General features: G+C 45.5%; 2 protein-coding genes and 1 non-coding gene across 5 annotated transcripts in view; 2 read left to right on the forward strand and 1 right to left on the reverse strand.

Annotated features, from left to right (window-relative positions):
* Positions 1–11,149: 11,149 nt before the first annotated feature.
* Positions 11,150–11,231, forward strand: Trnal-aag. The gene has a single exon. It is a non-coding gene; the product is annotated as a tRNA-Leu (tRNA).
* Positions 11,232–11,418: 187 nt separating this feature from the next.
* Polr3e (RNA polymerase III subunit E) lies at positions 11,419–42,277 on the forward strand. Of its 3 annotated transcripts, XM_021216951.2 has the most exons (21): positions 11,419–11,542; positions 16,507–16,578; positions 17,852–17,902; positions 20,008–20,085; positions 20,935–21,050; positions 21,488–21,570; positions 26,599–26,706; positions 26,981–27,030; positions 27,848–27,967; positions 29,099–29,184; positions 29,478–29,522; positions 29,607–29,698; positions 30,536–30,656; positions 33,408–33,489; positions 34,792–34,851; positions 34,937–35,094; positions 35,513–35,574; positions 36,067–36,590; positions 38,229–38,306; positions 40,223–40,348; positions 41,130–42,277. In XM_021216951.2, the coding sequence occupies exons 2-21, from the start codon at positions 16,543–16,545 to the stop codon at positions 41,184–41,186; spliced, it is 2,133 nt and encodes a 710-aa protein (XP_021072610.1). In that variant the 5' UTR covers positions 11,419–11,542; positions 16,507–16,542; the 3' UTR covers positions 41,187–42,277. The 3 variants fall into 3 exon arrangements, with proteins under 3 accessions (XP_021072610.1, XP_029394001.1, XP_029394008.1); XM_029538141.1 differs by lacking the exons at positions 11,419–11,542; positions 16,507–16,578; positions 17,852–17,902; ... (1 more) ...; positions 20,935–21,050; positions 21,488–21,570 and adding exons at positions 23,560–23,671; positions 24,109–24,191; XM_029538148.1 differs by lacking the exons at positions 11,419–11,542; positions 16,507–16,578; positions 17,852–17,902; ... (1 more) ...; positions 20,935–21,050; positions 21,488–21,570 and adding exons at positions 23,560–23,671; positions 24,109–24,191 and having other exon boundaries at positions 26,984–27,030.
* Positions 42,278–51,586: 9,309 nt separating this feature from the next.
* Cdr2 (cerebellar degeneration related protein 2) overlaps positions 51,587–56,579 on the reverse strand; it is a 25,102-nt gene continuing 20,109 nt past the window's right edge. Inside the window, exons 3-5 of the mRNA XM_021206774.2 lie at positions 55,205–55,353; positions 54,801–54,965; positions 51,587–53,441 (exon numbers count right to left, since the gene is read on the reverse strand). Of these exons, the coding sequence (XP_021062433.1) occupies positions 52,580–53,441; positions 54,801–54,965; positions 55,205–55,353 (1,176 nt within the window). The 3' untranslated portion in view covers positions 51,587–52,579. The remainder of the gene's footprint in view (positions 53,442–54,800; positions 54,966–55,204; positions 55,354–56,579) is intronic.

Raw genomic sequence — 56,579 nt, forward strand, 5'->3', positions numbered from 1 at the left:
TCTCGAAAAACCAAAAAAAAAAGAAAAAGAAAGAAACCTCCTCAGACTCACTAGTTCAGAAGAACCCTGCTCCCTGCACGCTGGGCCAGCCGGGCGGGTGAGCTGCCTGGGCTACTTAGTGAGTTCCCCATCTGTCCTTGCTGACCGCCATCCCAGCATTTTTGTATCAGTAAGTGTGCTTTGCAGATTCACAAATGTTTGCACAGGCCTGTGCAGCTCGAGATGGATGTGAATTGGGGTGTCGGGGGTGGGAGACAAATGTGCCCATTCCCAGCTTGGATTTGTGCCTCTTCCTTACGTTTTTGTCTCTGACCTCAAGGCAACTGGATGAAGTGTGGCTGCAATTGTGTGTGTATCAGGTTCTAGCTTATCTTCCCCAACAGTTGGGTTTTTTTTTTTTTTTCTGAATTATCTCAAATCCAGACATTCCCCCTCCCTATGAAAACGTACAAATCGAGAAATGAGAGACGTATGTATCTACATGGAGGCTGAAGTGAGCCACAGCGTGCATGGATCGAAGAGCAGGTTTGCTCACCTTCAACATGAACTCCATCGCCCGCAGTGTGGGCCCAACACGGTTCCATGCTGGCTTTTCACAGTAGAAAAACTTCTTAATGTGATACCCATTGATTTTTAACATCTGTAATAAACTCTAATAAAGCCTTCCTGACCTGGCCCTTATGCTTTAGATTAAAATAAGCGGATGCAGGGGACGGAGAGATGGCTCAGCAGTTAGGAGCACTGGCTGCTAATTACAGAGGACTGGATTCAACTCCCAGCACCCACATGGCAGCTCATAACTAACTCCAGTTCCAGGGGATCTGACATCCTCACCCAGAATACATGCAAGCAAAACACCAGTGCACATAAATAAAATATGTGGATGCTTTTGTCCCTCTATAAAACAATCATAACCTCTGCAGGTTTGTCATGAGCTTCTGAGAAAATCCTGTGCACTTGGTGCTTTCTCGTGGAGAGCTTCAAAGTTGCCTGGTGTGGTCATTTGGATTCAAGATAATTGTTTGTTTGTTTTATTTGGTTTTTCGAGACAGGATTTCTCTGTGTAGCCCTGGCTGTCCTGGAACTCACTCTGAAGACCAGGCTGGCCTTGAACTCAGAAATTTGCCTGCCTCTGCCTCCCGAGTGCTGGGATTAAAGGCGTGCGCCACCATGCCTGGCTTGTTTGTTTGTTTTTAGTTTAAAGAAATAGGAGTTTTAACTCTATGACAGTAGATCATGTACATTTAAGTCAATATCCCCAATGATAGGAGATTTAAAAAAAAAAAAAAAAAAACTGTTTTGGGGACAAGCTCATAAAGACAAGGACAAAGGACTGAACAAAAGTCTGGAGATAGGAAAATGCATGGCCAAGAACTCTGGATCCAAAATCCAGGGTTTGGGGGTTCATTGAGTAACCCCAGCACTGGAGAAGCTGGAGCAGGGAGATTCTGAGTTTAAGGCCAACCTCAAACAGCAAGATGTCTCAAAAACCCTTAAAAATCACTGTAAACCTCAAGCAGATCAGCTGGAAGGATGTTGACCTGGAGCCCTTGTGTTGGGGTGGGGGCTGGGCTGGGGAGGGGAGCGGGTCAGTGTCCTCCACATCCTCCTGCAGCCTGGGACATCGGGCACAACAAAGTGGAGGTCTTTTGCTGTGAGGGGTGAAGAGAAATTTCCAGGGTCAGTATAAAAAAGGTTCCAGCGGCCTTTTCCTGTGACCTGGGCATTGTCTATTTGACTTGTAGATTAATGGCAGAAAGCAGCCATAGGATCCTCTAAGGGTATTGGACAAATTGAAATTAACACAGGGCCTGTCCCTGGTGAATCCCCTGGGAACACCACAGCCATCAACCCTGCCCCTCACAGAACTGACCAGACAACTTAGAGCCCCATTCTCAGTCTGAGCAGATAGCCAAAGGTCAGCGTGTGAAAGTCACATCTGAGGAGCTAACCGGCTAGGAGCAGCTGGTACATTGCGGAGGATGCAGATTCCGTTCCCAGCGCCTGTGTGATGGCTCACAACCACCTACATGTCCAGTTCCATGGAATCCAGTGTCTTCTCCTGGGTACCAGGCATGCAAGATACACACATGCAAGATACACACATAAGTCAAATCTCACACACACACACACACACACACACACACAACTGAGTTTGAAAGAGCAGACAGCAGAAGAGAGCATTTCAGAGGAAGCAATTAGGAATGAGGTATGGTGCTTTGCACATTTAATATAAACTAAATAATTAAATTTGGGGATACAAGTTTAATTTTTATTTTTTGTTTATTTTGTGATTATAATGGAATATTGTAATCTTAAAGGACCAATTTTGATATTGGTTATGTCCATGGCAAACACTTAACTCTCACCTCAAAGGATGTAACGAGAGATCGTTTAGTCTGAGGCTAAATAGGTCATCCCAAATTCAATCTGACATGATAAGCTTGATGAAGTTTTTGTAGTAAGAGAACAAACGAAGTCTTTGAAGAAGGAACTTGTAAAATATATGGGTGAAAATATTAGGCAGATGACTTAAGAGGGACAAATCTCTGTTCTAGGCCCTAGACGCTCGCTCTCTTCTCTCTCTCTCTCTCTCTCTCTCTCTCTCTCTCTCTCTCTCTCTCTCTCTCTCCATTTGTAGCCTTTTGGTTGGTAGAGGCTAGGCATCTGTTTGTATATATCCCAAAGGGCTTGCTTCACAGACAAGAAGGCAATAATGCCCACTAACAGGGCTAAAGATAGCCCAAGATTCCATAGCTCTGGGCTCGTAATCTCCCGAACTCTCTGCTTAGCCTTGGAAAGTGGAGTACTTTCAGGAACTTTATTCATAGTTAAAGATGAGTTCTAGCCTGTAGCTGCAGCACTCTGAATACTTAGGCAAGAAGATTATGAATTTGAGGTCATCTTGGGCTACTGAGACTGTCTCAAAAACTATTCTACCACCAACACTATTCCTTAGACATACAGACAACTCCATCTCTTCAGTATGCCCACCATATATGAGTTATTCTCACAGCATTTTTCTTTTGTTTTTGTTTTATATACATATGTGTATATACATACATACACATACATGTGTATATACATACATACACATACATATATATCTCCCTGGCTGTGGTTATCCTAGAACTCACTATATAGATCAGGCTGGCATGAAACTCACACAAATGCATCTGCCTATGTTTTCTGAGTGCTGGAATTAAAGGCAGGCATCACCACACCCAACTCATAGTAAATTCTTTATTTTTTAGTTAATTAATTAATTAATTTAGTTTTTTTTCCTTTTTTTGAGATCTGGTTTCTCTTTTCTCTGTATAACAGCCCTGGCTGTCCTAGAACTCACTTTATAGACAAGGCTGATCTCAAACTCGCAGAGATCTGCCAATCTCCTTTGTCTCCTGAGTACTGGGATTAAAGGCATGTGCCACCACACCCTGCTGAATTTTTTTTTTTTAACTTCATGTGTATGGGTGTTTTGACTGCACAGTTTTCTGTACTATGTGTTTGCAGTGTAGAGGCCAGAAGAGGCGTTAAATCCACTGGAACTGGAGTTACAGGTTTTTATAAGATAAGGGTTGTGGGAATTGAACCTTGGTCCTCTGGAAGAGTAGCCAGTGCTCTTAAATGCTGAGCCATCTCTCCAGCTTTCCACATTAAATTCTTTATACTATAATAAAGTAAAGCTTTCTAGAAGGTTTGGTTTCTTTTCTTCCACCTTGACATACTCAACATACTTCAGAATACTTCCAAATCTGCAACAAAAGACTGTTCAGACTTTGTGAGGTATTTGAGGGGTCAGGTCCACTTGTTTTTCTTCCCACATTTGGGCTGAGCATCTCTAGTCTGGACCCATAATGCTCCAAAATCAGGAATTTGTTTGCTGTTTTGGGAGATGTAAGACCAGGCTCAAAATCTTTAAAGTGCTAACACAGTACTGCAGCAGAAAAATCCACTCCATGAAACTTTTTCACACACAAACTTACTTTAAAATAGTGTATGTGGCTGGGGATATAACTTAGTGGTTGGGTACTTATCAAGACCCTAAGTTTGATCCTTAACATTAAATTAAAAGTTGTGTGTAGTGGCACACGCCTTTAATCCCAGCACTCAGGAGGCAGAGGCAGGTGGATCTCTGAATTTGGAGCCAGCCTGGTCTACATAGTGAATATTTCAGGAAAGCCAGGGTTACAATGAGAGAGAGAATTTAAACCTTAAGGGCTGGTTGGTTGGTTGCCTAGCATACATGAAGCTCTTGGCTTGATCCTCACCATCACATAGAACCAGCAGGGGGGGACTGGTACAAGCCTTTGATCCCAGAATTCAGAGGCAGAGGGAGGGAGAACTCCGTGAGTTCAAGGACAGACTGATCTAAGTAGAGAGTTCCAGGACAACCAGAACTACATAGAGAAAACCTTTCTCAACCATCTGTCACAAAAGAAAGCAGGTGTAGTGGAGGCAGGAGGGTCAGTTCAAGGTCATTATTATATGAAGTTCAAGGCCAGCCTCGGCTGCATGAGAACACTAATGATAATAATATTAACAATTAATAAATAAATAATGTATATAAGCATATTCCATGTTGAGTCTCGTGTTCAGGATATCTCACTATGTATATGCAAATATTTCTAAATCCAAAACCTGAAACACTTAGTTCCAAGTGGATAAAGGTTAAAGGTTATTCAGTCTATGGACTAGAAAATGGAGTGAATAATAGGAAGATAAAAGATCAGAACTCAGGGCTGGAGATATGGCTTAGCAGTTAAAAGAACCGATTGTTCTTCCAAAGGTCCTGAGTTCAAATCCCAGCAACCACATGGTGGCTCACAACCATCTGTAGTAAGATCTGACACCCTCTTCTGGAGTGTCTGAAGACAGCTACAGTGTACTTACATATAATAAATAAATAAATACATTTTTTGTTTTTTTTTTTTTTTCGAGACAGGGTTTCTCTGTATAGCCCTGGCCGTCCTGGAACTCACTTTGTAGACCAGGCTGACCTCGAACTCAGAAATTCGCCTGCCTCTACCTCCCGAGTGCTGGGATTAAAGGCGTGCGCCACCATGCCCGGCTATATTTTTAAAAAAACAAAGATCAGAACTCAGAAGGGGAAGGGACTTGAAGATTAAAGAGAAATGTTAAACTTTGCAGGTTGTTGTATCATATATATGTCAAGTTTTTATTACAGTTTTGCTGCAAGTAAGGATCTCCCGGGAGAACAATTCAAAGATTCAGACTGAGTATAGACATTTGGGAGAAAATGTAGTATGATGTATTATACTTTCACAGAGGAATCTCCCTAACACACAGCTTGATGTGTGTTTGCATATGTAAATATCAATACACACTGAGGTACATAACATCTGCAAATCACGAAACCTTGTTGGGCCCTGAGATGGTTGATACAGATTGTCAACTTGTTGTGACCTGGAATCACCTAGGGGACCAACCTGTGGGCTTGTCTATGACAGAATTTCAAGACTGGTGTTACAGAACTCAGTCCTTCATCAAAGCAGGGCCATTGTCATTGGATCAGCTGTGCCTACTGACTGGGGTCAGTTTCCTCAGAGAGGGACCAGGTGGGGAAGGTCTTGAGACCGAAGCCTCTAAATCCCAGCAATTTGAATCCAATTCTGTCCTAATTGTACATGGTCATGTGGTCTGGCGAGTGCTGAGGGTTGGTCTGCAATGTATTCCAGTACTGACCCACAAGATCTGGTTACCACCCTGGCCAAGCAGATTCTCATGTACACCAAGTGATGATATAGAAACCTTGTTCCCTAGTTTAAAACGATTGCTTACTTAAAACTGGTAACAGCCAGCCAATTACTGGGAGGTATAGAATGAGGTGGAGTTTGAGTTACTGGGCTGGAAGTCCCAGGTGTGACCAGGAGGAGAAGTGTGGAAGAGGAGATGGGAGAACAGGAGGGCTCCAGGAGCCATGATGGACTAACAGCATATGCCAGAGCGACATGCCTCCACAGGATCCCAGACTGCTGGAACAGAAGTAACCCAGAGAGTTTCAAACAGCAAGTATTTGGGGAACACAGTTGCGTCAGTATTTAGAGATTTAGATTGGGGAGGGGCAATCTCAATTGTGCAGATCCCAATAAATAAACACCGTAGTTTGAGTCTCATTTATTTAAAGTTCAATCAGGATAAGTTTAATAGATATTTTTTATACATTTGGTACCCAGTGTGGGGCATATCACTCTGGCACAGGCTGTTGGTCATAGGATTTTTAGACTGGGGAAGCTTAGTGGAGAAGGCAGCTGTGGGAAAGCCATTATCCCTTCAGGGTGAAGCTTTTTTGTTAAGACAGTTTCAGTGTCACCAAAGCTCTTGTAAGCAGTCCCTTACCCAGCACACCCAATAAACTCACAGATTCCCAGGGTGAGCTTCAGTGCAATGAATGGTTTGTTCTTGTAAGTAGTTGGTTAACTGAGGTGGGAAGATCCATCCTGACTGTGGACAGCGCCATCCTGTGGGCTGGGTTCCTGGACTGACTAACACTAGGAAGTAAGTTGAACCCTAGCATTCCTCTCTGCCTCTTGTGTGTGGATGAGTCTCTCCTATCACCAGTCCTTCAAGCCCCGATGGACTATACCCTCTATCTGTGAGCCGAAATCATTTCTCTTTAAGTTGATTACATCAGGTACTCTGCCACAGCAGCAATAGGAAGAGCAACCAATGCAGGTCCCTCCCAGGCCAAACACCCTGCTCAAGCTAGGTGTAGTGGCTATTCCTGGTTGTCAACTTGACTGTATCTGGATTAAACTGTAATCCAGAATTGGAAGGCTCACCTCTGATCCAGCTCTGGAGGCTGGAAGACACATGTTTCTGACCTGGATCTTGGCAAGGAGATCTCTGAATTCAAGATCAGCCTGGGACAAGTAAGTCCCAGATCCAGGAGTGGTGGTACACACCTTTAATCTGGGACACACCTTCTGCTGGAAGCCTACATAAGGATATTGGAAGAAGGGAAATTCATTCTTCTTCGCCTGCTTCCCTTGTGGGACTGAGCAACTGCTAGATCCTTGAACTTCCATTCACAGCTGCTGCTGACCATTGTTGGGGAGTTGAACTACAGACTGTAAGTCATCATCATCCCTTACTATATAGAGACTACCCATAGGTTCTGTGACTCTAGAGAATCCTGACTAATATACTGGACAAACATTCTTCTGACCCCTGGCTTGGTAGAGACATTATATAGGATGAGAACATGATTAGTCATTGTCAGATGAGGTTGGAAAGAATTCTCTTAAAATATTTGTTTATTTAATACAGAGTCCTCTGTTTTCATGCACACCAAAGGAAGGCATCAGATCCCATTATATGTGGTAGTGAGCCACAATGTGGCTGTTGAGGGTTGAACTCAGGCCCTCTGAAAGAGCAACCAGTGCTCTTAACCACTGAGTCATCTCTTTAGGCCCTGGAAGTGGTGTTTCATTAAGGGCCATGTTGTACTGTTCAAGCTACGTGAGTCCAGTGTTCTGATTTGATATCCAGCTGTCTTGCCTGTTGGTTTTGCCTTTGATTGTCACATCTGTGTGATGGGCTGCAGGACTGTAGGGAAAGGCCGCTGTCTGACTTCCAGGAGCACCAGCCCACATCCTTGTTAATCACTGCTCAGTGTGCTGGTGGAGACAGACCTGAATTGCTTCAGATGGCCCTGGAAGGAATATTTCTAGTTTCTTTTGAGCCCCTACTAACCAAGAGCCAGGTTATTCGGTATAACTACTGAGTATCACTGGTGTTACAGAAGAGGGAAGAGTGGTAAATGATAGAGATATATCTCCAAGAGGACTAGAGGTAGGAACTGGACAATCATCAGGATTTCTCTAGGGCGCTGCCCTGTGCTCAGGTCCCCATGCCCCCACCCTGCCCATCCCAATCCACACACACTTTTTTTCCCCCAGAGTCAGGGTTTCTCTGTGTAGCACTGGCCTCGAACTCAGATTCCCTGAATGCTGGGATTAAAGGTGTATGCCATCACCCCTGAGGTAGCACAATACCTGGTACACTCCACCCCCATCCCCACCCACCCCCACCCCTTTTAAAAATGTGTTGGCTTTCTCTGCTCTTAGAATCCTGTCACAGAAAATAGACATCCCCAAATCTTTTTTCTAATCCAGAGACTAAGTTCAGCTCAACTCAAATGAACAAATCAATGGTGTCTCATAATGTCTTAATGCAGATTCTTGTGAGAGAATGCGTTAGTGCAACCTGAATCCTATGTCTACCATGGACCATGCTGGCCAGTTGAGGGACAAAGAGCCTGGGGAGAGTGGGGACGATGGGATATTTAGAACAAAGGTGCCACTAAGGACCCTTTTGGAGGTCTTACTAATGCCTAGAAGAGCAGGCCTGAATAGATTCTCACAGGCATCCTACCCTGGGGACAGGTATATATCACACAGTCCTTCCTGGCAATGAACTATCCTGAGCAGACGGGGGCATCTGTTGATCTCAGGACTGACTAGTCCCCATTTAGCCCTGGACTCTGGCCAAGCCTGACCCATTCCTCACTAGCTGGCTACTTAAAAAGCAACAAACTCCCCCAGATCCACAAGATCCTTGTACAGCTGCTAAGGGTGGAAGTATGGAACATACAAACAAATCCAACCTCAACAGCAGACTCAAGGGGATTTAGGGGAAGAAATCTATAAAATGCCCACATTTCAAGATCGTGCCAACCCCAAATGACATTTGTGTCACTTGCTAGGGGCATATCTGGAGAGTGAGTGAGTCACTGCAGGGCAGGTTACCCAGTGAGTACGGCTGAGTACCAGCTGGGTCAGAGCTCTGAGCTGAGTTACTCCTGGGAAGGGAAGAGCACCTTTAATGCCATTGCTCCGGAGACAGAGACAGTGGGATCTCACTGAGTTCCAGGCCGATGTGGAGCTCTAAGTTAGCCAGGATTATGTAGAGACCCTGACTCAACCCCTTCTTTTACCTCTGGTCAAGAAAAGGAAGTGAACATAGGCTTTGGCAATTTCATTTCTGGTAGAAATCATGGAGGAAAATCCATGTATAAAGTAGAAGCCACAGATAGGGGGTATTTCCTTCCATACTGTCCAGGAAAGTTAGAAACAAATATTGTTTATTTATAGCATGGAATAATAGATCTCAAAACCGTAATATGGGAGAAAAGTTTTAACAAGGTGTTGGTATCCTGTGATAACACAGAAAAGCACACTTTATATTGCTCATGGATTTATGCATGTAGAAGTCTTCAAAGTTATTAGAAGGATACATATCAAATTCATATTAGTTGTAAACTGGAAGGGTGCTTGTGAGAGGATATTTTTTAAATGTGGTGGACTTTACTCTCATAGTCTAGGATAGTGTTAAATTTTTGTTTTGAGACAGAGTGTCCTATGCAGTCCAGACTGGCCTGAAACACACTTCCACCATGTAGACCAGTCTAGCCTGAAACATAGTCTGTCACCATGTAGACCAGTCTGGCTTCAAATCTACTGAAAACTTCTACATTTGCCTCCTGATGGCTGGGACCATAGATATGCACCATTATGTCACACAGACACACAGACACAGACACAGACAGACACAGACAGACAGACAGACACACAGACACACAGACACAGACACAGACACAGACAAACAGACAGACACACACACACACAGACAAAGACACAGACAGTTTTTCCATGATAGGGTTTCTCTGTTTAGCCCTGGCTGTCCTGGAACTCACTCTATACACCAGGATGGCCTTCAACTTAGAGATCCACTTGCCTCTGCCTCCCAAATGCTGGTACTAAAGGAGTGTGCTACCACCTCTCAACCCATATTTTAAGACACAGTTTTAAAAGTGTACATTATATTATCACCTGTGTGTCTTAATTAATTAGTTATCGTGTGAGTATATGTGACAGAGAACAGCTTGTGAGTGGTTCTCTTTTTCTATCAGGTGGGTCCCAGGGATTTTTACATGCTTTTACACGCTTAGCCATTTCGCAGGCCTTACTTGTGTAACTTTTAATAAAAATTATGTACACAAGAAAATAATTGGAAGCAAAATACCGTATTAATATCAATTGGCCAGGTGCAAGCCTGCAATTCTAGTACTTGGGAAGTGCAGGCAGGAAGATCAAACTCATCAATACACATAGTTCAAAGCCAGCCTGGACATTGTGAACCTTAATTTAAACAACAAATGAATGTGTATGTGTGTTCAAATGTATATGCAAAAATGAGCTTAATTCCAGGTGGTGGAAATATGGGGTGGGTGACGATTTTTTTTCATCTTTTTCAGTGTTTTAAAATATCTAGGGCTGGTGAGATAGCTTGGTAGATAAACACAACTTGCCTGAAAACCTAAGTCGCCCCCACATGGTAGAACGAAAGAATGTACTCATCTCCCTCCCGTTCCCTCACTCCCAAACAAATAAAGTAAATGTAAAAGCCTGTATGGGTTTATTAATATGCATAGATACTTAAAAGTAAAGTCTGGTTAAAAACAAAAGCAAAACAGAAAAATAAATAAAAAATATGGTGAAAAACCAGCCAGCTGTATATCTCTATGCGTTACTGTGTTAATATTTATATACCAATCCATTCACAATATGAACAAAACTATTTTCTGTGGAGGTAAACATCCATAGGCATTGACAGCAAAAGATCAGAAAGGATGTACAATCAGCCAATAATGCTGGTTAATAGGAAACTAGAGCAAGTCAAAGCTCAAAGAATATTATTTTGAATATTACCAAGAATATATTTTATCTGCAAAGTTTTAATATTGTTTGTGTACTAAAAATTTAAACACGTAAATTTTCAGATAGAACTGTGCAGACCTGGGATTACAGTTCAGCTCTCAGAGCTTGGTGAAAGTTACTGCCAGAACCAGACATCGAATTCGGGTTATGTGAGTGTCGGAGTGGCTCAACCTGACACCTTATCCTACTGACTCAGAACGCAAATTAAACTATCCTTTACTTTAAAACTTATTTGGAACAAGCTTGCATCTAGATACTTTTATTTCAATAAGCGGCATGATGATAATATTGTTTACGGCAATTTCTATCGGCAGGAAATAAAATAAATAAATATAACTCCGAGAATCGAAAGAAAATTTACGTGTCAATCCAATAAGTAGCTTCTTAGAAAACGGCGTCAACAGCTGGGTAGCGTGGCCGAGCGGTCTAAGGCGCTGGATTAAGGCTCCAGTCTCTTCGGGGGCGTGGGTTCGAATCCCACCGCTGCCAGGGCAGGCTTTTTCTTTTGTCTCAGCCTCCTTCCCTCTGGGTTCCTTCTGCGGGCGCAGCGGCGACCCCTGCCGTCGAGGTGTGCTCTCTGCACCACGAGCAGCTCGCCGAAGGGGCGGTCCCGTGCGCGCCGGGGCGGGGCATTGTGGGTAAGAGGAAGCGCGAGGGCCGGCCCCGCTCCCCCCACGTGTCCGCCGGAGTTCTCCAGCAGGAACATGGCCGCTGCCTGATAGAAGACCCGGCCGCCGCCGTCTCTGCAGCCCGCGGGTCCCTGGGCCGTTCCGCCGCCCGCGCGCGGCCTCGGCGGAGAGGTGAGCCCCGACTCGGCAGCCTCGGGATTCGGGTCGCAGCCGTCGCACCCGCTCGGTGCACCGGGCCGCGCCGCTAACTAGGCCAGACAGGCCCGCGCCGCTGCGTGCCGGCCGAGGGGCCGCGGCCTCCCGGGACCAGGGCAGGGCGCAAGGTGGCCGCCCGGCTTTCCCGGCCGCCCCGGGCCTGGGTCGCTCCGTTCGGCTGGACGGTGGGGAGACGACGGCGGTGCGGCCCGCGCTGACTCAGGCCTCGGCCGCGCCGCCCCGCCCGGGCCTGACTCCCGAACCGCACCTGCGAGGGCACTGGTGCCCGGTGGCGTGGCGGCTCTCGGAAGAGTGGGAAGGGCGCCTGAGCACCGGCGACGTGGAGAAAGCCACTGGACTCGGGACCGCCTGCACGGGCAGGGGTCGTTGCCCTAGCTGAACCTGGTCAACTCTGCCTGGCCCTAGCGGGCCCGGGACGCCTCATTCATTGATGTGTGTTTAAGCAGAGTGGCGACTGCTGCGCGGACCCGGGGACCCTCCAGTAACAGGGGATGGTGCACATACCAGGTCATCCTGGAATATTGTTTTAGAGTTCTGGGTTTGGGAGCGAAAAGATAAGATCTTACCTTTATTTGTGAAATGGGGATAATATGATTCCCGTGCTACGGTGTTGTAATGAGTGTAAGATGGGTGACACTCCTGCTTCTTTCATTTGTGGCTGTCTTGTTCGGTCTTATAGTGGAAGAAAACATGTTGCCACGTAGCAACAGCCCTTCTTGTAGCTTCTCCTTATCCCTTTGAAGCCGGTGTATGGTTTATTGCCGCTGTAAGGATGAAAATAGTAAAGGACCCAGGGTTACGCAATTCACATCACTAATCAGCTGCTATATTGTAGAGGAGGGATTTGAACCTGTAAGGTTTCGCATGGCAGTCCAACCTCTTAACCACTATACCATACTGCCTTTTACTGAAGAGATGTCCAGCATATTAGTTAAGAATAAAACCAAGGCTCTTAACAGCTAGATTTGGATTTCTTTACCTGTTTTCCTGGGGGCTGTGACCTTGGGTAAATCAGTTCTAGGTTGGGCACTATAAATTTTGATTTGCACAGCTAATGAGAAGCGTAAGTATTATTTGGTACTATATTGATGCCTGGCATCATTAACATATGGGAGAAAGAACTGATTTTTTTTTTTTTTTTAATTTTAAAAGTAATGATCCCATAACCACGACAAAGTATAATTATTATCTCCGCTTAATGGTCCAGGAATTTGAAGCCTAGAGAAGCCTTCAGTAGAGTTTAAAGTCTAGTGCACAGGACAGCTAACACCTGATCAGCAAGCAGGTCAGGAAGTTCCAGCTTAGGACCATTCAGGAAATAAGGAATTATGCTTGTAATGGAAGGGGTTGGAAGCGCCTGTTCCACTTGGGTTGTCAGGGAACGTGTCTAATCCTGGAAGGAGTGGCAGTGGTTACATAGAAAGAAAATGAGCATCCTGAAAATGACCTGGCGAGCCGGGCAGTGGTGGCGCACGCCTTTGATCCCAGCACATGGGTGGCAGAGGCAGGCAGATTTCTGAGTTCGAGCCCAGCCAGGGCTACACAGAGAAACCCTGTCTTGAAAAACCAGAAAAAAAAAAGAAAAAAAGAAAATGACCCGGGATTGTTGTGCAGGGGTCCTCAAGGATAGGGCTTGGCCTGTTAGAAGCTCAGTAATTGATCACTAGGCCATGAGGAGATGTTCATGTGGAGACAGGGATAAGATCATGTATGGGCTTAGGGGTCCAGGGAAGGATTTGTTTTATGGGACAGTTGAAGGGTTGGGAGCAAGGGCTACTGACAGTCACAAAGACTGGCAGTCTCTTGAATTGGAGATAGGAGGCCTTTTTGTTTGTTTTGTGTCTGTTACTTTTTTTTTTCCAGATGAGGCTTTGCTATATTATAGCCCAGGATGGCCTCAAACTTGTTATCTTCCTCCCTCAGCCTCCCAAGTGCTGGAATTATAGGCACAGGTCACCACAGCTTTCTTTGGAAGCTTGGATTGTTGGCAGGTCAAGATGTATTAGTGAGTGTTGTAAAATTGGGTTGGGGTCTTGCTACCAGCATTTTTATTTTGCAAGGGCAAGGATGGAAAGCATCACCGTGTGGCATGTCACAGTCATGCCACACAAAGCACTGCTTCAGCTGTGGCATTTCCATGTATCTTCTGCATCATTGATGGAAAAATATTATCGTTGGTCATAGGCTAAACTTTTAAAAGCCACTGAATTGGATACTGTTGTCTGGGAGGGTAAAGGGAGGTGATGACCTTTGCAGGTAACTCAATCGGGTATAGTGTGGAGAGAGAGGAGCCTCTATCATCCAGCTGAGAGGGACCTCATTCTGCCTGATGGCAGGGCTGGGCAGAATTTCAGCCCTGAAAGAATAGTTGGGACCCACAGCCTCTTTTTGCATGTGCTGTGTTTCCTTGTTTCCCCCTGAAATCCTGTCTCAATTGGCCACCAAGTGCAGCTGCCTGTAGAGCAGGTACCTGCTTGACACATATCTGTAACCAGTGCAGATGCGCAGTGGCAACCATGTAGGACTGTTCAGATAGTTGAGACCTGCCTGCCGTGTCCTGGTGTGCTGTGATGGCCCATGCCCCACCAGCTGCCTCTTTCCCCTGTCCAGACCTTCCTTTGCTCAGAATCCCTCTGGAGCTCACAGCAGCCTTTCAGGTCACACTTTCAGGTGCCAGGCAGAGCTGTGCTGTATCTGTTATCTGTTGAGTTCTGGGGACCAGGGATACAGCAAGGCAAAAGTAGACTGTCTTCGTTTGTAGCTTACAGCTTAATGGTAGGAAGGACAGATAGAGTGGAATTTATCCCATGGTGCTAATGCACTAAGGAGGTCAGAGAAAGGAGAGCAGCTGGGGGCAGTTTTCAGTTTTGGTTTGGTTTGGTTTGGTTTTTTCAAGACAGGTTTTCTCTGTATAGCCCTGGCTGTCCTGGAACTCACTCTGTAGACCAGGCTGGCCCGAACTCAGAAATCTGCCTGCCTCTGCCTCCCAAGTGCTGGGATTAAAGGTGTGCGCCACCACCACCCGGCCAGTTTTCAGTTTTGAAAAGTAGGGACAGATCACTTTAGAAATGAGATGACATTTGAACAAGACCCTGAAAATGGCACAGCAAGGAACCATGAAGTTAGGGCAGAACAGTTTGTATGGCTCTCAGATGGATTGGAAAGAGACAGGAAGATCAGAGGTGGTGGTGGGTGGAGCCTAAGGCAAAGGGTTAGGGTCTGCTGAGGTTCACTGGAAGGGTCAAGATTCTCTCTGAAGAGGATGGGGGACCCTGGGAGGCGTCACTCAGAGGGGAGGGTTGAGCAGTGCTTGTGGGGCAGGAAGGAGCCAGGAAAGCAGTCAGAAGGCTGAGCTGGCTAGATTGGGGTGTGGCCCAGGTGAAGGCAGACCTGACAGGATGAGCTGGTGTGAAGTGAGAGGAAGGGAGATACCAAGGATGTGGCAGGTGTTTCTGCCTGAGCAGTTCAAGTGTGGGTTGTGTCTACAGCTAGAGTTTACATGGGGCCTTAGCTGGTATTGAATCCTGTACTAAAGGAATTGTTTACATACCTTTTAAGTCTTAGTGATGTTTTAATGTTTGTTTAGATTTATTTGCTTTTGAAACAGTTCTACTGTGGGTCTCACCCTGTAGACCAGGCTGGTCTTAAGCTGCCTTCCAAGTGCTGGGATTAGAGGTGCCATCATGCCCAGCTAAGTTTTTTTTTTTTTTTTTTTTTTTTTTTTTTGAGACAGGGCATTTTTTTTTAAAAAAGATTTTTTTATTTATATGAGTGCACTGTAGCTGTTTTCAGACACACCAGAAGAGAGCATTGGATCCTATTCCATCCTAACAGATGGTTGTGAGCCACCATATGTTTACTGGAAATTGAACTCAGGTCCTCTGGAAGGGCAGTCAGTGCTCTTAACCACTGAGCCATCATCTCTCCAACATCTTATAACCTAGACTTGCTACCAATTCCCCATGTAGCTAAGGCTGACCTAATGATTCTCTTCTGTCTACCTCCCAAGTGCTGGGATCACAATCATTCACTGGTACACCTAGTATCCTTTTATATCATTCAGATATGAGGTGGATAAAACAGGAGCAGAGAGGTGGGAACAGTTGAAGTCTTTGGATGCTCAGTTCTTTTCTTAGCCAGTAGCACCTCTGCCCTAGGGTGCTGGAGAGCTGGAAGCCTGTGGACATCCCTTTCCATCTCCTTAGCTCAAGCTTCCCTTTCTCTGTGTTGTCGGGTTTCTTTTCCTTCCATCCTTTAAGCCCACTCACATGTCCCTCCTTAACTGGAACTGGAACTGGAGGGTTCTTTACTGAACTTCCCATTTATAACTGTCACCCAAGTCCAAGGCCTGGATTTGAAGTCTTGATGTGGTGTGACATTGAGTGAGCTCCTGTAACCTGCCTGAATTTAGTCTTTTTTTTTTTTTTTTGTAAGATGGAGACAATCACACCACTCAGCCTTATTGCCTCATAAGCCCAAGAGAAAATATTCAAAGGGGGTCCTTGCAAAGTACAGAAAATCGGCTCACTGGGGTTAGAGCCTGACAGCCAGCTGTCTGAAGAGACGCTGGGAAGTCTGTGGGCCATGTGACAGCTGGCTTTCATATTAGCACAGGGCCCTCAAGACTCCACTGTTTCAGTATAGCTGTAGACTGCCCGCTTCCTCAGGCCTGGCTGGGAGTTCTTTTTGAGTGCGCAAGAAACCTGTAAAACTGGTCATTAATTTTTTCCCTAGAGGTACAGTTGACCTGTATTGGCTTGGGTCTCCCTCCTCACTGTTGCCTCCACCACAGACGCAGAAAGGAGACCATGTTTTGGTATTGGGCTTCTGTTCCCTGCACAGCACCTGTGAAGAAAGGTGCATCAGAAAAGCTGATTGAACGGCTTGCTGATTGCCCAGGTTTCTTGCTGTCTTTGCAGATCGAGTTGAGGACTGTGAGGTGCGCTCTCCCTAGTATGGCCAATGAAGAAGATGACCCAGTCATACAGGAGGTAACTGCTGCTGTCAACTGTCTGTTGGGCCACAGGCCATAGGACCAAGTCCCTTCTGTATGTCCATAGGCCAGTCTAGGGACCCTAGACCTTACTCTTACCGCTCTTGTTCCTTCGGGGCTGTGACCCAGCAGCCCCTGGTTTTGAGACCTCATCTGATGTGCTGAGACTTCAGCTTGCTTGCTGTTTCGCCCACTCTCTAGAAAGTCAGCTGCAGAGTTGGACACTGACTAGACACTGAACAGTGACTGAAAGAGATTGGTAGCTCCCATGCCTAGGCTTTGCAGGCATGTCATTCAGCAATTCTTTACTCCATTCACTGTGTACCAGGGACAGTGACATAATAGCAACCAGGCTGTGTCCTTGTCTCTAAGCAGCCTCTGGCCTGTGCATGAGACACATAAGAAGTCTCAGACACAAACTTTGGGCAGGCAGGTCCAGACTCACAGAAAGACGGAGTTGGTTGTTGTCATTCTTACCCCTCAGAATCCTTCCAGCCCAGGCCCTGTACTTGCCCTGGCCTCCTTAGGTGTATCTGGAACCCACATTGAATCTGAAGGGCAGGGTCCCTAGACAGACAGTGCTTCCTCTTGTTGGATACAGCTTACTAAGGGTTTAGACTTGAATCGTTTAAGTGCCTTAAGCTATAGCTGCACTAAAGAAACCAAGTAACCACAGAGGGAGTTGGAGACAGCATAGAGGGAGCGTCCTCTGCAGCCAGGCAGCTCTGGCTTGCTTCTTCTCACTGAGTCCCTATGGATGAGCGAGCTGTCAGAGACAGGTGGGAAGAACATTCCAGGTTGGGAAAGCATGTGTGCGAAGGCCGAAGGGCAGGGGTGAGCACAGTTGGTATACAGAGCCTGGGAGTCAGGAGTATGAGGTGAAGAAGAAAGAAGGAGACAGGTCTCACACGGCCTTGTAGACCTTAAAACAGGGTGGCATGCAGATAGGAGAGCAAGTAGGTAGAACTCCACCCCATCTCCCAGAAAGCACTTGCCCTGGCTTTAGGAGGCATCCCAGTCTTGGAGCTCAGGCATGGGCGCTCCTTCCAGGTTAGACTAACCTTGGGTAGACGCAGGCAAGCTCTTGGTCTTGGTTCTCGGGTGGTGATTGAGAGGGAATTCTGGATGTCCCTGGGTTGGAGGCCTGGCCTGGTTACCTCTGTTCTTAGTAGAAGTCAAGAATTTTCCTCTTCCCTCAGCTGCCTGTATGAGCCACTGATCCTATTTGAATGTCTGGGCCTGGTTTAAATGTTTTCTTCCCTTGTTCCCAGATCGATGTGTACTTGGCCAAAAGTCTGGCAGAGAAGCTGTATCTCTTTCAGGTAAGGATGGGACTTTATGCAGGTAAATGGGGAAAGCCAATGTCGAGGGAGTTGGGGAGCTGGGCAGGAGGCATGGCAGAGCTCACTTGCTCAGATGGGCAAGCAGGACATGTGGGATGCAGATTGAGCAGCTGGGGTGCTGGACCAAACCAGCCAGTTTCAGCTCCATCAAAACTCAATTTCCAGTCCCTGAGCAAGTCCCTCATCTGTGCCTCAGTTTTCAGTAGTCACACTGCCTAGTCCATAGAGATTCTGTGAGGGTCAAATGCATCCACATCTCTCAGTAAAGTATGGGCTGTGCAAGTATACAAAGACCTGAACTTGGTCCCCAGAACCCACCTCAAAAGCTGGGTGTAGTAGTGTGTGGTTGTAGTCCCAGGACTGGGGTGGCCAGCCAGCCTAATGTACTTAGTGAGCTCCAGATCAACGAGAGACCCTGTTTCAGAAAACCAAGTGGATGGCTCCTGAGGAATACCTGAGGTGGTCCTCTGGCCTCCAGTTGCACGTGCAGCAGCCAAACATACAGGAGTATCCATTGTGGGTGACGTACAGTTGGTCATCCCTCAGTTGGTGGCTATCTGGGTTGTCTACACTTTGGCTACTGTCTTGAATGCTCTCTGGACATCTGTGCATGTGTTTTTGTATGACCTGTGCTTTTCTCTTCTTGGATGCACATCTAGGACTAGAATGGCTGGGTTGTAGTATGTAGCTGGAGGACCTTATGGACTGTTTGTACCATTTTACGTCCTCCATATAAGGTGATTGGCAGCAGCACTTTGAGTCTCTTGCACATGAGGGAATGAGATGGAGGATCCTGACCTCTCCAGAGAGGGCCTGGGGCAAGTGGCAGGGGCATCAGCAGCACCCGTGCAGCGGAGAGACAGGATGTCCATTCCCCAGGGTTACCTGCACCCTTGACTGAGTGCAGAGCCTCTGGAACAGAGAGGCTCCATGTATATCCACTGTGCTAGTCTCTGCTGGACCCTACTCCATGTGCTTGTTTACACTCATGGCAGCCTTGGGAGGGGAGAACATGGAGTAAGTGGCAGAGTCAGTACTGTAGCCCAGACCTTTAGCTCACTAGCAGCCTTCTTAGCCCAGAGATGAGTGAATTTAGAGCTTTGTGAACTATTGTGGGAGGGCATATCTCACCCAGTGCTGGCTCTCCCAAGGGCTCTGCCTAGAGCACTTGAGCCCCAGGCTATGCCCCTCACCAAAGCTTATCCCTGCTTCAGCTGAAAGCTAAAGGAGTAGCCATGGTGTTACTTCTGAGGAGTTGTGACTACTTACTTCCTATGCTAAATGTAACTGATCCAAAATCATCCCAAAAGTTGAGCTTCAGCCCTAAGTGCACTGCAGAGGCTGTTGGATATTAGGCACCAATGGGTGGCTTGGACTAAGGATTTGGGAGACCAACTAGGGATTCATTCATCAGCAGTTTCCATGGGAGAGGAGAAAAAAATTATTCTGTGAGGTCTCTATTAGAAAAGTGTTATATGTTCAAGAGCCAAGACTAGGCTTTCAGAGGAGGCCTGAAGGCAAGCCATTTACATAATAGTAGCCATATAGGGGAGGGAACCTGACCCCTCTCAAGAGATGTGTGTGAAAAGTGCAGATAGATTGATAAGGAGAGAGAATGGGGTCACAAATTCTTGTATCCAGTATCCAGATAAGCCTCTAGTAGTCTTAAGCCAGCCCTGTTTACCTTCTTGACCTCCTCTTGTCTCATGTCTCACCCTGGAGGCCTTCACGGTGACAGTATGTCCTTGGTCCCCTACTACTTTCAATTCCCACAGCCCTGCTTTTGAGCTTCAGGGTGCCAGGGGGCTTAGCCATGCCCCTTGAAAGACAAAGAGATTCTAAAGTGGTCTAGCAGTAGGAGGAGCAGAAGACCTGTTATGAATCCGACTGTAGGTGTAAGCTATAGGGGTACCCCCTTGGTAGAGCAGATTGGGATCCTGGGTATTCTGGTCTCTGTTTGGTGGTGTAGGTGTGGGAATATTGTGAATAGGGTTGGCTATTTGTCCGTTCTTCATTGGAACCATTGATGCCCTGCTCCAGTTTGTTTTGGGCATGGTGGACTGATGGGGCCTTTTTCTCTCTAGTATCCTGTGCGTCCTGCTTCGATGACCTATGATGACATTCCACATCTCTCAGCCAAGATCAAGCCCAAACAGCAGAAGGTGGGGCCATCCTCCAAGATGGAAGTGGGGTATTGAGGGTAAATGGGAGTTAAGGGAAGCAAGAAGACAGACTTTGGAGACTGGAAACCCAGAGAAGGAGCAGTGGATGGATTAGAGGAACAGCAGTGTGCAGGTCTTGAAAGCAGAGGAAGGAAAGCATTTCTAGAAAGGAAAGGCAGCCCCCTGCAGAATCAGGTTCAGGTCAGGGGTGGTTGGAAGGCAGGCTGGGGAAGCCTGGGTTATCAGGTGTGGGTGTTTGAAACAGACTGATTAGACAAAGATACACTATCCATACAGGATGGGTTGAGGGGACAGGAGAAGCTGAGACAAATTTCAAAATTTCTTATCTGTAGGAGTTGTAACTCTCAATTTCTAGTTATAGGGGTTCGGGGAGTGAGCGGGGGTGGGCTGTTGAAGGATTGCTGATGTTGGAGATGATATTTTAGTTTCAAATTTTCTTTCTGATTTTTGGGATGTGACAGTATAGGATAAACAAGAATGTGTACCCCTAAAAGACACATTATTAAAAAAGATTTGTTTATCCAGAAGAGAGCATCAGATCCCATTACAGATGGTTGTGAGCCACCATGTGGTTGCTGGGAATTGAACTCAGGACCTCTGGAAGAGAAGTCAGTGCTCTTAACTGCTGAGCCATGACAGCAGCCCAACTCTGTACCATGACATTTTTATTAGAAATTTCCTTGGTGACTTTTTGTGTGGACTGAAACCCTAGTGCCCATTGGGAAGGACGCTGGTCACTCTTGCTTCTGGGTAGGGACTTGGCTGGGAGTGTCCCTGGGGAGCTGTGCTGTGGCAGTTTCCAAGTTGGGTGGTACTTTGTACCTTCAGGTAGAGCTTGAGATGGCCATTGACACCCTGAATCCCAACTACTGCCGCAGCAAAGGGGAGCAGATCGCACTGAACGTGGACGGTGCCTGTGCTGATGAGACTAGCACATATTCCTCGTGAGTTCCTGCCCCCAGGGTCCCACCGAAGGTAAAGGTTAAAGAGGAGTCTCCAGTGACCTCAGAGGCATTGGGTCCTTTCTGCCCTTTCTCTGGGATCCCAGTCATGTCAGGTCTCTGCCTTTAACCAAGAGTATTGTTGGCCTTCCCTCCTAAGTTGGCTTATCCCAGCTGATGCTTCTGGAGCTCCTGTCCATCATCATCCCTTGATCCCTCAAAGCTCTGGGTTTTCTCATCCCTTAGTCCTAGCTAGTATCCATTGGAATGACAAGGCTCTGAGTATAGAGGAAGCATTCCAGAGTTGCATCACAAGTACTCACCTTTAATCCCAGCCCTCGGGAGGCAGAGGCAGGTGGATCCCTGTTGGGATGGAATAGGGTTGGCCAGCTTCTCTGGAGCATCCTAGCCCTTGACACTAGTTCTCCTTGTGCTCCCAGAAAGCTGATGGACAAGCAGACCTTCTGCTCCTCCCAGACCACCAGCAACACAGCTCGTTATGCCGCTGCACTCTACAGGCAAGGTACCTAGGGCTGGCTAGACCCTGGGGAGAGCACAGGGAGGACGGCCTGAGGACCTCATCTAGTCTTACCTATGCTGTTGGCTGTTACTGAACACTAAACCATGCGGGATCAGGGCAGTGTGGAAATGAAAAACTATGGAGTCAAAGCACTGTGAAGAGGACTTTGCTGGGCACTTCCAACTTGGTAGAGTTGGAGATTCAAGTCAGTTTGCTCCTGGGAACACATATGCAACATAGCATAGTATTGGAGACAGGGGCAGAATTTTGTCCTTTTAAGTACATGCTACTTAGAACCAAGCAATCCTATTCATACATGGGCAGCATGAACTGGGGACAAATGGAAATATGTGTATATAAAACCTTGGACACAGATGTTCATAGGACCTTACTGCTGAGAGCCAATGAATAGAAACAGCCCCAAACCTACCACGTGATGCCTGCATAAACAAAATGTGCCATATCCACAGGACATCTATAAGGATAACAGACTTATCTGCTCATGTGAAAGAGCGAATCCCTGATGAATGTATGCATCCATGTGGATGATAAGTCATGCTCAAAATACTGCATATAGCCAGGCTTAGTGGTACACACTTTGTAATCTCAGCATGCCCTTAATCCCAGTGCTTGAGAGGCAGATGCAGGTGGATCTCTTTGAGTTCTGGACCATCCTGGTCTAAATAGTATATAGGACAGCCAGGGATATGTAGAGAGGCCTTGTCTCAAAACAGACAAGACCAACGAATAAACGATAGCATACTACATGCTTTTAATTTTTTTTCCTATTCCTGTGATAAAGCACCTTGACAAAAGCAGATGAGGGAAAAAGAGGTTCACAGTTGCAGTCTACAGACCTTCCTGGGAGGCCAAACCAGCAGGAAGTAATTAGACAGTCAAGTTGAGAGCAATGAATGCATGTATGTAGTACTCGGCTTGCTTTCCCCACTCTTGTCCAGGATCCTCTGCCCATTGTCACAGTCCCACCCACAGTGAGTGGTGGTCTCATTAATCACCATAATGCACCACAGACGTGCCCCCAGGCTAACAGTCTAGCCACTCTCTCACTCAGACTCCCTTTCCAGGTGTTGTCAGGTTGACAGAACTAACCATTCTACTACAGCCCCAAGGGCAGAGGAAGGGTGATCATGGGAAGTACAGGTTCTCTTTGGGGTGCTGAAGATGTGCCAAAGTTGAAAGTGGCATAGTTGCCATAATTTTGAGACCATATTAGTGTTTATCAAGCTGTGTGCTTCAGATGGGGGTGTCTAGTGTGTCAGAACACACTTAGCACATCTGTCGGATGCTCAAGGTACTTCATTCAGCACTTGGACTTTGCAAAGCAACAAATGACAAGGCTCTGAGAATAGAGGAAACATTCAAAAGTTGTATCTCTAGTGCTCACCTTTAATCCCAGCACTCAGAAGACAGAGGCAGGTGAATCTCTGAGTTTGAGGTCAGTCTAGTCTACATGCTAAGTTCCAGGACTTCTAAGGTCATGTAGGGAAATTCTGTCTCAAAAGAGTCCTGTTGTTGTCCCATAGCTACTATGTCTTGTTCTGAACTATAGCTCAATACTGCACCACTACCCCCATCCCCTTTTAATTTTTTTTTTTTTTTTTTTTTTTATTTTTTTTTTTTTTCTTTTTTTTTAGGAAAGGGATTTCTCTGTAGTCCTGGCTGTCTTGGAATNATCAGATCCCATTACAGATGGTTGTGAGCCACCATGTGGTTGCTGGGAATTGAACTCAGGACCTCTGGAAGAGAAGTCAGTGCTCTTAACTGCTGAGCCATGACAGCAGCCCAACTCTGTACCATGACATTTTTATTAGAAATTTCCTTGGTGACTTTTTGTGTGGACTGAAACCCTAGTGCCCATTGGGAAGGACGCTGGTCACTCTTGCTTCTGGGTAGGGACTTGGCTGGGAGTGTCCCTGGGGAGCTGTGCTGTGGCAGTTTCCAAGTTGGGTGGTACTTTGTACCTTCAGGTAGAGCTTGAGATGGCCATTGACACCCTGAATCCCAACTACTGCCGCAGCAAAGGGGAGCAGATCGCACTGAACGTGGACGGTGCCTGTGCTGATGAGACTAGCACATATTCCTCGTGAGTTCCTGCCCCCAGGGTCCCACCGAAGGTAAAGGTTAAAGAGGAGTCTCCAGTGACCTCAGAGGCATTGGGTCCTTTCTGCCCTTTCTCTGGGATCCCAGTCATGTCAGGTCTCTGCCTTTAACCAAGAGTATTGTTGGCCTTCCCTCCTAAGTTGGCTTATCCCAGCTGATGCTTCTGGAGCTCCTGTCCATCATCATCCCTTGATCCCTCAAAGCTCTGGGTTTTCTCATCCCTTAGTCCTAGCTAGTATCCATTGGAATGACAAGGCTCTGAGTATAGAGGAAGCATTCCAGAGTTGCATCACAAGTACTCACCTTTAATCCCAGCCCTCGGGAGGCAGAGGCAGGTGGATCCCTGTTGGGATGGAATAGGGTTGGCCAGCTTCTCTGGAGCATCCTAGCCCTTGACACTAGTTCTCCTTGTGCTCCCAGAAAGCTGATGGACAAGCAGACCTTCTGCTCCTCCCAGACCACCAGCAACACAGCTCGTTATGCCGCTGCACTCTACAGGCAAGGTACCTAGGGCTGGCTAGACCCTGGGGAGAGCACAGGGAGGACGGCCTGAGGACCTCATCTAGTCTTACCTATGCTGTTGGCTGTTACTGAACACTAAACCATGCGGGATCAGGGCAGTGTGGAAATGAAAAACTATGGAGTCAAAGCACTGTGAAGAGGACTTTGCTGGGCACTTCCAACTTGGTAGAGTTGGAGATTCAAGTCAGTTTGCTCCTGGGAACACATATGCAACATAGCATAGTATTGGAGACAGGGGCAGAATTTTGTCCTTTTAAGTACATGCTACTTAGAACCAAGCAATCCTATTCATACATGGGCAGCATGAACTGGGGACAAATGGAAATATGTGTATATAAAACCTTGGACACAGATGTTCATAGGACCTTACTGCTGAGAGCCAATGAATAGAAACAGCCCCAAACCTACCACGTGATGCCTGCATAAACAAAATGTGCCATATCCACAGGACATCTATAAGGATAACAGACTTATCTGCTCATGTGAAAGAGCGAATCCCTGATGAATGTATGCATCCATGTGGATGATAAGTCATGCTCAAAATACTGCATATAGCCAGGCTTAGTGGTACACACTTTGTAATCTCAGCATGCCCTTAATCCCAGTGCTTGAGAGGCAGATGCAGGTGGATCTCTTTGAGTTCTGGACCATCCTGGTCTAAATAGTATATAGGACAGCCAGGGATATGTAGAGAGGCCTTGTCTCAAAACAGACAAGACCAACGAATAAACGATAGCATACTACATGCTTTTAATTTTTTTTCCTATTCCTGTGATAAAGCACCTTGACAAAAGCAGATGAGGGAAAAAGAGGTTCACAGTTGCAGTCTACAGACCTTCCTGGGAGGCCAAACCAGCAGGAAGTAATTAGACAGTCAAGTTGAGAGCAATGAATGCATGTATGTAGTACTCGGCTTGCTTTCCCCACTCTTGTCCAGGATCCTCTGCCCATTGTCACAGTCCCACCCACAGTGAGTGGTGGTCTCATTAATCACCATAATGCACCACAGACGTGCCCCCAGGCTAACAGTCTAGCCACTCTCTCACTCAGACTCCCTTTCCAGGTGTTGTCAGGTTGACAGAACTAACCATTCTACTACAGCCCCAAGGGCAGAGGAAGGGTGATCATGGGAAGTACAGGTTCTCTTTGGGGTGCTGAAGATGTGCCAAAGTTGAAAGTGGCATAGTTGCCATAATTTTGAGACCATATTAGTGTTTATCAAGCTGTGTGCTTCAGATGGGGGTGTCTAGTGTGTCAGAACACACTTAGCACATCTGTCGGATGCTCAAGGTACTTCATTCAGCACTTGGACTTTGCAAAGCAACAAATGACAAGGCTCTGAGAATAGAGGAAACATTCAAAAGTTGTATCTCTAGTGCTCACCTTTAATCCCAGCACTCAGAAGACAGAGGCAGGTGAATCTCTGAGTTTGAGGTCAGTCTAGTCTACATGCTAAGTTCCAGGACTTCTAAGGTCATGTAGGGAAATTCTGTCTCAAAAGAGTCCTGTTGTTGTCCCATAGCTACTATGTCTTGTTCTGAACTATAGCTCAATACTGCACCACTACCCCCATCCCCTCTTGAGTTTTTTTTTTTTTTTTTTTTTTATTTTTTTTTTTTTTTTTTTTTTTTTTGAGATAGGGATTTCTCTGTAGTCCTGGCTGTCTTGGAATTCACTCTGTAGACTAGAGTGGCCTCAAACTCAGAGAAATCCACCTGCCTCTACCTCCCAAGTACTGGGATTAAAAGTGTGCACCACCACTGCCTGCTCAACTGTTGCTAGACTTATTATGACTGTTTGGTCTGCATATGTGTGTGTACTGTTCGCATGCCTGGTTCCTGAGGAGTTCAGAAGAGGACATTGGATCCCCTGGAATTGGAGTTAGGAGTGCTTGTGAGCGACTGTGTTTGTGCTAGGAATCAGATGTGGGTCCTCTTCAAGAGCAATAAGTGCTCTTAACCACTGATCCATCTCGCCAGCCCTGGAAGCTGTAATTCTTGCAGCCAGAGACATATTAAAGGCCATGCTCTTATGGAGTCTGGTAGGGTCTGGCAACAGAGGGAAGAGTGAGTGAGTTGTGCATTGTGGATATAGGGAGCAGTAGGCATGAGGGTTGGAGACATGACATGGGCAGAGAGTGTAGGGAGGGAAGTCTCTGGAAGTAGCCTTGAGCAGAATCAGGCTCCTGCTCTGGGTGTGTTTAGTGTGTCTCGTTGGAAACAACTCCTGACCTGGTCTCCTGAAGAGGCTAAATTGGAATTGGAGTTGGATTGGTGGTGTAACGGAGTGTAGGCCGGCCTTCTGGGTGACTTGGTTTTTCCTTTGAGCAAGCTGGGTATGTCAGCTTTGGGTTGTAGAGGCATGTTCAAACCCTTCTTCCTTTGCCAGGTGAGCTCCACCTGACACCTTTACATGGCATCCTACAGCTTCGGCCCAGCTTCTCCTACCTTGATAAGGCAGATGCCAAGCACCGAGAGAGGGAGGCAGCCAATGAGGGTGAGCCTGCTGACAGCCTGTGGTCTGGATGAGCTCACGTGAGCACTTGACAAAGATCAGTGGTGGGATTCTTATTGACATGCCAGGCCCCTGCCTATTAAATGCCACATCTGGGACAACCAAAAAAATGTCCCCACCAATGGCCAGACATCACCTGAGGATTAAACTGCTCCACTTGAGAGCAGGGCCCCTTTCTTGGCTTTCCTGAGGGAGGGTTATGTTGGGGCAGAATGAGCAGTCCCAGCAGAGGCCGTACTGACAGCTTGCTTTGCAGCAGGGGATTCTTCTCAGGACGAGGCAGAAGAAGACGTTAAGCAGATCACGGTGAGCTCTGACCCTGGGCAGGAGGGAGCAGCATGTATGGAAAAGGCAGGGTCCGAGCAGAAAGGACTTCCCCATCCATGGGAGTAAGAGATGCAGAGTATCGTTAACTCCCCCTAGTTTGCTGCCTGGAGGGAATAACTACACCTGGCCAGCTGTTGAAACTGGGATAGCCTGGCTCTGTATAATTGCTGGGATCCTGGGGTGTGGTCCAAATTGCCTGGAAACAGGAAGGTACAGCCCAGGATCCCCAGTGAAGTCACAGAGGCTCACAAAATCTCATGTTAATTACCTTTGTGATTCTGCGTTTTTTAAAGAGTGGTTACTTTGCTTGCCACTGAGTTTGACTTGGGAAGATTTAGAATATTAGTCTTCCACTCAGGATGTATGAGGTCCTCCTATTTATATATATGTAGTTTACAATAACCATTGAAAGAAAATGCTGTGCAGTAATGTCACAGCTAGCACAAAAATGACTATAGGGTTTACACATCCTGGTAGACTGTCCTCTCCTGAAGTGATGTAACAGAAAGCTCAGGCTTCAGAGGTTGTCCTGTTCTCAGCAGCGGGTTGGATAGCCATTAAAACTTCCTGTACCTTTGTGGGTAAATACCTTCATCTGAAAAGATATGTTTTGGCACCCATGTGGCCCAGCTGGAAAGCCTTGGCCAGGGCAGATAGAAGCAAGAAAATACCACTCCCAGTTTGCATTAGCATCCCAGAGTCAGGATTCCAAAAGCAAAGTGGGAGGGGATTCAGTGGTTTTGTAAGATCTTTGGGGGCCACAGATATGGGGGTATGACCTCTCCCTTCTTCACAGGTACGGTTCTCCAGGCCAGAGTCAGAGCAGGCTCGCCAGCGCCGCGTGCAGTCCTATGAGTTCTTGCAGAAGAAGCATGCAGAAGAACCCTGGGTCCACCTGCACTACTATGGCATGAGGGTGAGCCAGCACAGGATCTGGGGGAAGAGCCCTGATGCCCAAGAGCCGCTTGTCTCACTTTTAGTTCTTTTAGTTCACCTTGTGTATGACCACTTTGCTATACCCTAGGAGCATCACGTTGTGTGAGCAGTTTGCATCTTGCCATATCTCACTTAGCAGGTGCCATAAAAAGTGGGAAGCAGAGAGCTCCTGTTCCAGTTTAGAGGTTTAGCCCCCTAAGCTGTAGGTGCAGCAGGGGTGGTATTTGGTTAGAGTTTTTGATGCACCCTGGATGGTGACTGCAAGCCAGACACTTCATCTAGGGTCCCCCACTGGAGAATCTACTGTCTGTCACATACTCTGGTTATTTCCTACCCATCCAGGGTGAGTTTTGAATATATTTGGTTTCCAAGGCTTTGTAACCTATTATCTGATGCTACACTCAGTAAAGAAAACAATTGGACATTGGCTCCCAGGTGTCTGGATTAGAACTCCCTGATCTTTGGGGGAAGAACCAACTGAAACCTTCCAGAAAAAGATTAGCATCAGGGGAGCCTTAGGTTCAGGGTCAGACTTGCAGATACCCTATAGTTTCTTCCTGGGTGATCTTGGCAAAATACCTTTTCTTCATTTTTTTTTCCACCCCAAGACAGGGTTTCTCTGTGTAGCCCTGGTTGTCCTGGAACTCACTGTAGACCAGTCTGGCCTCGAACTCAGAAATCCGCCTGCTTCTGCCTCTGCCTCCCAAGTGCTGGGATCAAAGGCGTGCGCTCCCACTGCCCAGCTGCCTTTTCTTTCTTAGTCTCAGTTTCCTTATCTGAAACAGGGATAGGAAGAGCCCTTATACTTGTCTGTGAAACAGATAGTTAGGGCCCTTATACCGTTAGTGTGTTAATGAGCATTGGTACAGAGCCTGACACATGGCGGGTGCTTGGTGAAGGCTAGCTTGATTTTAGTTCTTGCTGGGGTTTCTAAACCATAGATGGAATACTAGGGCTGGGATCCTAAAGCCAGGGTGGGTGGGTGGTTGAGACCACATTGCAGAGGATTTGTGGCTGTTGTGCTTAGGACGCTGCATGTGGGCCTGTGGAGAGCCTTGAAGCAGGGTAGTGGCTGGGGCAGGAGGTGATCTGTCCTGCCTTTTCTTCACAGGATAGCCGCTCAGAGCATGAGCGCCAGTACCTGCTGTGCCAGGGATCCAGCGGGGTAGAGAACACGGAGCTCGTCAAGTCACCCAGGTGGGATTAACTGGTGCAGGCTAGAGGTTCTGGGAAAATCTCTGTTGGGACTGTGGTCCCTTTTCTTTGTAGGCAGGCTGAAGTGGGGACACTGCTCCTAGAGGGCGGCCTGGCATAGGTGATCCTCACATTGTGTGAGGCTGTTGTCCAGGAGCTACTAGCACTACTGGGGATGGGGAGGCTGGGGATTGGCTTACACCACCCCAGGGTTCAACCTGGCTGTGCTTTATGCTCACATTCAGGGGTGAGGCAGAGTCCACAGAGCCTCTGACACCCCCTTCCCTCTCCTACAGTGAATACCTCATGATGCTCATGCCACCCAGCCCAGAGGAGGAGAAGTGAGTAAGGGGCTCTTGTGTCCACCCCTCCACTGTCTCCCACTATCTCCCACTGGCCTTCTAACTCAGCTCTGCTTCTAACAGGGACAAGCCTGTGGCTCCCAGCAATGTCCTATCCATGGCCCAGCTGCGTACATTGCCCCTGGCTGATCAGATTAAGGTCCTGATGAAGAACGGTGAGCTCTGCTCTCTGCCTCCAGGGCCAAAGCCCCTGCTCCCCAGAGTCTGCCCAGTTTGGCAGCTCCATTCTTGTCTGGGCAGATCAGTCATGCACCACTGTGTCAAGTCACCCAGGTGGCACTGGTCTTTAAGATGGACTTTTGAGCTGTTCTGGCCAACTCCCTGCTGCAGGAGTCTGAGCAGGTCAATTTGAGTTTTGGTCTGTCTTTAAAAGAATAGTGTGGATTCCTGGACACTGATGGGGCCAAGTACAGTTAGGGATGTCAGGTAGGACTCTGTCTTAAGTGCCTTACTGGCCTCTACTCAATAAGGACTTGCTCCTTTTTCTCTCATGTGGAGGTGCAGAACTTTTGGGGGTTGAGTTCCAAATTCTAGGCTCCTCTAAGAAGTCTTTAGGCCTGGATACAGCTAGGGGCTCCCTGCTTCTCCAGGCTTCTATACAGGACTCTGGACTCTGGAATTTCCCCAGGTTTTGCCCTGAGTTCCAGGGGCATTACAAGTGACCTGGGTTCAAATCCTGACTCTGCTTTTTCCAACCAGCTGGAATGTGGGGGGGGGGGGGTTCCAACACTTTCTGGGCCTGATAGTGACAGAATCCTCTGTACTCCTTAGTTTTCCACATAGATCCTGACATTTGTTTTGTGAAAAGCAAGAGGTCAGGCATAACATTCGGCCACTGCTGTGGTGACAGCTGGTGCCATTGCAATTATTCACGTTACTAGGGGTTGTGGGGCCTGGGATCTTAATGCTCTAGAAACATTCAGTAGGGAAGAGAGAAGGATCAGGTCTCACACTTTACCTAGTGAGTTGTGTCCTTTGTCTTTCCACCTCAGTGAAAGTCATGCCTTTTGCTAATCTCATGAGCCTCCTGGGCCCCTCTGTGGACTCTGTGGCTGTTCTACGTGGCATCCAGAAGGTGGCGATGTTAGTCCAAGGAAACTGGGTGGTAAAAAGGTAAGTTGCTTGGGAGTCAGTCTGTGAATCGAATGATGTTGATGTTCTGCCTAGTTGCGTTTTACCTTTTCCAGGACTCTTCCATTTTTTCATACTAATGTGGGAGTTAGTCTCTTAACTCTTTATTGGTTCCCTACAGTTTTGGCATGCATCTGTGACAGCTCTGCTGCGTGTCAATTGCTTTTTACTCTCTTCCAAGACAGCTCAAAATCTTAGAATATTTTAGCTGTTCACCTCCCACATATATACTACTTGTGTCTATATTTTCAGGCCCACAAGACTTTATTCAGCCAGTGTTCTTAGGCTTACTCACATGTCTGCCTTTTGTATTGTATTTTTATTCCAGTGTACATCTGAATTCCCATCAGGAATCATTTCAATCTGCCCAAAGAGTGCTATAGTATTTAATACAGATCTGCAGTAATAGCTTTCCTCAGTTTTTAAGTTAGTGATAGTTCTTTCTTCATGCATTGATGTATTTTCTGTGTGTGCACTGTACATAAATGTATGGGAATGTGTGTGTTGAGGCCCAGTGTTGATGTCAAGTGTCTTTCTCAGTTGCTTTCTCCTTTATTGAAGCAGGATTTCTTGCTGAACCTGGAGTTTCCCCCATCTTCATTAGTTTAGCTAGCCAGTTTGCCTTGGGTATCTCTTGTCTGCTTCCCAGCTGCTAGGATAATAGGTGGCTGAGTATATGTATGTGGGTAGTTGTAGGTGAGTATAGGTAACCTTGTAGGCCAGAGGAGTCAGATCCCTCTGGAGTGGGGAGTTACATGTGGCTGTGGGTGCTGGGAAACAAACTCAGGTCCTCTACTAGAACAGTAAATGCTCTTAGCTGCTGAGCTGTCTTACTGGCTCCCTGCCTGCTTTTTATGTGGGATCTAAGGATCTAAACTGTGGTCCTCATCCTTGGGCAGCAAGTGCTTCATCCCGTGAGCTGTCTCCCGGCAGTTGTTACTGAAAACCCACTGTCGACCTGGTTCTTGTGCTTTGGGTGGTTGGTGGCTTTCTTTGTTTTCTTCTGGTTGCTTTGAAGCCTTTCTCTTTGTTCTGGCTTTCCACTGTTGTGTTACGAAGTGTCTAGTAGGCATAGGCAGGTGGATTTCTGAGTTTGAGGCCAGCCTGGTCTACAGAGTAAGTCCCAAGACAGCCAAGGCTACACAGAGAAATCCTGTCTCAAAAAACAACAACAACAACAACAACAACAAAACAAAAAAGAAAAGAAAATTTAAAAAAAGAAGTGTCTACATTTGGTTTGCTTTTTATGTTGCCTGTGGCAGTTCAGGTCATGATTTTGTGGCTTAGTTTTCAGTAGCCTCCTTTCTCCTTTGGTTTTTCCATCAGATCATCAGTTCTGAGGGAGTAGAGATAGTCTGTGCTGTTATTAAGTTCCTAACTCATAGTATAATGCCTGGAACACACTAAACCAACCCCAGTAAATGCATACTTTAATTATAATGAAATGGTGTTATAGTTAATACATTAACCCCAGGCTTTGAACAGTGTAGTATGAACAATATAAAATGTGAATAGCTCTAAAATTCAAAACATTTCATTAAGCCCTTCATTTGATTGCCAACCTGATGGTAAAGTGTATTCCTCTTACATGGTGGTGCCATTTACTGGTAAATGTATCTTGCTGTTGGATTATTCAGTTTTCTTTATGGAAGAATTTTGTCATGGCACATTGCTTGTTAAATGTGAGGGTGAGTACTATTTGTATTTACACTGTGAAGCCGGGAAAGGCTGTTGTATCACACACTCCAGAAGACACCGACCAAAGAGGTCCAGGACTTTGTATATCTCCCAAGGCACCTACAGTTTGAGCTCTGAGACTCAGCCTGGCTTCTGCCTGTGCTGTTTTTGTCTTGGGAGCCCTAGCTGTTGAAGTATGGCTTATCAGCTTGGGTGTCCTACATATTGCAAGGATTTCTGTAAGCCTTTTCTTAGGTGTTGAGGCTCCAGCCAGATCTATCTTTGTGTCTAAATTCAGCTTGATTCAAATATGTCTTACTCACATGTTCTGTGCTGTGTATGCCACCATTCAGTGTGTTCTCTGACCTTAAAGCATAAGGCCCACAACATGTCTGTCTAGGTTTAGTTGGCAATGGGTTCTTTCTCCATGTGGCAGCCAAGGACACTTTACCAGGTCTATATCCTTGGAGTATGAGTTGCTCAGGACTGGCAGATATGAAGGGAAGACTTCCAGCAGAGGAGCCATTAAAAGGTGACCCTGGGGCTGTGGCTGGAGGAAGTGTGAGAGTCACATAGTAGGGACTGTCTGTCTGTGTGCCTCCATGCCTCTACACTGAGGACCTCTGGGCCCCGGGCACAATCTTTATTATTTCATGTTCTAGGGGAGTCAGGTCTAGCCTCTGACAGCTAACACATATCCATGTATGCAGGCAGGAAAGGCCTCTTGACTTGCTTCATCACTAGTTTCTCTTAAAGCCACAGACATTTGACTTGTGACATCAGTCTTCTCAAGAGTCCTGGGCTCCTTGAGGTTCCAAGCTCGTGTGTGTGTCTGAGCCCCTAACTCCTCCTTGGGGTTAGGCCAGCCTGTGATATGTTTATTGGGAATGGGTTGCTCTTAACCATGTCTTCCTGGGCCTGCAGACTTAGGCCTGTTGCCTATGAAAGGATGTGACCTGGACTGGCTCAGATTGTGAGCCCTGGGCTTCTAAAGTAGGGTGTGGGGGCGGTGGGACCACAGACAGGACTGACCAGCTACGTCTGCTTGTTTGCCAGTGACATCCTGTATCCCAAGGATTCTTCCAGTCCCCACAGCGGTATGCCTGCTGAGGTGCTCTGCAGGGGCCGAGACTTTGTTGTAAGTATCTAGGCTCTGGCCACAGGGTCCAGGGTGGAGGGAGAGATTCCAAAGCAGGCAGTGAGCTCCAGCAGGGAGGTCATTGTGCACTGGCCTCACTGTGGGACTCCAGTTGGTGCTCTTTTCTCCTCTGGGCATTCTGGGCTCATAAAGGCCCTGCTGGCGCAACCTGTGTGTGGAGTTCATGTGGTTGAGTGGTGTATTGCAAAGCTCACCTTGGTTGCAGACTTAAGTTGGGTTTTCAGATGTCATGAATGATTGACAGTCTGATAGCTGATAGCATAGGATCCAGAGTCCTGCCCAGCCACCGCTTTAGATGGCACCAGTAGTTCCCTTTCACCACTTATTCCTTGCTACTTTTCTGGAGTCTGTGACTTCTGAGTTAACTTATCCTTCCTTTCTCTCACCCTGCCCTGTTTTATATCTAGAACTTAAGTTCCTCCCAGGGTCTTTAAGCTCAAGTCTCTGGAATCTGCACTGCCCTCTAACCCTTAACATTTACACATTGAATTTGCTGAAATGTGGCTGCTTAGAGCTGTTCGTGTGGGCCCTTGTGCCCTGCACAGGCTTGTCCTGAAGGGAAGCAGTCCTTAGATTGTTGGAGGACAGCTGTGTTTGCTCTTCTGACTAGGTATTCTTAGCTTTTGGGGAAGTCCATCTTGAAGGGCCTCCATAGTCTGACCTGGGGTGTAGGGGTGCAGCTCCCATCCGGCCTCATTCACTCATGCCAAGTGCCCTTGGCTTTGGCTGCTTCTCTAGTGGTCACATACCATTGGGTTGGAGCCCACAAGTGTATAAGAAGTGTTACTATAGACAACAACTAATCATCCTGTCCTCTTGGCTCTCATTCGCTTTCCCCTCTCGAGAGGGACATGACAGCTGATGAGGCAGTGAGAGCTGTGGGAGCCGGAGCCTCTGGGAAGTCATGCCAACTACCAGTTGCTGCCACAGTGGAATGTCTCCATGGATGGGGCAGCACCTTGGTGCTGAATTCTCACGATGCTCTCAGGAGGTCCTGGGGATGCAAGAATGAACCAGATAGCCAAGGCCTTGTCCACTGAACACTTTGTTTTGGATTGAATGAGGCAGCCCAGCCTTCTTGGAGGAGAGAACACATCTGTAACATCTGTAAAGGCTGAAGGTGGCTTAGGTGTAGAGGCTACCCAAGGCACATACTAAGAAGAGTGGGACAGAGGCCCTAGTTTGGGCTGCTGCCCAGGCTCTGAGCTTCCCCTGTACCTTTGCCTAGGCCTCTCACAGGCCTGTGGCTGCCTCCTAGAACATGATGCCTTTCTTCCTCAGATGTGGAAGTTCACACAGAGCCGATGGGTGGTAAGAAAGGAGGTAGCAGCAGTGACCAGAGTAAGTGGTGTTCTTCATGACCTCAGGGCTCGCCATAGGAGGGAGCTTGGGGCTGGCGGTGCCTCACACTCCTCCTCCCCTGCAGCTCTGCGCTGAGGATGTGAAGGACTTTCTGGAGCACATGGCTGTAGTGAGGATCAACAAAGGCTGGGAGTTCTTACTGCCTTATGACCTGGAGTTCATCAAGAAGCATCCAGATGTGGTCCAGCGGCAGCACATGCTGTGGTCGGGCATCCAGGCCAAGTAAGGGCTTGTTGGGCAGCATGAAGGGGTGTAGTAGGCAGCCCTGGCCCTGACTCCCAGGAGCAGCACACTTGGGCTGCGTCTGGGCAGTGAGGACACTCAGGGTGGGCTGCATGCACTGCTTTCCACAAAGATGATCACGCAGGCTGACGCAGCCACACCCTTGGCTTGTTGTCTGCTTTGTTCTGAGGGGCTAGAGAGGAGAAAGAAAGGCACATAGTCTAGCGAGAAGCACAGGATTGTCGTTCTCTTTACACTGGCCCTGGGCTCTGGCTAGGGGCTTATATGGGAGAAGGCCTGACTGAACCCTGTGTGCAGAGTGTTTTGGTGACCCAATGCCTTGGGCTTGGGGGCTTGTTCTGTGATGAGGCAATACAACGTATAGGTTAGAGTTTAAAGGGTTTGTTCTTTTTTTCAGATTAGAAAAAGTCTATAATCTCGTAAAAGAAACCATGCCAAAGAAGCCGGATGGACAATCAGGTGTGTGTGGCTTCAAGGCTGGGTAGGCTTCCAGCTTGGTCCCTGGCCCAGAAGGGGCCCTTTTTGTGATCAGGCCCAGAAAAGGGCCATGTTATTTTCAAAGTTCATCCTTTCTGTGCTGACCTTTCTTCTATCTCCACCCCACCACCAAGTTAGCTATTGCTTGTCCATCAGGACAGCCTCAGCCTCAGTGGTCCCCACTCCCACCCCAGGAGGGCACTGTGTCCTTGAGGGCAGAGTGTATTCTGAGACCTGTTGGATCAGCAGTGGTGCTATAGGAGCTGCTGGAATTCCAGCAGGACTCTGATTCTGTACCCACTTGACTTCTCCTTCAGTATTAGATAGCAGAGTTCCTCCTGAGCAAGGAAGAGCGGAAGACAGCACATGGCTCCTTGCTTCAGGAGCTCTCTTCTGCTGTCCCCTGCTCTCTGTCTTCATGCTTTGTCTGCCTGGGACCTGTGTCCTTCTGAACCATAGTGTCTATCTACACAGCGCCTGTTGGTCTGGTCCCTGGGGAACAGCGGGTCCAAACAGCCAAAACCAAGGCCCAGCAGAACCATGCCTTCTTGGAGCGTGAGCTGCAGCGACGGAAGGAGCAGATGCGGGCAGCCACAGTCCTGCCCAGCGTGCAGATCAAGGAGGAACCCCTGAGCGAGGAGGAAGCCGATGGGGATGAGCTGGAGGCTGAGGAAGAGGAGCCCATGGACACTGCACCCAGCAGTTGCCTCAGCACCAAGTTGGCCAATGGGCTGCCTGCTGGGCGGGCAGTGGGTGGGGACAGCCTAAATGGACACCCAGCTCCAGGCTGTGCCGGCAACCCGGTTGCCCGGGAACTGAAGGCTTTTGTGGAAGCCACCTTTCAGAGACAGTTTGTGCTCACGTTGAGCGAACTCAAGCGCCTCTTCAACCTGCACCTGGCAGGCCTGCCCCCGGGCCATATACTCTTCAGTGGCGTCTCAGACCGAATGCTACAGGATACGGTGCTGACCGCTGGCTGCAAGCAGATACTGGTGCCTGTAAGTAAAACCTGTGTTTGTCAGGACAGGGTCAATCAGAGCCCTTCAGGAGGACAGCTGGGCAGTCTCCACCTTCTTAGGAATCAAGCATGGGGAGAAATCTGTGTCTTGGCTCCATCTATCTGCCTTAGGGACAGTGGCTGTGAGCTGACATGTGGATAGGGTATGTGTTGTGTTGATTAATGGCTATGTGAGTCTCAGGGCTCCCTGTCCTTATCTGAAGTGGATGTGTTGGTTTTCTACCACAGGAAAATAATCTGATAGGGCCATAGGCACTATCAAGGCCTCAGTAAACGTAAGTCCTTTACTTGGTTGATATTTAGTTAGTCTCTAGGACATGAGTGGTACAGCTAGAATTTGAATCTCAGTCTGGAGGATCTATCTAATCTGCTTTTGCAGAAATCAGCTGAATACTTCCCCACATAGGGAAGCCATGGCTTTCAGGCTATTTGACCATATAAGCTCTAGCCTCTGTAGTAGGCTTGGGGGTGGTGGATGAGCCTCCTCTACTTCAGTTCCTTCTTGCATGTGGAGTGGGCTCCGCAGTGGGGCTGGAGATTGTTGCTATTGGCGGAAATGAGTGTTTGGGTACAGTCTGAGGGAAGCTGTGTGGCTCATTCCTAGGCTCTAGCCAGCCCAGGAAGCAAATCAGGTAGGGACTGTAGGGAGGTGGCTCTGCTGGCTTATATAGGGAGTATGCCATGTGCAACACCAAGCTCACAAGCACCTGTGATGCTTAGGCCTAGGCCAAGGCCCTTGCCTCTGTATGTAAGGAACAAAACAAGAGGCTCTGTGACGTCTATTGGCAGAATTTTCTTGCTGAGGTTTGCTTTTGTAAGATGCTGGGATTGGGTTCCTGGCTACCCCAAATGGGGCCAGTATTCTGCAGGCCAACTTTTCTATGTACTGGGCAAGAGAAGGATACTAGTCTGGTAGTGAGATTGCCTAGGCTGTCCACATGGACAGAGGATGAGGGTGAAAGTGGTGGTCTTTCCTGCTTGGCCATGCTCCTTCCTCTCAGAAGTGCTGGCATCTGTATGGAGCAGTTTGACCTAAGGGCCATTTTTATAACATGTCATGGAGAGTAGACATAAAGACCTAGGTTTAACTCATGCTTCACTCCTCTGAGCTAAGGACCTGTAAACAGTAAACATGCTTATCCTTTTGGCGAATGGGCAGGGCAACACCTCAGTGCCGCTTAAGTTCTATGTCAGGCTTTATGTGTTAGTGAGCACTAAGATCAGCTCTAGGATAGAGACGGTAGGCCACAATGCTGGCGTCTTCCCTGACTTCCTTTTCAGATACCAGGACTGTCATCCTCTTCTGGTTGCCCCTGAAGCATGCCGCATAAAAGGCTTGGGAGTCTGCCAACATCTTGTTTTAGCTACACTTCCTATGCTGTGCTTGTGGGAAAGAGCTGACCAGAAGCCCCAAGGAATACTAGGGAGGGGGAGACTTTAGAACATTGCCAGGTAGATGCCTCCAGGCAACAGCAGCACACTGATGCCATCCCAAACACCTGTTGGTGCACTGGCATTGCAGATTCCTCACAGAGCCAGTGAGTGGGCTAGGTGGGTTGAACTGGGCAGGGCAGCGGGTTGACAAGACAGAGAAATGACCAGCTCATGCTTGGGCCAGTTTCCCCCACAGACTGCTGCTTCCCCTGATGAGCAGAAGGTGTTTGCCCTCTGGGAGTCTGGAGACATGAGTGACCAGGTAAGGTACTTTTCCCCTCCATCTTTCTTTCTCAAGAGTGGGAGTCCTGGAAGATTGAGGCCATTAGGAGCTGGGCACCAGAGTACAGTTGGACATGTCAGATTTTCCAATCACTCCAAGACAGGCAGTGTGTGTTGGTGGTTTGAACCTGAACTTGGATGTCTGCCAAATTAGCACAGAATCACCTTTGAAAAGGTGACTGGTTTCCAGGAGTATGGTGGCCTCACTATGAGACTTCTGTAGAGCTTCCATGGGACAGAGATGCCAGGCAGGCTTGGAATCCATGTGCAGAGGAGAGTTCTCTGTGGTCCCTGACAGCAGGAATCAAAAGGCTTTTTTATTAGCTGTCTCAAACCTGGATTTTGGTTATTTTGTCCTGTGATCCTGACTCCAGTGTTTGTGTAGTGCAGCTCTGGGAGGGAGCTGAGGTCCAGATGCCTTTAAGTCATGAACTTGCCTGGATTCCGAAGATTAAAGTGTTTTGTTTTGTTTTGTTTTTAGCAGAAGTACCAGTCAGGTTGAGACAAGGAGTGAGTACTTCTGAAACCTGTTTCCCTATTATCTACCAGGGAGACAGGAAGGCTGAGCAGAAATGGTATGGGGCCTATCTTCGAACAGGAGTACTGAAGTGACCCTGTTTTTGGCCAAAAAAGATAGCTTCAGGCTTTCCTACTTAGCTTCTCTGATCCAGTAAGGAGAAAAAAGTAGTAAGTTCATTTAAAATCAAACAGAACCTAAAGAACTGTACGGAAGCTGACACTAGTTGTGCCTGACCCACTTGTGCTCCTCAGAGGCGATGGATTGTGCAGCTGTTAGCAGCTGAGTGGAGCTGCCTCATGCTAGCACACAGATGTTTCCCTCTCCTTCACGTGGGCTAGAGAGCCAGCTCAGGTCTTCAGGCACCTTCATTGCTGGGCCGTCTCACCCATTCACAGGCTCCCTTCTTGTGAACTCAGCAGACCAGCACAACCCCTGTGGAATGTGACATCACTGCTTCTCCAAGTGCCTGGCTCTTCCTGTGTTTAGAATCTCAGCTTCTCTCACTCTATGTTAACCTCTGATGGGACAAAAGTTCTTTTTTTCTGCCCTCAAGTACTACTGGTAATCATAAAACTAAAATTTTACAGGACAGATCATTTCCCCTGTAGGAAGAGGGTGTCTTAATCATTTCAAAGTTGAAATTCAGTGACATTTTCTTGTGAGATCTTTAAGCCATGTTCTCCTTTAATTGCAAACTGCAGAGTTTATATTATTCTCTACATTAGTAGAACTTCTATGTATTCTGAATTCTTTATTTACTAGACAGTTGGGCTCTTAGAGAATTCTGTAGGCTGAGAAATTTCTTTACCTTTTTCTATCCTTACAGAAATTTGAGCTATTAAACCCACTAGATGTCGTCTTTTCCAATTTTTTGAGATGAGAATTTTTCGAAGTAGCGTTGGCCGGCCTTGAGCTCGTGCTGATGCCCTCCCCAGCAGGGTTGTAGGTGTGAGTTGTCACCCTCTGACAGTCAGGTCTCGGGCTTCCTTTTTGTTTTGGGAAGGTCTATTCTCTGCTATTTAGTTTCTCTGTAGGAGTTTGGTGCATTTTCCAGTTTCCTGGATTCGGTGTTCTAGACTTTGAACCAATTTAGATACCTTTTCCCCAACCAGTATAAACTGGCTGCTTCTGCTTGCTTTCTTCTTATATGTCCAAATTGCTCCTCCTGAGTTCTTTCACTGCAGTCTAGAATAGTGACAAATAAGTCAATCTTGCTAATCTTTAACCAGGAGTGCTGAGCCACAGGCTTCTAATTAGACACTGCAAGATAGGGCTAGGGCCATCATTTTGGGTCTTTTGTTTGGGGATAATTTATGTTTGAGATACTATTTCTCATACTAATGCTTTTTTTAAAAATTATTATTATTAAATTAAAGCATCGACAGGTCTTACTTGAAATATTTTCCAAAAATTACCGAGTACGTCGGAACATGATCCAGTCTCGGCTAACTCAAGAATGTGGAGAAGAGCTAAGCAAACAGGAGGTGGATAAAGTGCTAAAGGTATGTCCATTGTGCACAAGACCTCACCCAGAGTTTCTAGGCTTTGACTCTGAGCTGTTGTTTTAAGGACATTCATGTGTGGAAGGGAGTTGTGTCTGGTACCTTTATTCCTGCTGTGTGCATAGTAAATCAGGACAGCTTACCCCTAGTGCCCACCAGTCTGATGGCCATCAACTGGTAATGACTAGCATTGGTACACTGGCAGGAGAGTGAGCCTTTGCATGCAACAGAGTTGGGTTGGGCATGAGGAGTTGTGCATCATCTTCACCCAGTATAAGACAGGCTTAAGCTAGAATCCTGTGTCCTGGGCATCTTGCACCCACTTGTATAACTGCAGTACAATCCTTTTTTTTTTTTTTTTTTTTTTTTTCATTAAAAGGTGGTAGCACACTCCTTTAATCACAACACTCAGGAGGCAGAGGCAGGCGAATTTCTGAGTTCGTGGACAGCCAGGGCTACACAGAAACCCTGTCTCCAAAAAACATAAATCAAAAAACAAAAAAGGAATCTTCTGTTTGCTTAATGTGAAAACACTTTGACTGCTCTTCTGAACTGTGGTACATTTGTAGAAATGGAGCACAGAAAGCCATTGACACATTCCCTATTATCTTCTGTCATGTAGGTAATATGCCTTATTGAGTCCCTTTGTCTTGGAAAACTTGAAAAGTATTTGTTTTCGGTTTATACAGCAAACTATACAATACATCTTAAATCAGGCTGTGATAGCAACAGCTATCTTTCCTGCTAAAATCCCCCCTTAACTGGTTTTCTTAATTTCTAGGACTGTTGTGTAAGCTGTGGTGGCATGTGGTACCTTAAGGGGACAGTACAATCCTGACAATAGTAGCAAACTGCTAACTCCGATGAGTCCAAGCCCAGGGAAGAATGGCAGAGCCACAAGTAGTCTCGACTTGCCTCAAGACACAGGAAGAGGATCTGCCCACCTGGTGGCCTGTGGCACTGCCTGGCCCAGAGGACAGAGGGGCTCACTCAGCCAGTGGCAGGGTCAGCGTAAGTGAGATCGCTCCCAGCAGAGACCAGCGGGCCTTCTTTGCAGTACAATTTGAAATTCCTGATGTATTTTGCTTATTGGGTTTCATTCTCATAATAAATGTGAGTGTACACTGACATGGGCAGGATTACGAAAATCATGGTTTAATATTTTCCTCTTTTAAATGAATGCCAACATAGTTAAAGTTATGTTTACAAGATGAAGAGAACCTTAAGGTTTTTAATATTTAAAATGCCTAGAAGCCAATAATTAGTCTTAGAGTTTCTCTCTGCTAAGACTTCTGCCAATTTTATTAAACCAAATTGAACATTTTACTTTTGGGTTTCTGAGGCCACTTTACCTTTACAGCAGCCTGCTTTCTGTAGCGGTCTCAACTGTTTACACAAACCATAGCAAAACATTAGATTAACTCCATCTTCTCCTAATGTTTGCATAAAGGTGCAAACTGAACCAGGTAAGTGTGGAACAGTGTGTAAGTGAGGTTATCACTTTGATGTAAAAAAAAAAATATATTTTGTGTATTTTTAAAATAAATGCTAACACTAAACTGGCATCCTGGTGCTGCTGTCCTCAAATAGTTGCAGGAAGAAAATGTCCTCTGTGCTCTCAAAGCATTCAGTACTAAAGAGAGGAGGAGGCCATCACACTGGGTCACGGTCCATTTGTTGCTCACCTTGACCTTGTAAGATTGGTCTGATAGAGTGCCCTTGGGTCCTTGAAGACTGGTCTGCTCACATTGCTCAGGCCACCACACACATAGGGACTGAGTGACCTTAGCTGTGCTGCAGACATGGAAGTGGAAGGAAAGAAGGATGGGAAGTGAACACCAACTTCTTAAGAAGGGAAGGGAGCTAGCGTGGCAAGCTCCTTCTGTGGGAGTTACATTAAAATAGTTTTTAAAAATAGATATTAATGTATTTCAGACCCAAATATTTTAAATCAAAATGTAATAAAGTTTTTTTTTTTTTTTTAACTAAGTCTTCAGAATGTGGTATTTTACACTTCTAAACCCCTCAGCTATCTATGATTTACATGCTGAATTGCCAAACTTTAGCTGTGGTGAACATGCCAGACCATATAATCCTAGAAGATGGGGAAAAGGTGAGGTAGGCTGGGTGAGATCTGACTTTTGCCATCTAGTTAAGACTTTTTGCTATAGACTATCTTATGCAGCATAGTCACTGCTGGCTGAGGGTTGAAATGATGCTCTGTGCTCCTCTCTCTTCAAGAAATATCAAGACACTTTAGTATAATTTAGTAAGGCATCAATCAGGGATGTACTCTCAAATGAACATTTGTTAATTACATCATTTAATAGGGTGGCTCTTGGTAACTGTTAACATATATGAGCTGTTAACTTAGTTAAAAATGACCAAACCACTGAGAAATATGTCCTTACCATATCCTAGGATCCTTTTGCCCTTTGAAAGGGGAAGCCCTCATGTGGGCTGGCACAGCTGCAACAGAGCCCATGTAGGAAGAACATACTCAGATCAGTCTCAGTGAGGAAGGCCATGCATTAGATAAAAACAAAAACAACACTGAATTCAAAAAGCTCTATGAACTTAAGAAGAATGGTATGCTAAAGAAAAGCAGAGATGACAACAGCCCTTTTCAGCTCTCATCTCCTTCCTTCAACAGAAGCATCAACTTGGTTAACTATCCACAAGCAGAAACTTCATAAGAGCTAAGAAAACCACAGTTCTTAGAACCCGCATATAGCCAACATAAAATACTTAATAAAGAGGAACACAGTATTATAACACACCTTCTTTAAGCCTAGTCTGTGTAGAAAAATAAACTCACAGGAAGAACTGGAAAGTGAGTGCTGGCCTTTGCTTTGGATCCCAAAGCCAACACTCATTCAGTGCTGATCTTTCAGAGCTGATCTGTGCTTAATCCCAAAATCTGGCTGCTCCTATATGATTCAGGCCCATCTCCAGCATCACTTGGCCCCTACTGCCTAAGGCCTCAAACACATGGCTAGCCATGGGTACCCAAGAAAGATGTTCCAAGTCTATCCAAGGTGTGTGTCCCTTACCTTGGGTCTGCTTAGGTCTAGAGGTTTCCAGTAAATCCTAGCCCTGGTCTGACCTTAGCTAATCCAGGCTAACCCTATGAGCCCAGTATCTAGGTTGTCCCAGGTAGCTCTATGATCTGTGCCTAGGTACCTAGCTAGCTGGAGGTCCACTCTTAGGGACCCAGTTTCCAGCCCAACTCTACATACATAGTCAACTGGTATACCTAAGCAAATCCTCAGGTTTCAAAGGCAGGCTCCTAAACCTAGGTGCCAGGCTTATGGACTGCACCTACTGACCTGGAACAGAGTCATTTTGAGGACTCCAACAAGCTTGCTAAGCAGATGGCTTCATTAGAACTGGATAGGTGGGTGGGTGACTTTGCCACATAGCCTAAAAAACCTGGAACAAGTTTCTACTTCAAACATACATTAACACATAGCCACAAGGATCAAGTACAGTTTGGGAAACACAATAAAACTAAGCACCAGAAGCAGACCATAAATGTCAATTCAAAGTCAGCCAAACAATAAAATACCAAGTTCAGCTAAGTCAGGGAAACTAAATGGGGAAAGTGAAAAATATTTTAAATAGTTAAAGAGTTGGTTTTTTTGTTTTTGTTTTGAGACAGTTTCTGTGTGTAGCCTTGGCTGTCCTGGAACTTGCTCCTAGATGCCTGCTTCTGCCTCCCAAGTGCTGGGATTAAAGGTGTGTAACATCACCACCTGACTAGCTTATGGGGTTTACAGAATACCTAGCTACAAAGTTCTAATCCAAACAAGATTACATCAAGGCCTATCTCAGGGGTCATGGAGGCTAGAGAATTGGCCCAGCAGGTAAGTACGTGCCACTCTTGCCAAGGGCCTGAGTTAAGTTTCCAGTCCCCATTTTGGATGGTTTACAATTGCCTGTAACAGATCCAGGAGGCTCCAGTGACTGGCTTTGGGCACCTCACTTACCGGTGTGTGTATTTTGTGTACGTACACACATGCACACAGCACTTTATCTGACATCATGGAATTGAATGAGTAATGGTTCACTCTCCCAAACCCACATGGTAGGAGAAGAAAACCAACTCCTGCCAAGTTGTCCTCTGACCTCCACACTAGCATCTTACTTCCCACCCTGAAAGAAAATTCATTCAAAAAAAAAATTTTTTTTTAAAGATTTATTTATTTACTTAATGTAAGTACACTGTAGCTGTCTTCAGACACACCAGAAGAGGGCATCAGATCTCATTGCAGATGGTTGTGAGCTACCATGTGGTTGCTGGGATTTGAACTCAGGACCTCCAGAACAGCAGTCAGTGCTCTTAACCGCTGAGCCATCTCTCCAGCCTCCTCAAAAAAATTATTTTAAAGTTAGCTACAAAGGAAGTTGTAACAGATTAACTAATTTTTTTTTAAAGATTTATTTATTTAGTATATGTAAGTACACTGTAGCTGTCTTCAGACACTCCAGAAAAGGGCACCAAATTTTGTAATGGATGGTTGTGAGCCACCATGTGGTTGCTGGGATTTGAACTCTGGACCTTCGGAAGAGCAGTCACTGAGCCATCTCACCATCCCCAGATTAACTACTAATGAATAAAAAGAATAGATATTAGAATTATATCCCATGTTTAAAACACAACCACTAGAGTTAGATGTAAGCATCACAACTCTTGCCAAGCAGTAACTGCAAACATAAAATATACCAGTAAACATGTTACTGATTCTGGAAGCATATTAAATAACTTTACCATAACAGATATAATTATGTACAGAATCTGTGAAACAAGGACCATGATGGAAATGTGAACCTTAAGATCAGGAAATAAAATCTAGCTTGAGGGGCTTGTGAGATGGCTCAGCGGTACTGCTCTTCCAGAGGTCCTGAGTTCAAATCCCAACAACTACATGGTGGCTTACAACCATCCATAGCGAGATCTGATGCCCTTTTCTGGAGTGTCTGAAGACAGCTACAGTGTACTTACATATAATAAATAAATATTTTTTAAAAATCTAGCTTGATCAGTGTAGTAAGACACTAGGAGGGAGGGAGGATAGGAACAAGGTAGGGAGAGAGGTTCAAATTATTTTTTAGGCCATCTATTTAATCCAGCTTGTGTTATACGAATAGGTCAAGTGAGGAAAATTGCCATCTCCAATCAAGATCTCCATTCAACCCATGGAGAGGGCCCTTCACCATTATCAAGTGGAATTTGTTTATGGAATTTAAGAATGTGTGAGTGTACATAAATCAACAAATGTGATAGCACATTAGCAGAAAGAAAGAAAATAATGACCATCTCAACAGATGCAGAAAAAGCAATGGACAGAGTTAAGAATATTTTCATACCAAAAGTTCCCTCTCAGCACATGAAATGCAGGACAGCTCACATAACCAAGTCTGTGCAGCAGAAGCCACAACAAATACCGCGTGCAGTGATGGAAACTGAAAGCGTCCCGAGTTCATGGCCACTTACCACTTTTGTTCAACAAAGTACTCAAAATCTTGGCAAGAACAATTAGACAAGAAAACTAAAAAGCATCCAGAATGGAAAGAAGTTAAAATTGTCTTGGTTGCGGATGACATGGTACCCTGAAGAATACAAGAAAAGGAGGAAACCTGGTCTAGTGTATATTTAGTAAAGTTGCCATGTACACAGATCAGTATGGTAGCATTTCTTCAGAGACCCCACTTAGAACAGCATCAGGATATATAAATGTCTATGACTAAAGGCAAGAAAGTGAACGTCACTGGCAAGAGTTCAAGATAACTCAAAAAAAAGTGGAGGGTAACCCATGTTCATGGGCTGGATGCTATTAAAAGTCCGTACTACCCAAAGTTGTCTATGGGGTAAAGTAACCCTACCAAAATTCCAGTGACATTTTTTACAGATACATAGAAGATCCTCCTAAAACTCACAGAAGACCATTAATAGCCAAAGCAAAGCTGAACAAAAATACCAAAGCTTGAGGCATGATAGTACCTAGTATTACAACTTACAAATGTGATAATAAACACCTTGGTGCTGGCATAAAAACGTAAGACATGGAGAAAGGTCTACGTTCAATAAGTGGTAATGGGAAAATCTGTAACTAGCTATTTCTAATAACCACCTGAAACAACTTGGAAGGAATTATTCAACATCTTTTGTAGATTTCAATCCAAGATCTGTTGGCACCCTGCTTTTGGCCAGTGATGTGTATGTACCATGTGAAAGTGGCTGGTGAAACAAAACTACTTACTTCAGGGCCAGAAGCTCCCTTTCCCCCCTCCCAAAAAGGGGAGGAGAGAAGGGATACTCCTGTTCTTCCTTTCAACACATGCCTAATGACATACAACCATCTCTTTCCCCCATAGCACCAAGCTGGGACCGAGCCCTTAACTTCTAGGTTTGGATATTCCAGATCTAAAATATAGCAACATCTACATTGAGAATGGAATTGGACCTTCATCTAATGTGTGTGAGTGCATATCAACTCAAAGGCCTGGAGAGATGACTTAATTGCTGCTAAGTGCTAGCTCCTCTTTCAGAGGACCTGGGTTCAAATCCCAGTACTCATAATATGGCAGCTCATAACCATATGAAACCTCAGATCCAACACCCTTCTGTGACCTCCATGGACATTGCATGTGCTTGGCGCATAGATGTGTAAACCATCCATGCACATTAAATATTTAAAAACTCAAAATAAATTAAAGACCTAAATATAAGACCTGTGTAACTATAAAACACAAAAATGGAAAAACTACACCTTGATCTTGGTCTTGATAAAGGATTATTGGTCAAAGCACAAGCAACAAAACAGTTATGTGGAACTACTTATTAAAAGGCTCCTTCACAGCAAGTGAAACAGAACAAGAAGGGAACCTGTGGGTTAGGAGAAAATACTTGCAAACCACATACCTGGGCAAGGTATTATTACCAAATATAAGGAACTCAGCTGAGATAGCCAAGCAAGCAAGCAAGCACCTCCCACAAGGAACCTGATTTTAAAACAAAGGCGTTGGACAGACCTTCTCCAACGAGTTCAAATGCCAATAGGTACATGAAAGGTGTTTGATACTATTAAGAAGATGCAAATCAGGAGTCCCAATGAATGTGAGATACTTTCTTACGTGCTAAAGTGGCAATTATCAAAAAAATTTGAAGGTATGGGTAAAGAGAATATACCCTTTTATATATATACATTGGTGAGAATAGAGACTGGGTCTGCCACCACAGAAAACTATGGTTGTTAAATAAAGATGGACATACTGTAGTATCCAGCAGCCCTCTTCTGGCTATATACCAAAGGAAGGAAACCAGCTTTGAAAGGTACTTGCAGTCCTTTACTCATAATATCAAGATGCGGAACTGTCAAAGCACCATCAACATGGGTGACTGTGGTATATAAACAGACATACTTGGGAATGTTATTTAGTATTTTTAAAAAGGCTGGCAGACATAAAAGTATGTGACAGTACTTGCAGGTACAATAACTAAAAAAATGCATAAATAAAAATGGTGGTTACCAGGGGTAATAGAGAGACGTAGATGTCAATCACTACAAAGTTGTAGTTATGTAGGAAGAGATAACTTAGAGCATTAGGGCTGTGACAATACTATGCTGAGAATTTGGCAGGAGACATTTTAGGTGTTATCACACGGTATACGACACTGAGTACATTATTTTTTATGACTAAAGGGGGAAGAGAGAATATATACATGTACACCAAGGGAAATATTAAAAATTTTACCTGGTTAAACATACCAGGTATGTTTACTTGGTATGATATAATTTCTTCAAATTATTGACTGACTAAAAACCTAGCATCACAATTGATTCTCCCCCCACCCCCCGAGTAAGTGGGTTCCTGACTGTCCTGGAACTCACTCTATAGACCAGGGTGGCCTCGAACTCAGAAATATGCCTGCCTCTACCTCCCAAGTTTTGGGATTAAAGGTGTGCGCCACTACTGTCCAGCCCAGCATAACAACTGAACAGTAGATGTATCCTTTAATTGAGACTGAGAAATATGTTTTCTCTCATAATAATTATGGTATTCTAAATGAACCAGTGAGACAAGAATTAGAAAAGGGTTAAAAAAGGAGTTAAATACATTTTCAGAACTCAAGTAAAACACTAATCCTACTTATTCAACAACACAGCCAGAATCATTAGCTTCACATGCACCAGCCACATAGCCCAACAGAGAAACCACTCCAAATGTGCAAAATCTTTGAGACTGGTGGCTCTGTATCAGTCAAATCATAGTATTTCAATTATTAAAACACACATACACACACACACACAAAGAGGTGGTAGCATATGCCTTTAGTCCTAGCATTTGGGAGGCCAGCCTGGTTGGTCTACAGAGTAAGTTCCAGGACAGCTGGGGCTACACAGAGAAACCCTGTCTCGAAAAGCCAAACGAAACACCTGACTGCAGACAAAGAGATAGCTCAGCCATTCCAAGCCTCGGCTGTTCTTCAGAGGACTGGGATTCAGTTCCTAGCAACCACATGGGCTCACAGCCATGTTACTCCAGTTCTAGTCTAGGGAGGACACCAGCTTGTGATATCCTTGGGCACCAGAAGTACAGACATATGCAGGCAAACACTCATACACAAAATTTAAAAAAATAAACTGACCTCCAGGGTCTAGAGCACTTGTTGCTCTTGCAGCGAACCCAGGTTATGTTCCCAGCACCCACATGATGACAATGGGTAACAGGTTTTAGGGGATTCAGTGCCTACTTCTGTCCCCTGGACACTGTATGAGAACAACACTCATATGTAAAATAAATCTTTAATTGGGCGTAGTGGCATACATACTTTTAATCCTAGCACGCAGGAGAGCCAGACAGGCAAATCTCTGAGGCCAGCCTGGTCTACAAATTGACTTCTAGGACAGCCAAAGTTACAAACAATAAACATCTTTAAAACAAAATAAAACAAAAAAAACCTGACCTCAATAAGTTCTTACATTCAAGAACTAGACAAATTTAGACACAAACATGCCAATCCCCACCAAAACCACAAAGCAAACCCAGAAAATTCTATGAAAGAAACTTCATTTGCCCTTTCAGTTATAAAAATATAAGTAACCCAGTATATAGTGATTAAAATGACATAGGCACATGGACTTAGATCTAGAGTATAAATTCCAGTCGACGAATGGCATTTCAGTGTGTGGGGAACAGACTAAACTTAAGATGGATACAACTATCAAACAAAAGGCAAATCAAGAGACTAATCAAGAAACAAAGTTATAAGTGTGTTTGGCAAGTAACATTAAAAGTAAAATAAGATATTCAAGGAAAATGTTTGCAATCTTCACCTTCCTAAGTACTAATGCTCTTTAACAAAGGAAAATACAAATGGCTAACAGTAGGAATATCACTTGACCAGCCGTTGCACACACTTTAGGAGGCAGAGGCCAACCTGGCTACATAAGGACCATATTATGTACATAAGATCAAGTTCCAGGCCAGCCAACGCTACAAAATGAGGACCTGTTTTAAAAAACAAGCCACCACTATTTACCAACAAAAAGCACAAATAAATCTCCAAATGTAAAGCCAAGGAATATACAATTTATTAGAAAAACAAATTAAGCTATCAGTAAAACACCGTTTTCCTGCTAATAGTTTAATAATAGTAAACTTTACTGGATAGCCTTAACAACAGCACCAGACCCTTTCTCAAAGTTCATTGACATGGCTGTGAGAAACCTGGCATCCTTCTATGGAGTGACCAGAAGTATGACAGTCCAATGATGCCAAAGAGCACATACCTTTCACCTTCACTTCTAAAGTCATGTCCAAATGTATGTTACATATGTATTCTATGTATGTATGTATTCATTACATTTTTCAGTAATTGTAGAAGACTGGAAATCATCTCATCATATAGGCTGTGACAAAATATAGCTATCACTAAGATAAAGTTCCATTGAGTATAAGATTCACAAGAGTATTTATGATAGCTTTGTTTTTAAATGTGGGGTGGCAAACATATCTGAGGAGAACATAAAGGAAACTGGTTAGTTGAATTGAGGGAAGAGGTAAGTTTTCCTGTTGGTAGTCAGGAAAGACAGCCTAAATTTAAAATAAGCAAACAACCGCTCTACCCCTGAAAGCTGGAAGTAGTGGAACATACTGTAATCCTAGCCTTGGAGAGGCTAAATCACTAAGATCGCAAGTTTGGCTGGACTACATGTGGCAAGATTTCACCTCAAAAGACTGAGGGGATGTGGGGGTGTAGGTTAGTTGGCAGAGTTCTTGTCTGGCATGCATGAGCTCCAGGTTCAATTCCTAATGCCACAGAGATCAGGCGTAACACCAGCAATACTTGGGAAATGGAGTCTGAAGTTTAGGGTCATCAGTTACCTGAGACCATCTCCAGACAAACAAACATACAACACAAAACATGGAGGTGATAGAATCCTAGAACTGGACAGGCCGAAGCTACAAGCTCAAGGCCAGGTTGGTCTAGAGTGAGTTTTAGGTTAGCCACAGCTATAAAGTAGAAATTAAATTTTTACATTTTGTGTTTGTGAGTACATATGTAGAGGCATGTGAGTTCCACCGGTGTGGAGGTCAGAGGACAACTTTTACTTGGTTCTCTTCCACCATGTGGGTTCTGGGGACTGAACTCAGATCTTTTACCTCACTGGTATAAAACATAATTCAAAGGCACATCTAATTTAGAACCAATCAATACTCATCTTAACACTTAACAATTGTTACTATTTTGTGTGTCCATGTATGTGTAGAAACCAAACTCAGGCCTTCTTAACTAATGAACCATTCCTTGAGACACTGCTCCAGCCTTTACTCAGTGAACTTGGAGCTTACTGATTGGCTAGAGCCAGTGAGTGGGATCTGCTGGTGTTCGCCTCCACAGTGGTGAGGTGGTTATGTGCATGCCCACCACACTTGTATCTTTTGCATGGGTGCTGTTGAGTGAACTCTGGTCTTAGTGCTTGTAAAACAAGCCCCTTACGTAACTGAGTCATTGTCTTAGTACTTTAACCATGAATATCTGATCAGAGCTCTAACAATCAACTAGTTAAGTGCTATGAATTGAGAGCTAAGGCAGACACTTCTGCAATAGTGAAGATAATTGTGGAAAATGTTTTCAATCATAATATTTAGCAACATTGTCAGAATTTGTGTTAAGTTATACAGTCCCAAGGATTTCTTTCTTAAAAACAAAAAGCAAGGGGAAATCACTTCCAAATTCCCTTGAGCAGTCTACTGGAGGAAAGCCAGCTGGTTTCAACTGGAAACTTAAAAACAACAGACGTAGACCCATTTGTTCCCATTCATAGATAGCTTTATTCAGCCTTTAGAAAAATATACACAACAATCAGAACCATGGTTCTCTTAAATATTTTTAAATTAAAAGTGTGCAAGTGAGAGGAAGATTGTTTCCACAGTCAGAAGATCAATACTGTGTAATGAAGTAGACAGGAATTGCTGCAGGTCTGCGAATGGTTAAGAACCGAGGGGGAGCAGCTTGTGCCTGCCAACTGATGACTGGCCGGTGCAAATCACACCTAAGAGATTTCTCTAGTTTCCATCTGAAAACAGGATTACTATGACATGCCTAGCTTTGAGTAAAACAGCTGAATTCAGCTGAGCATATACAAACAGGCGTTGATTAAACCAAAACTTGTCGTTTCAAATGATATTAATTTGAATTTGGAATATATTAGGATCTGTCAGTCAGCATTCAAGTGCTAGCAGATGCAATAAAACTTCAGGGGCTTAAGGAGCTTGTTAATATCATCTATTTCAGATTAGATCCTTGCTTTCTCAACATTCTTCTGAATGTTAGTGTTTGTGAAAAGTATTTTAGTTAGGCAGTCCTTGGAGTTCCAAGTAGTTTGAGAAGCTATGAAAGCAACAGCCTTAGTTTTGTTCCAATTCTGTCCTTTACCCTACACTGTTAAGTACTTCAGCCTACTCCCAAGTACATGGATCTCCCTCTACTAGTTTTGGGGCTTTTCCTGGAAATCAATGTACCAACCAGCGGCCAGTCTATCATGAGATTTCCTAGGGACCCTGGAGTCAACATTATCAGTCACCTCTTTTCCTGCTTTTGCCAGCTAAGCAAAGCAATGAGGCAGGTGTCAATAGCAACATCAAGCTTTGGAGACTGCACTTACATGTCTGAAGGGGAGTCAAGTGAGAGAAAACAAGCAGTTACAACTCGAGGTCTCATTAAGAGTAAGGAGAGAGAGATGGGTATTTTGTTCTCTGTTCATCTATTTCCTGCTTTGTTTTCTTGATGCAACTAAATATCTCCTTAAATAGTGCTTTGTATTCTGGAGGTGTAGTGGTGGGGGAACTGATGGGCTCTGGGCTTACATGGGTGGGTTCCCAGTCACTGGCCCCGGCCTCAGACTGCGTGACCAGTTCTGTCAGGTCCCTAGTCAGTAGTCTAGAGGTCTGCACAGCCTTGTGTGACAGTGAGTCCTGCTCCTGCTGGCACTTCTTCAGTAGCTCTTCATACTTCACTTTCAGGGCACTGTACTGAGTGTCCACTTCATGCAGAAGGGAGATGCCCCTCTGCTTCACAGCCTTAGCCCTCCTGATGCAAGTGTCTTCGTGGTCCTTCACGATGTCATCCCCTGCCAAACTGCTGAGCGCCGTCTCACTGCAGCTTCGTTTGAGTGGTTTTCTATGTACTTCTGGAGCAGCCAGGAACATTTCCTCCAGCAGACTCTGGCTAGGCTCCTTGAAAGGGACAAACAGAGAGTCGGGTACCAGCTTCTCAACACCATTCACAAAAGGATGCTCTGCCTGCAGCATCTGCCGCATCTCAGCCACCTCTGCCTCCAACTCCAGTGCCCGGGCTCGGTAGGTATCTGTGGCTCCCAGCTGCTGCTCCAACTCACTGTTCTCCTTCAGCACCACTTTATACTCTGCCTCCACGCTCACTCGCTTCTTCCTCTCTAGACTTAGCTGGGCCTGCAACATCGTCACTGCCTTTTTCAGGTGTTCATTTTCTTCTTCATCAGGACTCTGTTGGCTCTGCAAGGAAGTGATCTTCTCAGCGAACACGTGGTCATATACAAAGTGTCTGTGAGGAAACATGGAAATATATAAAGGTCAACTGAGACTGCAAAGGAGGCTGCTTTTCAACTAAGTCTTTTAAAAGCTGTGACATCAATTTTTAGCCCATTCCATACTACAAGCAGTGGCTACATGAAACTGTATGAGGCTGGCAAATTCTTGAAAGCAAATACAGGTTCTGTGATTGACTTCTCCCCCAATAGTAAAAGTAGTACAGGAAACCCACTCCAAGGCCAGCAGAAAGACAGCTGCTTACTAGGAAATGTAACGGACAGAAATTCTTATTGCTAGTTGGGGATCACTATCAGCTGGGTGGTGGTCTTAGAACCTGGAGCGCACACCATTGGTTTGGACACTGTTGGTCTGCTGCCTGGACCTATGCAGTTTTAAATGTTTTCCATAACGTGAAACCAAGGTTAAGGAACACAGTGTTTGGACCTTTAACCTGGGATACCTATCAGAACCACTGGGGCAGCTTAAGGGTCACATCTAGAAATTCTGACCTGATGAGAATTAGTGTCTGCTCTTAGAAAACACGCACAGTGCCAGATGCACACATGCAATCTCTGCAGCAGTGGGGGGTGAAGGCAGGGAGATCAGGAGTTTGAGGCCAGCTGGGCCGAAAGAGATCTTATCTCAAAACCCCCAAATTGCCATAGGTAATGTGAGAAAAAGCAAAGTATGAGAGACACGAACTGGCCTCTCTCCTATTCAGTCCGAGGCAGGTTGTACCCATATCTGTGCGTCTTGGTTATGGAGCATCTAACTCTCCGTTAGAATGAAGGGTTTTGAGGACACAGAGCATGTCCATTTTGGCCATCATTCCTGGATGTAATAGGTGCTAAGTAAGCATTATTAAAGACTCAAAGCCAGAACTATAAATTATAAAGTCATTTCTTTAGGTGGAAATACTTTTCTTTTTTCATTTGAGACAAGGTCTCTGTAGTCTTGTCCTAGAACTCGCTATGTTCTGGACTTGATCGTACCGAGCCTGCCTCTGCTTCCCGCGTGCTGGAATTAGAGGCGTGAGCTACCAAACCCAGCTTCCAAAGTTTCCATTTTTTCCTTCATTCTAAAGTGAAATACAACTCCCAAATCTGTACTACAGTGGAAGTATTACTAATTTTAAACTAATATTTAACAAATTGAAATGAAAAATAAAAAAGAAAGAAAAACTGTTTTCATAAAGTTACTGACACCCATGAACTCTCACTGATCCGTTTAGGTTCGGGGGCTCTGCTAACCCACTGGTGTCTGACAGGCAAGGGCGTGTCTTGGGATGGAACGTTCCATCTATGTAACCCACAATGTGTCAGTGACATGGGATGCTCCCAGTCTGCAAACCCACAGTAAGGAAGGCTCTTACTGGCGGAGGTCATACAGCTCTTTCAGACAGGAGAAGCTGGGTGCTGGTCTCTCCTGGTCACATGTCTTCTGCCTCCCTCTTCCTTGGCTGGAAGACTTCAGCTCCTCCACTTGGCTCTGCAGGTGATCAATGTTGGTTTGCAGGCATTCAATTGTTTCTGTCAGGCTATGAATAAAACAGAAGCCGGTTGCTGCTTGTCAAAATAAATTAAGATCAAAACCAATGAAAGGGATTAGGTGTGAGCCACTCAAACTTGGCTTTCTTAATTGGAAAGGACTTAGAGTTAATCCTCCTTCTCCAAAAAACCCTTATCCTAAACTGTCCAAACCTTCTACAGGCACATTCTACTTCAAATTATACTAACCCCTTTGTAGATTGCCCACTGTAACAGTTAGAAATTCTACCTCAGGATTTTCTGCTGGGAGGCCTTGCTCTCAGCAACTAGCTTCTGGTTGGTTTCTTCCAGTTCTCTTGCTGTGACATCTAACTGCTCATACACTTTAGCATGCTGCTCATTCATTTGCCGTAGAAGCTCCACCTGCTTGGTCAGGTACTGTAAAAGAGGAGTCATATCAGGTAACAGGAGATAAGATAAGCTGCACACTTATCACCAACTCTCTGGTTCTGCAACACCAACTAATGCCAGGTGAGGGCGTCGGGCTTCACCTGTGGGCTTAGCACCCTCCTGGCACGGGGTTGTGCTTGCCAGCCCAGAAGCTCCACAGCCTCATCCTAGAGTTTTGTCAAAGGTTTTGATAGCTAAAGTTGACTGATACTCGCCCACATCTCTCCTGGCTAGCTAATAATGTGGGCCACTCGTCATCCTATTACTCTGGACAACAATGGTTTTAGGAGACATTTTAAGTCAGGATTCAGGGACAAAGACCAAATGTGAATTTTTTTACTACACGATCGTCATCAGCTTACTTAATGGAAAAGAGAATGTTAAATCCCAACAAAATTACCTTGTTTTAATAATAAAATCGGCACAAGTTATTTTTAATGTGCTTAGCTCCATTAATGCTTCCCAAAACTCTTACATTCCACGAGTCTAGACTAATTTTACAAACTATATGCTTAATATTCAAAAGAAAAACCCAAAATGAAATATGATAATCCCTCAAGAAAACTTGGAAAAACACAATAAAAGTTTAAACACTGTGTCTAAGAGGCTGGAGCGATGGCAGTGGTGAAGAGCACTTGTTCTTACAGAGGACATGACGACCCACTGCCAGCATCCAGCCCACAGTTCACCACCTCTCTTAGCTCCAGTTCCAGGGCATCTGGTCCTTCTAACTTCTGCAGGCATCAGGCGTACACACAAATGCATGTACACACATTCAGGCAAAACAGTCATACTGATACAAATAATAAATCTTTAAAAAACAAAAAATGTTAAAAAAAAAAAGTTTAACCAAAAGGAAAAAGGAAGGAAAAGCTTAAAGTAGAGGGTTTTGATGATTTTTTTTTGCTTGAAAAAAAAAATCACCCTTTTATTCCTGAATGAGGTATTTCACACAAAAACTAGTGAAAATACATTAATTTTATCAGATACTTTAATATATATAAAAATCTTGTTACTTCTTTTCTACAGGAGTGTTATCTCTATTATCCTTATTTATGAGATACTTAGCAGGTTATTTATTTCAGTCCTGCTAAGACTGCTTTCTGAAGATGGAGGATAAGCACAACCTTAATACCAGAGCTAGGTCACCTGGTCCCTCCATCCCATTCCTACCTGGACACGCTAAAGCGAAGCATATATTCCAAACACAACAC

This window comes from Mus pahari, chromosome 1 (assembly GCF_900095145.1).
Source record: "Mus pahari chromosome 1, PAHARI_EIJ_v1.1, whole genome shotgun sequence".
In the NCBI taxonomy this organism is placed as follows: Eukaryota; Metazoa; Chordata; class Mammalia; order Rodentia; family Muridae; genus Mus; species Mus pahari.

What these genes read in the sequence shown, in the direction of transcription:
- Polr3e (XM_021216951.2), top strand. Translation starts at nt 16,543, where the DNA reads ATGGCCAATGAAGAAGATGACCCAGTCATACAGGAG. An exon ending in ATGACCCAGTCATACAGGAG is followed by an intron (nt 16,579 to 17,851) that starts GTAACTGCTGCT and finishes CCTTGTTCCCAG; the next exon opens with ATCGATGTGTACTTGGCCAA. An exon ending in AAGACGTTAAGCAGATCACG is followed by an intron (nt 27,031 to 27,847) that starts GTGAGCTCTGAC and finishes CCTTCTTCACAG; the next exon opens with GTACGGTTCTCCAGGCCAGA.